Genomic DNA, 72,089 nt, shown 5'->3' on the forward strand with positions numbered 1-72,089 from the left:
TTCTGAGTGACTTCACAAATCAATCCTAACTTTCTCATTTTCTCCGGGAGATCACAAATGTTAGACTCAATCAGCCATATTAAAAAATTCAACTGAAAGTGACTAATGACACTTTTTTGTGGCGCGTGAATATTGTTACTGAACAGTAAATAGTCAGGTGTGAGAAGTTCAAAGCTCAAATTTAACTTGATGTAACTTTCCAGGCAGTACTAGGAAATATTTTGATCTACTCGAAAGGATTTCCCCAATTTACAAGAGATCATATCATGAAAAAATAACACAACAGGAAAAAACAAAACAACATATAACTCTTATGCTAGCTTCTGCATATACACAAAGGTAAAATTAATGTAAGAGTGGGCCTGGCATTATAGAATGCCTATACTGCATGGCGTTGTACGCAGTGCTGTTTTAGCTGTGTTGGTCCCAGGATACCAGCGAGACAAGGAGGGGGAGGTAATATCCTTTATTGGACCAAATTCTTTTGAAGAGAGAGACAAGCTTTCAAGCTTACACAGGTCTGAAGAGGAGCTCTGTGTAAACTCAAAAGGTTGTCTCTCCAACCAGAGAAGTTGGTCCAATAAAAGATATTACCTCACCTAGCTTCTCTCTGTGCACTGCCCAGTGGTACTTAAAATCAGTACTTCTATTTAAGACCTGAGAGACAATAAGTACAAAACCTGTACAGTAATGGCTCAACTTGCTGTAAGAGAAAGTCCTGTTGGGTAACAAACTCTCCTTGGATTTTGGAAAGGAAGAAATATCTCTTTTCATTCAAGAACATTTTCTTCGAGGGTAGCGGCAGTTGAGAAATAACAAGAGAACTTACCTTTTTCATTCTTGAATTGGTCTGCAAAACGAACAGTGGGATTTCTCTTAGAAATTGGGTAAATAGACCTTATCTTACCTCACTGAACAAACTGTCCCTACAGAACTCCCCAATCATCAGCTGCCAGTTCTCTGATTCAGCCCTTTTCCTACACACCGCATCAAATTCCGCACCCACATTCAGTAACAACTCCGAATCTTGCATTCCATAGATTAAGAAAGCAGAGGCCTGTGAACACGCAAAACTGGAGAACCAGCCCACACCCCAATGACTCCTGTGTACAAATGTCATTCTCTCAACCACACATCACCGTAATTAACTTATTGACAGTGGCTTGACTCCTCAGTCTGTTGAAGGACCCCTAGGAATCCCCACGGCCTACAAGTCATTTGATCTCAATCTGATTAACACTACACTGAAAAATATAAGTAAATCTACCATTCTGTAACCCAAGCTTGTCTGAAAAATATAAAAATAACATGTGTTTCACAATAATGCCAGTCTTCCAATATTCACTACATTCTCCATATTTAAAGTCATGGACAGATTCCCTGCTTTGTGACTCTCAGGCTATTCCTACAGAGAAGCTGGGAGTTGTGAGTCCCAGATTGGGTAGATATACCTGACACGCCTTCTCATTGTGAGTGATGCTCTCTTCCCCTCTAGCTTTGGTTAGGCCAGCTAGAGACCGATGAGCCATCTGCAGCTGTGGCTACCAGAGACCTGTCTGGTCTTTTAGCTCATGCATTTAGTTCCAGAGGTCCCACGTACGATCCAGACTGCTAAAGCCCCCTTGTGGGCCAGCGTTACAAGGGGTGGCCCATAGCAGGATTTCAGGCAATACAACTGGGAATGTCTCGGAAGCTCGGGGACGTACATCGCTGCCCAGGGTGACTATGTAAGCCCAGCTTGCTGGGAGTGCCACTCTGTTCCCCGCTAGGGGAGCTAGGCCCAACAGAGATTGATGAGCCATCTACAGCCTTAGCTAAGTGGGGGAGACAGAGTGCCACTCCCAGCAAGCAGGGGTTTTGTACACATGACTGCTCTGCTCGAGATTGTGCCTATAAATAGCAATGTGGTGGCAGCGAAAACAGGTGGTGGCTTGGGATATCTGCCCAAGTAAGTACCCAGTGGTTAAGGTGGACCTGTTCTTGTGAACCTACCGTTCTCTTTCTCCAGCTTGTCTGAAAAATATAACAATAAATTTTAATTCAAAATTACCTAAATCTTTCCATGTGCAAAATGCACAGTAGCATCCCAATTTAAAGTAATGGACAGAATTCCTTCAGGACACCGAGGGTAGGTCTACACAGCAGCTGGGAGGTGTGATCCTCAGCTTGTGTGGATGACATGTTACAGCTCTGCTTGAGCTAGTCTCGAAGAGTAGCAGTGTCCCTGGCGGAGACTTGCTCTATCTGCCCAAGTACGTACCCAGGGGTTTGGGTGGCTTTGCACTTTGGTGACGAGCCCAAGCCCCTGCCGCTGCTCTTGTGTCCACATTGCTATTTGAGAGACAAGGAGGGGGAGGTAATATCATTTATTGGACCAAATTCTTTTGAAGAGAGAGACACGCTTTCCTGGTTACACGGGTCTGAAGAACAGCTCCGTGCAAACTAGAAAGCTTGTCTCTCCAACAAGAGAAATTGGCCAATAAAAGATATTACCTCACCCACCTTCTCTCTGTCTACTGCTCAGTGATCTTAAAATCAGAACTTCAGTTTTAGACGAGAGACAATACATACAAATACACTAGGGTAATGACTAAATTTGCTGTGAGAGAAAGTCCTCAACAGTTCTGTTGTGGGTTAAATAGAAATCTATGTGGTACTGAACTCTCCTTGGATTTCGGAAACGAAGAAATATCTCAGTTCATTGAAGAACATTTTACTCAAAGATAGCAGCAGTTGAGGAATAAAAGAGAACTTACCTTTTTCATTCTTGAGTTGCTCTGCAAAAGAACAGTGGGATTTCAATTAGAAAGTAGGTTAACTGGTGTCACCTTTCCTCACTGAAGGAACTGTCCCTACAGACCTCCCCAATCATCAGAGGCCACTTTTCTGATTCATCCCATTTCCTACACACCACACCTAATTTATCACCAGAGAGAGAAAATAAGTAAACATACTCTAAGGTAGCAAACCAATTTTCTGCCTGAGAACATCCTCAACTCTTCAGTTATGGAGTTTAAAGAAATGTGTGCACAATCTGATTAGCACTAAACTCAAAAATCAAAGTATACCTATCATTCTCTTTCTCAAGCTCCTCTGAAAAACATGGGACAAAATTAATTCAGTATGCAAGTCTCTCAATATGCAATACAGTAGACAAATTTCAAGTAGTGGACCAATACCCTTGCCTTAATCCAATTCCTTTGTGGCACTCACGGTATGTTAAGCTAGCAGCTAGGCGATGTGAATGACAGCTGGGTGGAGGTACAGTCAACAGCTCTGATCAAACTTGTACCCAACACAGGACAGTGGTGGCAGTGGTCAGTGGCAGGGGTTTGGACCAAGCACCTCCCCAAGGAGTCAACTGGTGTTGTACTTGGGTATCTAACTGAAGTTGCCACCTCTGTCTCTACACTGCTCTCTTTAGGGTGGTACCTCGAGCAAGAGAAATAACTGGATACATGAACCCCCTCCATGGGTTGTATGGGACATCTCCATAAAAGCCTTTTTTTTGACGGGCAGTACCATGAATATATGAATGGCTCTCAGTTTGACACACAGCCTGCTTCTGAGTGACTTCACAAATCAATCCTAACCTTCTCATTTTGTCCGGGAAATCACCAATGTGAGAATCAAATCGGACATGTTAAAAAATTCAACTGAAAGTGACTAATGTCACTTTTTTGTGGCGTGCAAATACAGTTACTGAGCAGTTAAAAGTCAGGTGTGAGAAGCTCAAAGCCCAAATTTAACTTGATGTAACTTTCCAGGCAGCACTAGGAAATCCAGCATTAAGGCAAATGTTTAAGGCATGACAAGGGCCCGTTTCAGTAGTGCCGCTGTGCCGCTGTGGCCTTTTAAGTGTAGGCCAACCCTAAGGCAAGTGTTTGAGGCATGACACAGGACAAAGTGCACCAATGATTCAACCTGAGATGGAAGGGAGTTATATCAAAATACATAAACATTATAAAAATGAGAAGATAAATTATAAAAATGAGAAGAATTTTAATGAGAAGTTTAAAACAGAGAGAGAAAGAGGGAGAGAACGAGGCACATAGATTAAATGGAAATGATTAGGAAAACATTGTAATGTTAGGAAAAGGGTATCAAAAAGCTTTTGTGGAAAACATTTACAAAAATATCAAAGCTCAGTTAAATAGAAAGAGCTATTCGGAGTCTAAGCTGAACTTCCTTTTGGGGTTGCACTTCTAGGAAACAATATTTCAATAGCGACCACTCAGTTTCATTAGGTAATTTGAGACCTCCTGTGGCCAGAGAACCTGTATCTCCCGTTGTCTTCTTTGGAGATGTGGGAGATCAACCATTCCCCAGTGTAAGGAGAATAGCTTCCTGCTCATCTCCATTTTTTTTTGTTTTGTTTTGTTTTTTGGCAGGGGGTTGCATAGGCAGAGACGCTTGAAGAAACCAAGGGTGTATTACAGAATATGAAACAAAGTTTGGGTTTTTTTTAAATAAAAACAGTCACTCCTTTCACAGCAGTGTACATTTAAAATACATGTAATTTTGATCTTCTCAAAAGGATTGTAACAGAGGAAATATAATGAAAACATAATATATCATGAAAAACTAAACACCGTGAAAATCTTATGCCAGACTCTTCGTATACATCAAGATAAAATTAAGAAAAGCGGGGGCCTGGTATTATTGAATGTCTATAGCATACGGTTCTGTATGCAGTGCTGTTGTAACTGTGTTGCTCCACGGATATTCGAGGAACGAGGAGCGGGAGGTAATATAATTTATTGGACCAAATTCTTTTGAAGAGAGAGACATGCTTTCCAGGTTACACAGGTCTGAAGAAGAGCTCCATGCAAACTAGAAAGCTTGTCTCTCCAACAAGAGAACTTGGCCCAATAAAAGATATTACCTCAACCACCTTCTCTCTGTCTACTGCTCAGTGATCTTAAAATCAGTACTTCAGTTTTAGACGAGAGACAATACATACAAATACACTAGGGTAATGACTAAATTTGCTGTGAGAGAAAGTCCTCAGCAGTTCTGCTGTGGGTTAAATAGAAATCTGCTGGGTAATGAACTCTCCTTGGATTTCGGAAAGGAAGAAATATCTCATTTCATTAAAGAACATTTTACTGAAAGATAGCAGCAGTTGAGAACTAAAAGACAACTTACCTTTTTCATTCTTGAGTTGCTCTGCAAAAGATCAGTGGGATTTCAATTAGAAAGTGGGTTAACTGGTGTCACCTTACTTCACTGAAAGAACTGTCCCTACAGACCTCCCCAATCTGTAGGGTGATTGTTGGCATCACTGAAACTTGGTGGGATAATACACATGATTGGAATGTTGGTGTGGATGGATACAGCTTGCTCAGGAAGGATAGACAGGGGGAAAAGGGAGGAGGTGTTGCCTTATATATTAAAAATGTACACACTTGGACTGAGGTAGAGATGGACATAGGAGATGGAAGTGTTGAGAGTCTCTGGGTTAGGCTAAAAGGGGTAAAAAACAAGGGTGATGTCATGCTAGGAGTCTACTACAGGCCACCTAACCAGGTGGAAGAGGTGGATGAGGCTTTTTTTAAACAACTAACAAAATCATCCAAAGCCCAAGATTTGGTGGTGATGGGGGACTTCAACTATCCGGATATATGTTGGGAAAATAACACAGCGGGGCACAGACTATCCAACAAATTCTTGGACTGCATTGCAGACAACTTTTTATTTCAGAAGGTTGAAAAAGCTACTAGGGGGGAAGCTGTTCTAGACTTGATTTTAACAAATAGGGAGGAACTCGTTGAGAATTTGAAAGGAGAAGGCAGCTTGGGTGAAAGTGATCATGAAATCATAGAGTTTGCAATTCTAAGGAAGGGTAGAAGGGAGAACAGCAAAATAGAGACAATGGATTTCAGGAAGGCGGATTTTGGTAAGCTCAGAGAGCTGATAGGTAAGGTCCCATGGGAATCAAGACTGAGGGGAAAAACAACTGAGGAGAGTTGGCAGTTTTTCAAAGGGACACTATTAAGGGCCCAAAAGCAAGCTATTCCGCTAGTTAGGAAAGATAGAAAATGTGGCAAAAGACCACCTTGGCTTAACCACGAGATCTTGCATGATCTAAAAAAAAAAAAAGGAGTCATACAAAAAATGGAAACTAGGACAGATTACAAAGGATGAATATAGGCAAACAACACAGGAATGCAGGGGCAAGATTAGAAAGGCAAAGGCACAAAATGAGCTCAAACTAGCTACGGGAATAAAGGGGAACAAGAAGACTTTTTATCAATACATTAGAAGCAAGAGGAAGACCAAAGACAGGGTAGGCCCACTGCTTAATGAAGAGGGAGAAACAGTAACAGGAAACTTGGAAATGGCAAAGATGCTTAATGACTTCTTTGTTTCGGTCTTCACCGAGAAGTCTGAAGGAATGCCTAACATAGTGAATGCTAATGGGAAGGGGGTAGGTTTAGCAGATAAAATAAAAAAAGAACAAGTTAAAAATCACTTAGAAAAGTTAGATGCCTGCAAGTCACCAGGGCCTGATGAAATGCATCCTAGAATACTCAAGGAGCTAATAGAGGAGGTATCTGAGCCTCTAGCTATTATCTTTGGAAAATCATGGGAGACGGGAGAGATTCCAGAAGACTGGAAAAGGGCAAATATAGTGCCCATCTATAAAAAGGGAAATAAAAACAACCCAGGAAACTACAGACCAGTTAGTTTAACTTCTGTGCCAGGGAAGATAATGGAGCAAGTAATTAAGGAAATCATCTGCAAACACTTGGAAGGTGGTAAGGTGATAGGGAACAGCCAGCATGGATTTGTAAAGAACAAATCATGTCACACCAATCTGATAGCTTTCTTTGATAGGATAACGAGTCTTGTGGATAAGGGAGAAGCTGTGGATGTGGTATACCTAGACTTTAGTAAGGCATTTGATACGGTCTCGCATGATATTCTTATCGACAAACTAGGCAAATACAATTTAGAGGGGGCTACTATAAGGTGGGTGCATAACTGGCTGGATAACCGTACTCAGAGAGTTGTTATTAATGGTTCCCAATCCTGCTGGAAAGGCATAACGAGTGGGGTTCCGCAGGGGTCTGTTTTGGGACCGGCTCTGTTCAATATCTTCATTAACGACTTAGATATTGGCATAGAAAGTACGCTTATTAAGTTTGCGGATGATACCAAACTGGGAGGGATTGCAACTGCTTTGGAGGACAGGGTCATAATTCAAAATGATCTGGACAAATTGGAGAAATGGTCTGAGTTAAACAGGATGAAGTTTAACAAAGACAAATGCAAAGTGCTCCACTTAGGAAGAAAAAATCAGTTTCACACATACAGAATGGGAAGAGACAGTCTAGGAAGGAGTACGGCAGAAAGGGATCTAGGGGTTATAGTGGACCACAAGCTAAATATGAGTCAACAGTGTGATGCTGTTGCAAAAAAAGCAAACATGATTCTGGGATGTATTAACAGGTGTGTTGTGAGCAAGACACGAGAAGTCATTCTTCCGCTCTACTCTGCTCTGGTTAGGCCTCAGCTGGAGTATTGTGTCCAGTTCTGGGCACCACATTTCAAGAAAGATGTGGAGAAATTGGAAAGGGTCCAGAGAAGAGCAACAAAAATGATTAAAGGTCTTGAGAACATGACCTATGAAGGAAGACTGAAATAATTGGGTTTGTTTAGTTTGGAAAAGAGAAGACTGAGAGGGGACATGATAGCAGTTTTCAGGTATCTAAAAGGGTGTCATAAGGAGGAGGGAGAAAACTTGTTCACCTTAGCCTCTGAGGATAGAACAAGAAGCAATGGGCTTAAACTGCAGCAAGGGAGGTCTAGGTTGGACATTAGGAAAAAGTTCCTAACTGTCAGGGTGGTTAAACACTGGAATAAATTGCCTAGGGAGGTTGCGGAATCTCCATCTCTGGAGATATTTAAGAGTAGGTTAGATAAATGTCTATTAGGGATGGTCTAGACAGTATTTGGTCCTGCCATGCGGGCAGGGGACTGGACTCAATGACCTCTCGAGGTCCCTTCCAGTCCTAGAATCTATGAATCTATGAATCTATGAATCATCAGTGGCCACTTTTCTCATTCATCCCATTCCCTAAACACCACACCTAATTTATCACCGGAGAGAGAAAATAAGTAAAAATACTCTAAGGTAGCAAACCAATTTCCTGTCTGAGAACATCCTCCACACTTCCATTATGGAGTTTAAAAAATCTGTGCTCAATCTGATTAGCACTAAACTCAAAAATCAAAGTATACCTACCATTCTCTTTCTCAAGCTTCTCTGAAAAAACATGAAAATAAAATTTAATTCAAACTAATGCAAGTCTTTCAATATACCATACAGTAGACAAATTTAAAGTAATGGACCGATTCCCTGCCTTGCTCCAATTCCTTTGTGACACTCACGGTATGTTAAGCCAGCAGCTGGGAGATGTGAATGACAGCTGGGTGGAGGTACACTGAACAGCTCTTCTCAAACTTGTACCCAACACAGGAGTATGGTGGCAGTGGTTTGGACCAAGCACCTCCCCAAGGAGTCAACTGGTGATGTACTTGGGTGTCTAACTGAAGTTGCCACCTCTATCTCTACACTGCTCTTTTTAGAGTGGTACCTTTTCTCACTGAAGGAACAGCCTGGCTAGCTCAGTTGGTAAAGCATGAGACGCTTAATTTCAAGCTTGTGTGTCTGAGCCCTGCATTGGGCATTTTCTCTTTGCGGGGGAGGGATAGCTCATTGGCTTGTTTAAACCCAGGGTCATGAGTTCAATTCTTGAGGGGGCCATTTAGGGATCGTGGGTAAAAATCTGGGGATTGGTCCTGCTTTGAGAAGAGGGTTAGACTAGACGATCTCCTGAGGTCCCTTCCAATCCTGATAGTGTACAAACAGTCCCTACAGACCTCCCCAATCATCAGCTACCACTTTTCTGATAATTATATGTACAACATTTAAAATAGATATAATTTTGATCTTCTCAAAATGATTTTCCCAATTACTAAAACATGCCATATCCTGAAAAATAAGCAAGATAAAAATAACTGAAAAGGAGATATGGCATTATTGAATATCCGTACTGTATAGTGATATTTAAAATCAGTCCTTCACTTTTAGACCAGAGAGAAAATAAATACAAATATTCTAGAGCAAAGAACTAACTTCCTGTGAGAGAAAGTTATCCAGAGTTATGTAATTATGTTTAAAAGAAATCGGCTGAATAATGGACACTTCTTGGATTGAAGAAAGACAATGAAATGAAGAAATGTCAGTTTTTGATTAAAGACATTTTTGTGAATTATAGTAGCTGCTGAGAAATCAAAGAGAACTTACCATTTTCCCTCCTGAGATAGTCTGTAATAGAACAGTGTGATTTGAATTACAAATTGGGTGAACAGGTATTACCTCACTTTACTGAAGGAGCTGTACCTGCATACCTCCGGGATCATCAGCTGCCAGTTTTCTCATTCATCCCCTCTGGTACACACTACCCCTTATCCATCACCCAGATTCAGTAACAGATCAGAGTCTTGCGTTCCATATCTAAATAAAATCAAGGCCACGTACTCTCACAAAGCTGGAGACCCAGCCCACACCCCACTGCCACATGTTTATAAATGCCATTTTCCCAGCCACCGATCACCACTGACACCTTATTGATAATGGGTTGAATTCTCAGTCCGCTGAAGACACTATAATAAAACCAAGAATCTACAGGTAATTTGTGATCAATATGATTAATGCTAAACTCAAAAATCAAGGAACCTCCTGTTCTGTTTCCAAAGCTTGTCTGAAAAACATAGAAATAAAATGTGTTTCAAAACAACACAAGTCTTTCAATATGCAATATGTGCTGTAGCATCCCCATTTAATGTAATGGACAGATTCCCAGCTCTGCTGTACTTTCTTTGTGATGCACATGAGCTGTCTACATAGTAGCTGGGAGATGCGATTCCTAGTTTGGGTGGATGTACACAAAGCAGCTCATTTGAGCTAGGTACTAGTGCTTAAAAACAGTGGTGTGGCTACAGTGGTCCAGGCGGTGGCTTGCTCTATCCCAAAGTACGAACCCAAGGGGACAGGCAGCATAAAACTTGAGTGACTACCCCGAGCTGCCCCCTCTGCCATGGTGTCCACACAGGTATTTTTGAGTGCTAGGTCGAGTAAGAAAAAATAATTAGATATATTAATTCCCTTTCTGGTTTCTGGGGGATTTTCTTCCACACATTTAAACAGAGAGCTATCTGAATCAACTACAATTTTTTTAAGGCCGGTGAAATTAATACATCAATGTTTCCTATTTTCAGCACAGTGCCTGCTTCTGCATGAGTGAAATTCTTTACAAAACAACCCTAGCTTACTTATTTTCTCCTGGAGATCACCATGGAACAAGAACAAATATTAGAGTCAAAGCAGCCATGATACAAAATTCAGCTGAAAGTGATTAACACCACTTTTCTGTGGAATGTGAATACTGATACTGAGCAGTTAATTAGAGGTGTGAGAACTTCAAAGACCAAATTTAACTTGATGTAATTTGCCCTGCAGCACTGTGAAATCCAAACTTAAGGAAAGTGTTTGAGGCATGACAAAGGAGAAAGTGCACCAGTGATCTGATCTGGGGTGGGAGATATTGGTAGATATAGATCAAGAATTTTATACTTCATTCATTATTACCTTATCTTTTAGGATGAGAAATGATAGGACTAAAACAGAGATGGAGAGAAAGGGAACATGGCACATAGATAAAAAGATTAAAGGGGAAAGATGAAGAAGAGAATGGAATGTGAGAAAAATGTAAAAAATGTTTTGTAGAAAAAATTAACCAGAGTAATAAAACTAAGTAAAATGAAAAGTTCTATTCAGAGTCACATGTAACCTCCCTGTGGCTATTGCACATCTAGAATTAAATTTTCAATAGTGGCCACTGATTTTCCATGTCCAGAGAACCAGTACACCCCGTTGAGTTAATTTGGAGAAGTGCTCTGCAGTTTTGAAAATCAGTCCAGTCCAGGCTCTCTGAAGTTACAGATGCAAAATCAATGGTAAGTATAAAAAAAAGTATTAAAAAATGTGATCCCTAGTCAGTAAAAGATATTTCTGAGCTGAGGGAGGAGGAAGGGAGAAGACAAAGTTCAAGACATTTTTTCCATTATAGAGGCTCTCTCTTATCTTTTTATTTAATTAGTTAATTAATTTCATTTTATTTTATTTTTATTTTTATGAAACCACCAGACAATCCATCAATACTTAGCATTTTTCCTGACTTTTTTTTCTGAAAAAGATGAATATTTAAGCTTTCAAGAAAGATGTCAAACCCTCCCTTGGTTAAGCACAAATGAACCCTAGGAAATCAGTGGAGAGGCACACAGGGTTATTTTGAACAGAAGTTTTCTTTTTCTCAAAAATGGACACAGTATGTAAGTGTTCTCAGCTAAACCCCTCCTACATACACCCAAATCCATTTCTAACCAGGGCCATTCAGACTCTCACTTCTCCACACCAACCAATGGAGCTGGGTGGGTAGGAATTTGAGAACACCCTGAACTGCTCCAGCTTGGATTCCAGGACAAATGATAGATTTGCAACCACTAATTACATTTAAAAGTATGGTCCTTTGTGTTTTATGCCTACATTTAAAATATGGTACATAGTTGAAATGTTAGTGTTAACTGTGAAAATCAAGAGAGGAAACTTACAAGAAAATCAGTGTTGTGAACATCACTTATCAGCTGTGTCAATACTCCACAAACCACTGAACAAAATAACAAAATTACCTTACTAATTTGTGAGATGCAGACTGGACAGAAAACACCTTAGCATTTAATATGTGTCTCCCTTCTACCTATCCTTTCTCTCATCCTTCCCCAGAAAGAAGCAGAGCTTGTTTGTAGAAGACAGTACAAAATGGAGATCAATCATTTTATGTGATCCCCTCCCTAGGTGGGGATATATTAATTAGAGATGGGTCTTGTGCCCTATGTATACAACAGTAGCTCTGATGACAGCCAGCCTGAGTTAAGTCTGGAAGAGATGGATAACAGCTAACTGCTTGCCCCAGGCTAGCCAGTGAAGTTTTTGTTTGTAGATTTATTTCATATAGCAATGGGTCCCAGTCACAAAATATGGATCAGAAACTCAAAGCCCCAAAACCTCAGGTAGGAGTAGGAAGGAGGAGATGCAGATCTGAGGTTTTAGTGTGGTCAATTACAGAGAAATGGGGCAGCAAAGAAATTCAGATCCAGCTTCCTGTTTCAAACCTTACAGCTGTCTCTGGTGCAGTTCTGTCCAGTGTCATTAACTGAGATACATTGGAGGGAGCTGTGGCCAACCACATGTGAGTTAGACCTTCAAACAGATGGTTGTAAGGCCACTGCTTCAGAAACCATTTCTTGAAACTAAATAAACTTGCTATTTATCACACAGTCTGCAACCTAGTATTTTAACAGATGGTTGAGAAGTGGTGTGTGATATACTTCAGTAACAGCTTGATATCATGTGCTCACTCAATCCCTATAACTTCAGACAGTGGAACAGCAGACAGGGAGTGCTTTTATGTATGATTGATGACCTTCATCTCACCATGGATATAATATCCCTGTTTCATTTAAAAAATCTATCATTAGCATTTGATAGAAACCCAAGTATTGCTAGACTGGATCAGACCAGGGGTCCATCCTGTGGCCAGCACCAGTTGCTTCAGTGGAAGGTGTAAGAAAGAAACCCAGCAGGAGGCAAAAATGGAATACACATGCACATAAGGCAATCTTCTTCCCAGCATTATCTGTGAGCAGTTGGATTTTGCCCTGAAGTAAGAAGATTCATACCCTGTGTACACTTATATCCTGTTTAATATAACTATCAATATTTTTTATTAATCAGTGGTTCTAAAACTTTTTCATAGTACAGATCACATCTTCATGGAGCTATTGTCCCATGGACACCTCTCCTCCCAGTAGCAATGGGCATATGGTATTTTCAATTTTCTGATCCTGAGGTTACATAGTCACATCACTAATGATGGGGCACAATTTCTATTCTGTGAGTAGTCCCAGAGCTAGTATAACAGCCCAGTCACATGAGTAAAGAAAATAAATCTCTGGGTAACACTTTTAGTCTCTGTTATGGAGGTGTAAATTTAAAGGAATGAATGCCTCTTTCTGTTCCCCCTATGGAGTAGGTCTGCAAAAGCTTTCTTCTTTTTCTTTTTTTTTTCTTTTTGGTTCTGTTTGTGTTTTTCTTTGCATAATGTGGATGATAATACTTGTCCACCTATATTATGGGAGGACTCTGCAGTTTAATTAGTTAATATTTGTACAGTGATTTGAACACATAACATCCCATAAACATGTTAAGTATTTTTATCATATTTGCTAAGAGCTTAGGTATATGAACTAGCGGAAAATATGTCACACAGGTGTAATTCGAAGCTGAGAACTTAAAAATTGGATGGAAACAGACTGTGATCCCAGTGATGATTGTACTTGTTCATATCATTTCATACTGACTCAACAAATAATCTGGGTTTCAGAGTGACACACAAGTAGAGTGAAAATTCTGGAATCTTCTTAGATAGGTAAAATATAATAGGCATTAAATAAACAAACAAACAAAAACAAACAAAAACATCCTTTCCCTCCCCTTGCCTAGTTTTTGACAACTATCGTCTACCAGAAAATCTATAAGTTTTAACTTCCCTAACTTCTTCAAGATTTGGCAATATTCCTTAATTTAAGTATAGGGTATATTGTTAAAACTAGAATTAATTTTTAAATGCTCCCACTGTAATCATGGAAGGGAAGAGTTCAGAATGGAAATTAAAATATTTCTTTTTTCTACAATTAAAGTGTGAATGAAACTGATGAAAAATAGGCACTGTGATGTGTGGGTTACCCACATCTCTCATTGAAAACAGTGGGAGCTAAGCACATACTGCATCTCAGGAAATGGAACCTTAAAATATATCTTCTCTGTATAGAGGTTTGTGACTTTGTTAGACACATTGTACCAAAAGATCAAGACTGAAAATATTTCTCAAGGAACAGGAACATCAATACCCTCTGATTGTAGAGTTGTTCTCAGATTTTCAGAAGTAAGCACACTTACCATATGGCTCCAGGAGTGGTCCTGCAAAAATTAGCAAATCTTTAATCAGACTAAATCATCTAAAGATGATGTTACAAAATTATCTGATACAAAGGAATGAATGAAAATACAAAATCAAGTCTCTAATCACCCAACATGCTGACACAGATATTCACTAACTACATTAATTGACGGAAATTAAATATAATAACAATTAGGGGGAGATTTTCATAGGCACGAGGGGCAGGTAGGTGCCCAACTCCCATTGAAAGTCATGGGAAGTTGGGTGACTGTCTCCTTCTTGTGCCTTTTAAAATATCACCCCTACTACGTCATGTTAGGTTTAAGTCTGTACGCAAACATCAGGCTTTAAAACTGTGCCTCACTCACAAACATAACTCAGGCCCTTAAGTTTACTTAGTATTTTGAATTACCCTAAAGCGTATGAACTTTATTACTTTAGCTTGCAGCAATGCTGAGGATGACACAGGAATAGAAGGTTGTAAACTCGCTCACACCCCCACCTATTCCAGGGCTGCTGGTTCAGTCCCTTAAGCAGGTTAGAGCAGCCTTGAGTGCTGCTTTCATTGCACCCTGACTGTAACACTTCCTATGCATGGTTTCACTATCTGAGAATAGCCAGATCATAGGAGTGCCCCAGCTGTGACTCCAACTGCTCTGGGGCAGCATAACCCCTGTGCTGGATAATTCTGAAGGGGGCTTAGAGCCAGCTGCACCACATCGTATCTGTCACAGAGACCCCCTAAACCAGCATATTCCTTTGCAGTTCTTTGTACTAGGTGGCTGCACTGAAACTAGGACATTTCCCAGTGATGATTACTGAATCTAGCCCAAGAGTTTGACATTTTCTCCACCTCAGCTGGAGATAAAAAGCCAAAATTTTGAAAATATTTACAAACTAAATAGCCAAAAAGAAACCAAAAAATTCAGTTCATGCCAACTGAAACATTTTGTTTCAATAATTTTGAAATGTTTCATTTCAATTTTGACCTTTTCTTCTTTTTAACCCCTTTTTCAGTGTATTTACCTCACATTTTGAAAGGAAAACTCATTTCAACTGGAATATTTTGTTTTGAAAATGTCAGAATGTTGTGACAACTTTGAAACCGTTTTTCAATTTTTTTTAGTCTGGAGAGTCTTTGAATCTAAACTTGTTTCATGAACAGTTTCAGTTTCAAAAAATTGGCATATTTTCATGGAGGGGGCGGGGGGAAAGTACCACTGATGAAGTCCATTTTGTTTTGTGAAGAGCACTTCTGATTGCATCTCTCATTGTGGATTAGAGTATCCCTTTTGTAGCAGAGATTTAACACATAGTGGACACACTATGCATGGAAAGCTGTGACAGAGCAATCAGCAGACATCAGGGTTGAGGGGCTTTGTTTCAGTGGAACAATGGTTCTGCTAGTAGCAAGCCCATTGACTTTAAATGACTCTGCCCAGAAGCTTATTGGGGATGGACCCTGGAAACTCCCCAGTGGAAGCACAGAGGCAAAAAAAGGTGCAGAGGCTGTTTTAACAGAGGAATGCTGGAGAAAGTGAAGGCAGGAAGTACCTGAACACCCCGAGGGACACTGTCCAAACCCAAGGACTCCTGGGGTAGTGAGGACCCTGCTGACATCAGCATTTCAGGTGTTTGTTGTTTTTCAAAGATCTGTAACTCTAAGGCTGCATTTAAGAGTAAAGTGGCCTGTGGTTAAGAAATTCCCTTTGCCTATACCTGTGGTTCTTCTTTGCTGTCATATTGTCCCCAAAGAGGTTGAAAAACAAGCCCAGTGGCTAGGTCCACAACGGGAGTTAGAGGCCTAACTGCCACTTTAGACACCTAGGTCCAAGATTTTGGTCCTCAAAACTTCTACTCAGGTGCTGTCTAACCAGGGGGTCATTTGCTATGGGGTAAAAGGGGCAGTTGCACCACTCCCCCCGAGACGTTGGTTTGCCCCCACCCAGACTTTGCAGGTCAATATGCTCCAGTCTGTCTTCCACTTTTCCCCCTCCCCAGACTTTCCAAGATATAATATCATCACATATAATGTTCTTTATGCTAACACAACTTTGCCCTCCTCCCCCAATTTTTTTTTTCTGAAATGATGCCTCTGTGCCTAATTCTATAGATGTCTAAATTTCTGCCAGTGGGCTGGTGCAAAGTAGCCTAACACTTGATACCCTGCACCTAGTTCAAACCTCAGCCACAACAGGAAGCTCGAGCTAGGTGTCCCCCTGGCATATCTTACCTGTCGGGCCTGAGCGGGTGATCATTCTCAGAGATTGCCTGAAAGCACACCTACCAGATCACACCCCCCCACACACAAAATGCAAGGGCAGTTAGCACACTCATTTAAGATGTGGGACAGGAATTTCAAGAAAGGATTTGATCACATGCCTTCCACCTCCCAGGCAAGTGCCTGAACCACTGGGCTACAGGGAAACTCTTCTCTCAGTCTCTCTTCATCAACCGGTTTGACTTCATATGAAATATTTGAATAGTCGCTGCAGCAAGGAGAGTGATTCTAGAGCCCAGTGGTTGGGGCAATCACCTGGGAGGTTTGGGACCTAGGACAGTTGAAATGTGAAGTCCCTCCGCTCAAGGAAAGGAATCAGACAATAGGTCTGATTCTGGGACAGCGCCTTACGAGACCCAGAACTACAAACAGCAGCTAGACACTGCCCAGAGCCAGTTGGCTTGTGACCCTGTGGGACCAAGAAAATGTATCAGGAAAAAGGACCTGCAGCAGAGCTAGTCTCCAGGCAACCTAACAAGTGAAGCTGGCCTGTAGTGGGCAGCTACACTGCCTGATTGGTCAGAAGGGTCAGCAGACCAGCTCTTAAGCATCAGCAGAAATTCAGAGTCATTCACTGATGGCTGAAATAGTTCCTGCAACTACTTTTTCCCAGTCCTGCTCCAACCTTGCCTTGCTCCAGGTGACCTGATTCTGGTCCTCGGCTATGACTCCTGGCTTCTAACTACAGCTGTGACCCTTGGCTCTAGCTCCTGATATCTGACTCTGGTTCTGACCCTGGCTCCAATTCCAGGCTACTACGCTTGGTCTAACCACTAGGGATGACACCTGCTGGGCATAGAATCATAGATTCATAGAATATCAGGGTTGGAAGAGACCTCAGGAGGTCATCTAGTCCAACCCCCGGCTCAAAGCAGGACCAATTCCCAACTAAATCATGACTGCCCATGTCCCAGTCACTGACAGTTTGAGCAGCCTCAGCACAAACAATAAGGCAACTACAGCTGATACGGCGAGCATGGATTCTACAAAGGCCAATAACTTTCTGATGGAGATAATGGGAGCCCTACAGACCTTGCTGGTGCAGAATGCTGTCCTGCAAGCTCAAGCCATGCCATCTTCAGGTCCAAACCCCACTCCCTGTGAGTCCAAGCTTCCCCTGCCTGATAAGTTCAATGGAGATTGCAGATATTTTGCGGGTTCCTAAAGCAGCATCAGCTCCCATTTCTGCTATGACCACAATTGTACCCTCCTGATGAAGGCAACGTGGGATGGATTGCCAACAGTGTTTACAAGGGAGGCCCTGGTTTGGGCTTCTCCACTCCTGGAAAAAGCAAGCCCACTTCTGGGACAATTTGAGGACTTTGTTTTAGCTATGGTGGTGATTGTCAATGACCCAATCACGAGCCTACAGCTAAAGCTGTACTTCAGGTGTTGCATCAGGAAAGCTGACCAGTTGCTAAATGTACAGAGGAGTTCTGATGCTTGGTAGTAGACACCAAGTGGAAGAAGGCCATCCAGCACTATAATTTCCAGTTTGGCCTAAATGATGATATTAAAGATGAACTGGCATGGGTGGACTCCCCGTCCAACCTGGATGCCTTAGTCCACCTATGCATCAAGATCAATGACCAGCAGACCAAACACCACCAAGAAAAAAAGGTGGTCCTCCCAGTTCCTGCCATCCCTGCTGGCCCAAGCCCCCACATCACCAGTCCCTTCTTCATCACCCAAACCCATGCAAGTTGATCAGGTCCAGACCTGCCTCCCTGACATGAAGAAGAATTGATGCAGGGCATTGGGCCTATTCCTGTACTGCAGGGCAACAAGACACTTTGATGATGCCATTTGGAATATCCAGTGCCCTGGCACCCTTTCAGCATTTCATAAATGACATATTTAGGGATATACTGGACCAATTTGTCATCCTTTACCTGGAAGACAGCCTCATTTTCTCTGAAAATCAGGACCTCCACAATAATCACCTGCACACTGTCTTGGAGAAACTCCAGAAATGCAAGTTCAATAAGGACACCCATGCAATTCTTTGGATTATATCATCTCATCCGAGGGATTCACTATGGATCCATGTAAGGTGGCAACAATGTCCAACAGAGCAACAACCAAGGATGTAGGTGGGGTGCAGCTATTCCTGGGGTTCCCCACTTTCTACAGACAATTTATTAAAGAGTCTCTAGGTTGGTTGCACCCATTACAGAGCTTCTGCAAAGGTTCGGCTGGTCCCTGGAAGAGCAGTCAGTCTTTGACTGAAGAGGGCATTCAGCTTGCTCCTATCCTGATCCACACACATCCCACCAAACTCTTTATCATTGAAACCAATGCCTCAAACTTTGGTTTAGGTGCAGCACTATCTCAACATGTGCACCACTGCAACCAAGTCCACCTCTGCGCTTTTTATTCTCAGAAGCTAACCCCAGTTGGCAAAAGTTATGCTATTTGGGATGAAGAGCAACTAGTTAACAAGGTGGCTTTCAAGGTGTGGTACCGCCTCCTAGAAGGAGCCTGATTCCTGGTCCAAGGCTTGATGACCATAAGAACCCAGAATACTTATGGAAGACTTATTGATGACTCTGGTCCCTCTTCTTTGCTTGCTTTGATTTTGTTGTAACCTATCACCCAGGACAAGAAACAGGAAGGCAGATGCCCTATCCCACAGAGACAAATTTCTTGAACTTAGCAAAGAGCTCTCTGCCACCATGCTCAAGGCATCCAACTTTGTCAATCGGATGATCAACAGCACTCTGACATCCTCCATCTGTTCCCTGCTCCTGAATCATGTATTTATGATCCAGATCTGCCCGACTCTGAATGATCTGGGTATGTGACCTGACTCTGAGTTCTTACTACCGAATGGCCTCCTTTATCACAAGGGTTGTCTTTATGTTCCGGGGGGACAACATAGGCTTCAGGTATTGAAACTATGCCACAATTTGCTGCTTGTGGACTATTTTGGCCAATTCAAGACCCAGAATCTGATCTCGAGGAGTTTCTGGTGGACAGGCCTATGAGTTTACATCAAGGATTATATACGGTCCTGCAACTGTTCCAGAAACCCAAGATCAAAGCCCTTAGGTGTCCTCCAGCCTCTCCCCATGCCTCCACAGACTTGGACTGTGATATCAATGGACTTCATTGTAAAACTGCCATACTCCCAGGGATACTCAGTAATTCTGTTTTTTTCATAAATATCCTAAGAAAGATGGCACACTTCATCCTGTGCCATACAGTTCCTGCCACATGGAAGATGGCTTGGCTCTTCCTGGAAAATGCCTTCCGCCACCACGGGTTTCTGATGGGCATTGTATTGGACTGGAGTCCTCAGTTCATCTCCCAGTTCTGGTGGGAATTTCTCAGACTCCTTGGCATTAAGTCCCTCAACTATCACCCCACCCTAATTGGCAAACATAGAGAGTCAATCAAACCTTGGAGCAATATCTTTGTCGCTTTTTGAGCTACCAGTAGGATGACTGCCTTCCCCTGCTGTACTACAGTGAATTTGCATATAAAACCTCAACCCAACATAGTCCATTCTTTGCAAATGATGGCTTTCATGCCAACTTCCACCTAGATTTACCCTGAGTTCCCCACTATGGGCCACCATGGATTTAGTCTCCCATCAACAGTGGGTGAACCAGGAGTGTGTGGAACACTTGCATTCCACCAAAGAAACCTATAAACACCATGAGGCTGCCCCCCATCTGGCGATAGAGGACAAGGTGCGGCTCTCTGCCCAGAACCTTAAGATAAGCCGTCCATCCACCTAACTAGTCTCCAGTATCTGGGCTCCTTGAAGATTACAGAACAAGTGAATGCAGTGACTTCAGTGAGTCCTTGAAGATCCATCCCATCTTTCAAATGTCACTTGTAAAGCCCTACACTGAGAACCCATGCCCAAACTAATCCAACCTGCCACTACTGCCTGTAACACTCTGTGGACAGGAGGAGTTCTTGGCCCACCAAATCCTCAGATCTCAGTGAGTTAGGGGAAGACTCCAGTACCTGTTTGACTGGGAAGGCTATGATCCACAGGCTCAGTATTGTGGGCCCCTAAGGGGTTATGGTTATAAATGAGAGCTGAGGCTGAACCAGTCTCTCAGTAACCTAATTAGTGCAGCCTAATTGGCTACACTGCCTGATTGGTTGGAAGGGTTAGCTGACAAGCTCTTAAGCCCAGCAGCAGCAGTTCAGTGGCTGCTCAAAGCATTCACCTACAGCTCTGATAGCTCCTGCTCATTTTCAGCCTTGACCTTGCCTTGTTCCAGACTTGTCCCTGCCTTGGACCCAGCCCTGCTCCTGCCTTCCAGTTCTGACCCAGGGCTATGACCCCTGACTCCTGACTCCAGCTATGACCCTTGGCTCTGGCACCTGGCCTCTGACTTTGGCTCTGACCCTTAGCTCAGATTCCTGGCTATTGATGCCAGCTCTAAGCACTAGCCCTGATGTCTGCTCCAACCACTAGCCATGACCACCCACATCCCATTCACTGACAGAATGGGCCCCCATAGCAACAAACTGGTCACTATACAGAGATATAGTAGGCTATGCTGTAACAAAGGGGTCTTTAATCTAGCAGAGAAAGGCATAACAAGCACCAATTACTGGAATTTAAAGCCAGACACATTCAAATTAGAAATAAGGCACACATTTCTTAACATGAGGGTGATTAACTACTGGAGCAACTTCCCAAAGGAAGTGGTGGATTCATCATCTCTTGATGTCTTCAGATCAAGAGTAGATGCCTTTCTGATAGACTTTAAGGTCAGAAAGGACCATCTTGATAATCTGGAAGATGCTTTGGCGAGACACAAGTTGATGGGCTCAATACAGGGGTAACTGGGTGAAATTCTAAGGCCTGTGTTATATAGGACATGAGATTATATGATCTAATGGTCCCCTTTGGCCTTAAAATGTATGAATCTGTTAATCTAGGCCCAGGTTCATAAAGGTATTTAGGCACGTACCTCTCACTGCAATCAATGGTATTTAGGTGCCTAAATACCTAAAATCTTAGTCTTTACATGGCCTGCTTTCCTTCTCATGCAGTTGAATAGGAGCTTTTGAATCCTGGCATGCTTGAAATCTGGGTGGGGGAGGCAGCAGGCATGACTCATGGCCATGTGTATGGATAAGTGAATTTCAAAACAAGTGAATCTTCCATTTAAACCTTTGTGCCTTGTGAGGGTAAATACTCAAAATTCAATGGTAACTTACTGTTTTTATGAGTGTTTGGCTCTGAAAAAGAACACATTTTATGTTTTATTTTTTTTAATTGGGAAATAAAAAAAGATTGATTAGCTAAATATATTACCAAAGTATTCTATACATAATCAGAAAAAAAGCACTCAGAATACAAAACCTTAGGTCAGATTCTGGTCTGAGTTACACAAGTATAAAAAAAGTAAAACCACTGACTTCCACAGAGTTATATGCACAATATTTTTTTCTGAAACAAACACTGAAAAATTGGGCGCTTTACCTTATGTGAGTCATGTTTTTGATATATGGAGGCAAAGGGACAGAATCCGCTCTCAGTAGCAATTCTGTGAATCCAGAAACAAAGGCTTACAGTCAGTGGTATAACTATGTATCTGAGCTTATGTATCTGATGTCAGAAACTTGTCCAAGATTTTGGATTTTGAGTGATTTATTTCTAATTGTATATATGAGACAATCAGTGGAAGTTTTCCTTGAATGAGGACAGAAGGTACAGCCTCTTACTGCAGAAAAAAAATTACTCCTCTTCTGTTATTATTGCTGAGATTTTAGTGACCAAAAAATCAGGGAAATTTCAGTCTCGTGGTTTTCACATCAACCTCTACACCTTGCACATATATACTAGAAAATATTATTTATAGAGGGATCTGGCAGGGACTCTTATATTTAGATTGCCTAATTATATTATTTATTATTTATTAATGATTAATTATTAATTATTATTATTAATATTATTTACCTTTTTGAGAAGCTCTCACATCTCCATTTTTTTCATTAGCCCCTAAAATTCAGCAGGGGGATAACCCTGGGATTAGGGATGCACCTTTTCTTTCCCCCAGGTTTTGTTGAGATATAAACTGTTAGTAGATATTAAACCTCTGCAGTTCTTTTGTATAGCTAGTTAGATGGATAGCCATATAGATAGATATTAACAGAAATCCTTTGTGTATACATAAAAGTGTTTTGTATCTACAAATTCAGTGCTCTGCACCTATTAAAAAATGTTCTGTGGAGTTAGATTAAATGTTAGTGGGTGACAAAACATTGGAATATATGTAATCAATAATGGAGTGTGTGTTATACATTACTCAGACCCCACTGACCTGTAGTAACTGTGTCTAGAGGTAAAAAGAGAGCCTACTGTTCTGTGACTGATACCATAATAACCTATTGATTGATTGATAGGTCAATAAGAATTGCTTGCTGTCACAGCTGGCTCAATTGCAGATGTCTTTAGATTACTGATTAGGTAAATTGAGATATCTGGGACAGAATTCACAGTTAGATCAATTTTGGAAAATGAAGTTTTTGTCCTGAACAGTATATAAGACAAGGGCTTTGGGGATTTAGTTAGGAGTGAATCAAGCCCCAGTCTTCAGATTGGTTGCAATGTATAAAACCTTCCTTTCTGTACTCTGTATTGTTCTGGGTTAATCTTTAACTAAATAAATTCTACTTGAGCCTGATATTTGACATGTTATATTATTATTATTAAAATTTCAAACATGTAACAAAACTGTTAAAAAATCACCATTTCCTTTTCTCTCACATTCCTTCTGCAGGAACATTTTGCCGGACCCCAAAACAAATGCTAAATAGAAATATTCTAAGGCCAAAACCATGCTGCTGCCACTTCAGCAGCAGCACACCCTAAGCTGGGTATACTGGGAGCTGCCAGAGCAGCTCTAACTATGGGAGGAGTGAGCTGGGCCGGCCAGTACCCACCCTGACCTGCACGTATCCCAAGTGGTTCATATTCTCTCTGGAAGCAGCATATGAGGTAGGAACTACCACAGTTAGTGAATGAGTGGAAGACAACAGGATTTTGCTCACACTCCACTAATACACCAAATTCACCGCATGGCCCCAGTGGTCCCATCCACCCACTCAGCCCTCTGGCATAACAGGCTTTTCCTGCTGCCAGCTAGCAGAGTTAATCCAATAGCTCAAACAGTCATATTCTGTGCTGCAGTGCTGAAGATTCAGCATTGAAACATGCTGATCATGGAGGAGTTGTTACACTTGCACATCACAGAAGTTGCTTGAACTTGTTCTCTTTAAAACAACAACCTTAGAAAGTTATATACACAAAAACGCTACATTAAATGAATGTTATTTAAGGGCCCAAATCAAGCCATTTAATGTTAGGAAATACCAGATTTGCAGTTGCCTGTGCACACACAGGTTCATAGGTTCCAAGGCCAGAAGGGACCATTATGATCATCTAGTCTGACTTCCACAAAATAATTCCCAGAGCTCATCTTTTTAGAAGGAACACCCAATCTTGATTTAACAATTGTGTGTGATAGATAATCCCTCCACGACCCTTACTAAATTGTTCCAATGCTTAATAACAATTTTGTTATATTCTATTTTATTCTTGGTTAATTACCCTCACTGGTAAAAATTTATGCTTTTTTTTTTTTCAGTATGAATTTTTCTAGCTTCACATTCCAGCCATTGGATTGTGTTATAGTTTCTTTGCTGCATTGAAGAGCCCATTCTTAAATATTTTTTTCCATACAGAGACTTATAAACTATAATAAACATATAAACCTGTTAAACTTCTTTGTAAAGCTTTGTAAAGATTGAGCTGTTTGAGGCTATCACTTTCACGTGTTATGATACAGTCTTTAATATTATGATCAAATACTATTTTTTCCATAGGAACCCTGTGTCATTCAGTGCACAGGATGGATACCAAAGTGGACAGAATTAAGGTTGCACTGACAACTGTATATCTGGCACTGTCTAACTTTCAAGCACTTGACTTTGCAGCCTAAATAACTGCCTTTTAGTATAGCTTTTCTATGTACTTTCCAGTATTGTTTAAATACAGTTGCACTCCCTGACCAACCAAAGTTTAGGGGTGTGTAGACTGAGAAACCTCATTTCAGGAAGAACTTTTAGCACAGGCCTAAATTTAAGTACATGAATAGTCCCTTTGGCTTCAATGCTTATGTATAAATTCTCCACTGACTGTGCAACCCAATTGTCTTCAGTATATATAACACCAGTTATATCGCAGAGGAGGTGAGTCTGGGAAGACTTGTATCATTAGGATTGCCCTTTTATGAAAATATGATCAAACAAAAATATTATACTTGGCATGAGTTAAAACTTACTAAAGGTTTAGATTAGTATACAGTATTTCTTACCTGTTTCATGATCACCCAATCCCCTGGGATGTCCTGAAATAGAAAACACATATAAGGTATTTAATCAAGCAAAGAAGATAATTTTCCAGTACTGCTCTGCATTTGAACCACATAGGATCTTCTTATCCAATTTACCAAACACAAGATGCAGAGAAAGAGAGCAATCTGCCAATCAGTAAAGGTTACCTTTTTTTCTTCCTTCTGAAATAACTTATACAGTCCTTAACAAGAACACACCACATTTCATGGTAATTTCACCTTGCTCTTAAAAAGCAAGTTTGTTACTGTCATAACTATAAAGGGAAGGGTAACAGCTCTCCTGTGTACAGTACTAAAATCCCTCCTGGCCAAAGACTCCAAAATCCTTTTACCTGTAAAGGGTTAAGAAGCTCAGGTAACCTGGCTGACACCTGACCCAAAGGACCAATAAGGGGACAAGATACTTTCAAATCTTGGGGGGGGGGAAAGGCTTTTGTGTGTGCTCTTTGTTTTAAGGGGTTGTTCGCTCTTGGGACTGAGAGGGACCAGACATCAACCCAGGTTCTCCCCATCTTTCTAAACAAGTCTCTCATATTTCAAACTTGTAAGTAAAAAAGCCAGGCAAGGCGTCTTAGTTTTACTTTGTTTTCTCAACTTGTAAATGTACCTTTTACTAGAGTGTTTATCTTTGTTTGCTGTACTTTGAACCTAAGACAGAGGGGGGTCCTCTGAGCTCTTTAAGTTTGATTACCCTGTAAAGTTATTTTCCATACTGATTTTACAGAGATGATTTTTACCTTTTTCTTTAATTAAAAGCCTTCTTTTTAAGAACCTGATTGATTTCTCCTTGTTTTAAGATCCAAGGGGGTTTGGATCTGTATTCACCAGGAGTTGGTGAAAGGAAGGAGGGGGGAAGGGTCAAATTCTCCTTGTTTTAAGATCCAAGGGGGTTTGGATCTGTATTCACCAGGGTATTGGTGAGAGGTTTCTAAAAGCTTCGCAGGGTAGGGAATGGTGGCAGCGGACCAGAACTAAGCTGGTAGTTAAGCTTAGAAGTCCTCATGCAGGCCCCTACATTTGTACCCTAAAGTTCAAAGTGGGGATACTGCCTTGACATGGTGGCAGAGCGGTGGGATTCGTTTTAAACCCAAAAGCCAGTAAGATTTTTTTTTTCCTTCTAGCTGCTTGGAAAGCAGAGCTGAAGGTAGATGCATATCTTATCTCTCCTTCCCTGAAGGCAGAGGTGTTAAGTTTTTTTAACAAGAGCCTTTGTTAAGAGAAGGGTTCAAAGTGAGAAAACTTTGACTGGTAAAAGGAATTTACAAGCTGAATTGTTTTTTTTCTTTTTACATCCTCGTGAGTAGCTAGTTAGAAAGTCTCTGTTAACTCAGCAGCAGCCAGAGCTGAGTACATCCCAGTTTCAGTCAACTGCAGAGGGGTGTGACCCAGCACAAGAAAACAGGAAAATGACTACCAAAGAAGTAGCTAACAAAATAGAACTGGCCAAACTAGAAGCAGAAGAAAATGAAAGAAAACATCAGAGACTGCTTCAAATTAAAAAACTTGAAACAGAGGCCCATGAAAGAGAAGAAAAAGCCAAAGAGGAGGCCCACAAGAGAGAGATGGAGCTGGAAAAAGCCAAAGAGGAGGCCCAAGAGAAGGCCCACAAGAGAGAGATGGAGCTGGAAAAAGCCAAAGAGGAGGCGAGAGAAAAAGAAAGGAAGCATGAACTGGAAGTAGCAAGTGCTAAGCAGGATGCATCAGACCATCCTAGCAACTCCTCTCCAGGTACCACTTCCCATCCCAGGAAATTCCCCACCTACAAGGCAGGCGATGATACTGAGGCCTTCTTAGAAAATTTTGAAAGGGCCTGCCTTGGATACAGCATCACTCCAACCCAGTACATGGTAGAGCTGAGGCCGCAGCTCAGTGGACCCTTAGCAGAGGTGGCGGCTGAAATGCCTAAGGAACACATGAACAGTTATGAACTTTTTAAAAACAAGGCCAGACTCAGAATGGGGCTAACACCCGAGCATGCCCGTCGGCAGTTCAGAGCCCTAAGGTGGAAACCAGATGTGTCATTTACCCGGCATGCCTACCACATTGACAAAAATTGTGATGCCTGGGTATCAGGAGCAAATGTTAAATCTCTGGAAGATCTGCTTTCCCTAGTAAAAATGGAGCAGTTTTTAGAGGGTGTTCCTGAGGAAATAGAAAGGTACATCCTAGATGGGAAGCCCAAAACTGTAACCGAGGCGGGGGAGATTGGAGCCAAATGGGTGGAGGTGACAGAAAAGAAAAAAGCTAGTAGCAGTTGGAGCGAATATCAGAAGGGGCAAGCCGAAACAAAACCTTATCACCGGGGACAACCCAAGGCCCCACCCACATCCCAAGGGAAACCCCAGACGCCTTCTTACCCCACCCCACCAGTCTCCACCAACCAACATCGCCCCGGTGATACCTTAGCAGGGCGATGTTTTAAATGTAATGAACTGGGGCATATAAAGGCTCACTGCCCCAAGAACCCCAACCGATTACAGTTCATTACATCCCAATCACACCAAAGATCCCCAGACCCAGATGCCTCTCTCATACCCTCGGAGCGAAGGGAAACCTTGAGAGTGGGCGGAAAGAAGGTTATCGCTTGGAGGGACACTGGGGCACAAGTGTCAACTATCCACCAATCCCTAGTGGACCCCAAACTCATCAACCCAGAGGCTACAGTGACAATTCAACCCTTCGTGTCACAGTCTGTAACCTTGCCTACAGCTAAGTTGCATATCCAGTACAAGGGCTGGTCAGGATTGTTGACTTTTGCAGTCTATGACAATTATCCCATCCCCATGCTGCTGGGGGAAGACTTGGCCAACCATGTGAAGCTAGCCAAGAGGGTGGGAATAGTCACCCGCAGCCAGGCTAAGCAAGCTTTCACCCCCATCCTTGTTCCTGAGCCGTCCACCAGGGCCCCATCTGTGTTACCGGAGACCCAAACAAAGGTGGTGGAACCGGATCCCCTGCCAACGACTGCAACAGCCGTAGTGGATCCAATCCCAGAGACCCAGCCAAAGCCAGTCCCAGAACCGGAACTGGCAATGCAACCAGCACCAGAACCATTGCCAGCACTGAGTCCAGCGCTTGCAAACCCGTCTACAGCTCCAATGCCAGAGGGCACCAGCGAGCCTGAACTGGTGGAAGCAGCAGATAACCCTACCCAAGAGGCTCAGCCAGAGCCTGAAATACCACATAGTGCACCAGCGGACAGCGGTTCACAGTCAATGGAAACAGCCCCAGAACCTGCATCGCTTCCAGAGGGACCAAGCCCCAGTCCACAGTCCAAGGAGGAACTAATGTCTCCAGCATCAAGGGAACAGTTCCAGGCCGAGCAGGAAGCAGATGACAGCCTTCAGAAAGCTTGGGCGGCGGCATGGAGCACCCCACCGCCTCTCAGCTCTTCTAACCGATCCCAGTTTGTTGTAGAACAAGGACTTTTATACAAGGAGACTTTTTCTGATGGGCACCAGGAAGACTGGCATCCTCAAAGACAGTTGGTAGTTCCCACTAAGTATCGGGTAAAGCGCTTGAGCTTAGCCCATGATCATCCCAGTGGCCATTCTGGGGTGAACAGAACCAAAGACCGGTTGGGGAAGTCCTTCCACTGGGAGGGAATGGGCAAGGACGTTGCTAATTATGTCCGGTCTTGTGAGGTGTGCCAACGAGTGGGAAAGCCCCAAGACCAGGTTAAAGCCCCTCTCCAGCCACTACCCATAATTGAGGTCCCATTTCAGCGAGTAGCTGTGGATATTCTGGGTCCTTTCCCAAAGAAGACACCCAGAGGAAAGCAGTACGTACTGACTTTCATGGATTTTGCTACCCGATGGCCGGAAGCTGTACCCTTAAGCAACACCAGGGCTAAAAGTGTGTGCCAGGCATTAGCAGACATTTTTGCTAGGGTAGGGTGGCCCTCCGGCATCCTTACAGATTCGGGAACTAATTTCCTGGCAGGGAACATGAAAAACCTGTGGGAAGCTCATGGGGTGAATCACTTGGTTGCCACCCCTCATCACCATCAAACCAATGGTCTGGTGGAGAGGTTTAATGGAACTTTGGGGGCCATGATACGTAAATTCGTAAATGAACACTCCAATGATTGGGACCTAGTGTTGCAGCAGTTGCTTTTTGCCTACCGGGCTGTACCACATCCCAGTTTAGGGTTTTCACCATTTGAACTTGTGTATGGCCGCGAGGTTAAGGGGCCATTACAGTTGGTGAAGCAGCAATGGGAGGGGTTTACGCCTTCTCCAGGAACTAACATTCTAGACTTTGTAAGCAACCTACAAAACACCCTCCGACACTTTTTAGCCCTTGCTAAAGAAAACCTAAAGGATGCTCAGGAAGAGCAAAAGGCCTGGTATGATAAACATTCCAGAGAACGGTCCTTCAAAGTAGGAGACCAAGTCATGGTCTTAAAGGCGCTCCTGGCCCATAAAATGGAAGCATCGTGGGAAGGACCATTCACGGTCCAGGAGCGCCTAGGAGCTGTTAACTATCTCATAGCCTCCCGCACCTCCAACATAAAGCCTAAGGTATACCATGTTAATTCTCTTAAACCCTTTTATTCCAGAGAATTAAACGTTTGCCAGTTTACAGCCCAGGAAACAGATGACGCGGAGTGGCCTGCAGGTGTCTACTACGAAGGAAAAAGGAATGGTGGCGTGGAAGAGGTGAACCTCTCCACGACCCTGGGACGTCTGCAGCGACAGCAGATCAAGGAGCTGTGCACAAGCTTTGCACCGATTTTCTCAGCCACTCCAGGACGAACCGAACGGGCATACCACTCCATTGACACAGGTAATGCTCACCCAATTAGAACTCCACCCTACCGGGAGTCACCTCATGCCCAAACTGCTATACAAAGGGAGGTCCAGGACATGCTACAGATGGGTATAATCCGCCCCTCTAACAGTGCATGGGCATCTCCAGTGGTTCTAGTTCCTAAACCAGATGGGGAAATACGCTTTTGCGTGGACTACCGTAAGCTAAATGCTGTAACTCGTCCTGACAACTATCCAATGCCACGCACAGATGAGCTATTGGAGAAATTGGGACATGCCCAATTCATCTCTACTTTAGACTTAACCAAGGGGTACTGGCAAGTACCACTAGATGAACCCGCTAAGGAAAGGTCCGCCTTCGTCACCCAGGCAGGGGTGTATGAATTCAATGTACTCCCTTTCGGGTTGCGAAATGCACCCGCCACCTTCCAAAGACTTGTAGATGGTCTCTTAGCGGGATTGGGAGAATCTGCAGTTGCCTACCTCGATGATGTGGTCATTTTTTCTGATTCATGGACAGAACACCTGGAGCACCTGGAAAAAGTCTTCGAGCGCATCCGGCAGGCAGGACTAACTGTTAAGGCTAAAAAGTGTCAAATAGGCCAAAACAGAGTGACGTACCTGGGGCACCAGGTGGGTCAAGGAACTATAAATCCCCTACAGGCCAAAGTGGATGCTATCCAAAAGTGGCCGGTTCCAAAGTCAAAGAAACAGGTCCAATCCTTCTTAGGCTTGGCCGGATATTATAGGCGATTTGTACCACACTACAGCCAAATCGCCGCCCCGCTGACAGACCTAACCAGAAAGAAACAGCCAAATGCAGTTCAGTGGACTGATGAGTGTCAAAAGGCCTTTAACCAGCTTAAGGCAACACTCATGTCTGACCCTGTGCTAAGGGCCCCAGACTTTGACAAACCGTTCCTAGTAACCACAGATGCTTCCGAGCGAGGCGTGGGAGCAGTTTTAATGCAGGAAGGACCGGATCAAGAATTCCATCCTGTCGTGTTTCTCGGCAAGAAACTGTCTGAGAGGGAAAGCCACTGGTCAATCAGCGAAAAGGAATGCTACGCCATTTTGTACGCGCTGGAAAAGCTACGCCCATATGTTTGGGGACGGCGTTTCCAACTACAAACAGACCATGCTGCGCTACAGTGGCTTCATACCGCCAAGGGAAATAACAAAAAACTTCCTCGGTGGAGTTTAGCTCTCCAAGATTTTGATTTTAAAATACAACACATTTCGGGAGCTTCTAACAAAGTGGCTGATGCACTCTCCCGGGAAAGTTTCCCAGAGTTAACTGGTTAAAAATTGTTCTTGGAATGAAACATATTGTTAGTTTCTAGATAATCAGTAGTATGTCTAAAGGTACATGTGTCTTATTAACTCTGTTTTCTCCTACAGCTCCAGGAAAAAAATCACAGCCAGTGTGGAACCGGACGTCCAACACTATCTGTGATTTGGGGGGCATGTCATAACTATAAAGGGAAGGGTAACAGCTCTCCTGTGTACAGTACTAAAATCCCTCCTGGCCAGAGACTCCAAAATCCTTTTACCTGTAAAGGGTTAAGAAGCTCGGGTAACCTGGCTGACACCTGACCCAAAGGACCAATAAGGGGACAAGATACTTTCAAATCTTGGGGGGGGGGGGGAGGAAAGGCTTTTGTGTGTGCTCTTTGTTTTAAGGGGTTGTTCGCTCTTGGGACTGAGAGGGACCAGACATCAACCCAGGTTCTCCCCATCTTTCTAAACAAGTCTCTCATATTTCAAACTTGTAAGTAAAAAAGCCAGGCAAGGCGTCTTAGTTTTACTTTGTTTTCTCAACTTGTAAATGTACCTTTTACTAGAGTGTTTATCTTTGTTTGCTGTACTTTGAACCTAAGACAGAGGGGGGTCCTCTGAGCTCTTTAAGTTTGATTACCCTGTAAAGTTATTTTCCATACTGATTTTACAGAGATGATTTTTACCTTTTTCTTTAATTAAAAGCCTTCTTTTTAAGAACCTGATTGATTTCTCCTTGTTTTAAGATCCAAGGGGGTTTGGATCTGTATTCACCAGGAGTTGGTGAAAGGAAGGAGGGGGGAAGGGTCAAATTCTCCTTGTTTTAAGATCCAAGGGGGTATGGATCTGTATTCACCAGGGAATTGGTGAGAGGTTTCTAAAAGCTTCCCAGGGTAGGGAATGGTGGCAGCGGACCAGAACTAAGCTGGTAGTTAAGCTTAGAAGTCCTCATGCAGGCCCCTACATTTGTACCCTAAAGTTCAAAGTGGGGATACAGCCTTGACAGTTACCCTCAAGTTGATTGTTTCAGTGTTCTTTGGAATATCATGCAAGTCACTAAGAACTCAACCTCCAAGACACTGAGAACTGTTATCTTGCTCCAGAGGACACTTAAACACCTACTTACAGTTAAGCATGTGAGCAGTCCCATTGACTAAAGTACACTACTCAAGTTTAAAGTTAAGGCTCATGTGTAAGTGCTTTGCTGGATTGAAAGCAGAGTGCTCATTACTTTGCAGGTGTGAGCCTAACTCAGATAATAATAATTAAATATTTATAGGATGGTTAAGATACCATACACGTACCATTATGTACTCTCCACTACCCTTGACTGTAAAAAGCGCACAGAGAGTCCTGTGGCACCTTTAAGACTAACAGATGTATTGGAGCATAAGCTTTCGTGGGTGAATACCCACTTCATCAGACGCATGTGACCCTTGACTGGTTTAGTCCATTTTGACACTGCTGTCAGCAACTCTAGGCCCTGAATCAAGAAAACATTCCTATTCATGACAGCACTGAGCTACATGCTTAAATTCAAGTACATGCTTAAGTTTAATTCAATCCAGTAGAATTGGAGCATGTGTTTAAAGTGAAATATGTAGTTAAGAACTCTTCTGAATCAGGGCCTTAAACTCCCCGTTTTGCTCTCACTGGGTATTTCATTTTTGTTCTCATATTTTGTTCTCAGTATCTCCAGAGTGTCTCACAACAATGGTCACTTTGTAGGCCTGGGACTTAAATCAACCCCTCCCATGTTAAACCAGCCTTGGGTGAAACTCAGGGAGTTCACCACTAAAATTAAAAAAAAAGAAAAAAAGCTCTGCTGCTGATAAAGCACCGCACCTCAGCAATGCCCCTAACAAGAGTTATAACCACCAGGGTTGTAAAGTAGAGACACCTAGGCGCTGGGAAATTAGGGAGGATACAGGGAGACTCAATAAATGGCAAGATAAGCTCTGGCCAGCGTTTTTATGCTGATCATCTGTATAAACAGAGAAGGTCACAAATAAGTTACAATTTGGGCAAGAAAGATAAAATGTAAAAAACTTGGGCAGGAAGGAGGACACATAGGAGCCACTGTGTAATTGGTTATTTTTTTTTGTTATTTGAGGGTATGGGATAATAAATTTGAAGAAGGTAGTTAGCTTTATCTGTATTATGTAAATGAAGAACAAATCTCCAGACTGGGAATCAACTCCAGACTGCAGTACAACAACAAGCTGCAAGACATCATTCCCCATGACATGTACGGGTGCTGGGAACCCCCAGATGAGTGGATCCTGACTGGCCATCCAGTGAAATTTGTATGTATATTGGGAGTGGTAAGCATAATAGACTTGCTTGGCATATATATTCCATGTGTATTGCTAATAAATAGATGTTTAGAGCCCAGCTGTGCAAGGCTCTTTCACTGGGAAAAGATCCCACAAACCCATAGAGCCCTGAGCCCTGTGAGTAAGGGTGGGTACTTAAATTGACCAGATTTCTCACTGAGCCCTGTGGGTAAGAGTAGGTGCTTGTGATGGGGTGTAGCAGCCCCACACTGGACAAGAAGGGGCTAACTGTATATTGTGGGCAGAGGAAGCCACGCCTCCTCGCCACTGTTGGGCATGCTCCAACTGGAGCCTCAGTATAAAAGGGAGCAGCCCAGCTCAGTCCGAGCTGACTGCAGAGGCGAGAGAATACACATTGCAGGGGCTGCTGGAGCCCCAGATTGCAGAGGCCAAGTGCGCCGAGACCCTGCCAGATATCTGGCTGCCTGTGGAAGCCCAAGAGGGGACAGAGTCATCTGGAGCTTCACAAGCCAAAGACCCAAGAGGCCCAGGAGCCCTATGGACAGCAAGTAACCCTGGGGAACTGGACATTGGTCCAGCTGTGGAACTGGGATAAAGGCAGCGTGTTTCTGATGGATCTCTGCTGAGCTAGTCACTAATCCATTCACTGCTATTAAGGCCCTGCGATGGGACCTGGTTGAGCAGGAAGGTCCAGGGCTCCCCTACGCCAACCCCATACATCCCTGGGTGGCGGCCGACTTCCCCCTCGGCCAGTAGGCCACACAGCCCTGCAGAGGGGGGCAGACATAATGACTCTGGCTGCTAGGCCCCTCAGCCCTGCAGAGGAGGGCTGCCTTATTAACTCTGGCCCTTAGGCCATACTTCCCTGGGGCTAAGGGTGGTCATTAGGACAGAGCCGTGAGGCGATAACACCCCTCACTCCTCCCCCAAATGGTGACCAGTCCCACAACAGTGCCTTACACCCTGAGACTTCAGAAGGGAAAGGGTGGGGGTACTTAAATTGACCATGTCACACCTTGAGCCTTCAGTAGGATATAGAAAGTGGCACCACTTTAATTTAAGCAATGATTTTAATCTGATATAGTTAAACCAATAACAGACACTGTATGTACACTCTAGGGCAGAGTGCCCTAGATTGTGTGCGTAACAACTTCCTTCTGCTTAAAGTGTTGTCTGCATACAAATTTACACTGGTTCAGTGAAACCCATTCTGTTAAATCAGAGCAACCCTACCAAGTGCTAGTGATATTATTTCTGTTGAAGAACAGCTTCTGTGGTTTAATTTAAACCTGTTCCTTACTGATGTAAGATAAACTGAAATAAGCCGATTTTACACTGAAACATGAGTTTCCACACAGACTTTTGTACCAATTAAAAAACAAGCTTGTCTACATGAGAAAGTGGCACCACTTTAATTTAAGCAATGATTTTAATCTGATATAGTTAAACCAATAACAGACACTGTATGGACACTCTTATTTTGGTATGAGTGATTTGCTTTGAGTTAGATTAAACCTATTCTGAATCCAGCTAATCAGAGATAAACCTGGTTAAAATAAAACATGGCTTTTTGCACTGATTAAACTAAATGGATTTAAAAATCACACCTTATGTTAAAACAGTGCAAGTCTCCACATAGCCCTAACTCCATTTTCTCATAATTCAACTCAGCTTTCTTCCTTTCAAAACAGTTTTCTTTTCTTCCATACGTGCTTCTCATACAACCTGCCCCCCCCCACCTCTTCTTTTCCTTCAATTCCCTTCTATAATCCTCTTTACAGTCTCGTCCCTGTAGAATTATAGGAACGTTGGGCTGGAAGGGACCTCAGGAAGTCATCAAGTCCAACCCCCTGCACTGAGGCAGGACCAAGTAAACCTTGACCATCCCCAACATGGGTTTTTTCCAGCTTGTTCAGAAAACCCTCTGATGATGGGGATTCCACAACCTCCCTTGGAAGCCTAGTCCAGAGCTTAGCTACCCTTATCGTTAGAAAGTTTTTCCTACTATCTAACCTGAATCTCCCTTGCTGCAGATTAAGCCCATTACTTCCTCTCCTACCGTTAGTGAATATTGATCACCATCCTCTTTATAACAGCTCTCATATTTGAAGACTGTTATGCGCTCCCCCCTAAGTCTTCTTTTCTCAAGGCTAAACATGCTCAACTTTTTTACCCTTTCTTCATAGGTCAGGTTTTCTAAACCTTTGATCATTTTTGGTGCTCTGCTCTTGACTCTCTCCAATTTCTCCACATCTTTCCTAAAGTGTGGCATCCAGAATTGGACCCAGTACTCCACCTGATGTCTCACCACTGCCAAACAGAATGGCACAGTGACATCCCATGTCTTACACACAACACTCCTGATAATACACTGCAGCATATTAGCCTTTTTCACAGCAGTATCACACTGATGATTCATATTCCATTTGTCATCCACTATAACCACCAGATTCTTTTCAGCAATACTACTGTCTAGCCAGTTATTTCACATTTTGTAGTTGTGCATTTGATTTTTACTTTCTAAGTCTAGTTCTTTCCACTTGGCTTTATTTAATGTATATCCTTTGCTCAACATCTTGCCCACTTTTCCACAAGTGAAACTGACAATGTCTGGCAAGATGTCTCCTCCTCCCTCTTACTTTAATCTCCAGCCCCATCCCACCCCTCTGCCCCCACATCCTCCCACCCACTCCAATGAAACAAAATAAAAGCCATGTTGTGCCTCATCCTTATGTGGTCATAGAGGGTGCAACAAGCCATCTCCCTCTCGCACCACTCATGTAAGGACAAGACACAAATTCAGGCTCTGGGCCATCCCCCCTCCTACCTCACCAGCCTGTGAGTGGAACTGGTGCATTGGGGAGTATATTGAACCCAGTGGACTGGTCTTGCATTCCTCCAGCAGCCCAAGCACTGCACTGAGCAACTTAATGTAGGAAACGGAGCTATTCCACTGTTTTATCATCGCTCAAGTTTTTAACTTAGGAGCATTAAAGTACGGCATTTTAGAAATGAGAGTTATTTACTTGTAACTGGAGTTGTTTGAAATGAGCCTCTGCATATTCAGACTCATAGTATCAAGGTCCCTGAGGCATGAGCCATCAGGATGTTCTGGGGAGCAGTGTACACGGGGGCTACTCGCCCCTGTCTTTTCTTCACATCCTGGAAGGTTCTGAGGGTATCAGAGGGGAAGTGGCCCAAACACCTTTCATTTCCTTCCCCTAACCTGAGACTGCAAAGAAATGGGGAAGGTGGGAAGGGGGTGTGAATATGCAGAGGCTCATCTTGGAGAACAAGAATTATGGGTAATAATTTATTCTTCAAGTAGCCAACTGAGGGTCAAGTTTAGAGAGACACCTACCCAGACACACCACAAGAATGGCCATAACACCCAATCATTTAACTGAACACTTGCTGGCCTAGGGTGCAGTTTTGGTAGAGGCCTCCAGTCTGGGAGGTATGTTTAGAGAGGCAGATCAATATATGACAATGATTGTCTTTCAAGACTGTCTCATTATGCTTGCTGCTTGTAGTTTTGAAGCAACCATGGCATAGAGAAGGGAGTGCCTCAAGAACAGTTCTAGAAATCATACAGAGCTCTGTCCCTGGACCCCAGAACTGAGTACAGCGTTCCTGAGGGTGTTAGTACAGCCAGACAGCATTTTGTGCTGTGCCACCTACCCCTATTACTCACCCTGGCAAGCCTCATTTATATTGTGGGTCAGAAGTAAACCTCACACACCAGTAAGTGTAGGCAATGGGTGTCTCAACCCTTAGGTGTGAGTGCAAGAGCTCCAGCTTAGTTAGTTAGTACTTTTTCAAAGACTTGATACAGGCTGACATAGGGCACCTCTGTCACTACCAGGTGCACCTCACTGCCTGGCCAGCCCAGATGGTTTCACAGTCACAAGCACACACGAGACTGTTTATCTAACACCAAGGGGTGTATTTATTTCCCTCTTACGTCACAACACAGGCTTACACTCCCCATCCCAGGCTCATTCTCTGAGCTTCCTTCCAAACTCCTCCTGAGTTTCCCCTTGGCTTCCTGCTTCCTCCCTTTATATTCTCCCCAATTACCTTGTTAACTCAGGGATTGTCAGCCAAGTGCTCACAATCCCTGTGATAGCAGCCCGGCACACAGGCCTTTCATTCTCTTCCAAGGTGAGTGAATGGATCCTTAAATGGATACTGGACTTACAGATGATCAGACTTAAACTGACTGGACCTGCGGGGTGTGCGAGGTATCCCTCCCACTTCCGAGGGTACAGAAAAAGCCCATGCTGGATGGGCATCTCCTTTTCTCTTCCTTTCTTATAGGAAATCAAACCAAGTGACCATTGATCTACTATAAATAACATTTGCCTCCCAAGGGCTGAAAGAAAGAAAGCCGATGAGAGAAGCATTGTGGATTCTGTGTGCAACTGAACCAAGCTCCCTGCACTTTCCATGGTAGAAAAGAACTGAAGGCTGGTTGGGGTTGCTCCCTTTTTACACCCTCCAAGCACTCTGGGAGGGGAGTGAAGAGAAGGTTGAGCAAACCCAAGAGACGCTGCCCTCCAGAACATTATGGTATCTCCTGGCATAGGTTCCTTGGTCCTTCAAGTGAAAATATGCAGAGGCCACTTGAAGAAGAAGGACGGTTAAAACAATGTCTTTGGCATTTAATATGCCAAATCTATTTCTCATTATAGCAATATTAGAACTCAGCAACTGTAACAATTTTAAGACAAAATTACCACTCATATCCCAAATCTATTCAAAATATAATATAAATCAATAGTTTTTAAAGTACAAATTCTTACCAAGAAGTTCCCATCTGCATTTGATGAACAGGATGATGATGGATATGAAGAAAGTAAGGCCAACTCCTGTCAAAATTAGTATCTGCATCGAGTCTGTGGTAGAAGAAGTATCATTCAAGAATTATTACAAATTCCAGTTACTGTACTATATTGTTGGAAATATATTCCCATTGCTGATATAAAAAATTGCTCAGACAGTTCACATTAGAGTTATTTCTGTGATTTTGTTTGATGCAAGATAGAAAAACAACATGGAGAATCGTTTGTTCTTTTCTGGAGAAAAAGGAAATAATTCATAGTGAAAACCAAGGCTTAGTCTTTGATTCACACCAGACCGGAAGCTTTAACATCACCTTATGGAGCAGCACAAACGTTTTTTAAAAGAAACTATTTCATCTGGCTTAGGCTATTTCTACATGACAGCCCTTACAGCAGCAAAGTTTTTATCAGTGAAACTTATGTCCGTCCAAATATACAATAGACTACTTGGAAAACATCAGCTGTCATTCTGAAGCCCCTGGTCCTGCGAGCATGTTTAACTTTATTATTATGAGTATTCCTACTGAAATCAAGTGAAGTCAAGCACATGCAGAAGTCTTTGTAAGATTTGCTTAACTTCACTTGATTTCAATGGGACTACTCATGGTAATAAAGTTAAACATCCTCACAGGTCCTGGAGCTTCAGAATGACAGCTGGTACTTTCAAACTAGCCTAAATGTATGTTTGAACCATCTTAAAAAGTGTTCTTTAAAATATGCTGGCTAATGAATTAATTAAAAGGTGTTAAAAAACAAAGTTATAAAGAATCTAAAAAAATCCCTTTCCCTCTCAACTCAGTGTGTGCTTTCTTATCTTTTCTTATCTACTTCACTAATTCACCACAAACAACCTAGTGTTCCAGCCTAGACAGAACAGAGTTTTAATATAAAAAATAAGCAGAAGAAAGGAAAAGAAAAAAACAAGCCATTTGAAACATACTTTCTCTATCATGAAAAAGCTAAAAAGGGAACGAGCCCTACTTTGTCCCTTTGCAGCTCACCTTAGAAAAAAGCACTTCCTGTTAATGAAAGAAAAACTACAACATATACCACATGTGAAAAGGTCAGATTGGGAACAGGTGGAGAGACAGCTCTCAGCAGCCTGAGGACAGGAACAATAAAATAAAATAAAATAAAATAAAAACCCTTCTCTGTATCGTTAAGGACACCCCCTTCTTCCTCCAGCCCCCCCCCCCCCCGCCCCCATTGAGGACATCCCTCTCTGCATCATCACACACTATGGGATGAGGCATGGACCCTCTGGTGCTGCATGACAGACAATACATGCTCCCTATCAAAGAGAAGGGGTCTCTGATGGGCACTCCCACTCCTGCCTCTGCTTCTCTTGGGGAAGCTGCTGGTATTTGCCATCTCCACCCCAGTCCTGTGCTAACCATTGCGCCTCCTCCAGCTGGAGATGGCCTCTCTCCCCTACTCAGGCATGGTGCTCAGGGTGTTACTATATCATGTGGTAGCTGCATGTTGCATATAATCCATCATCAGAACCTGTGCAGACCTCCAGACGGAAAAGGTGCCAGGTAAGGAAACAATTGCACTTGCCACTTTAATGAATCAGAGTCATACAATGCAGTAATATTTCCTTTGCTTCCACCTTCTTCTCTCCTCCCCCTTTTCATCATCCTCCAAATACCTGTCCAACTTCTCCCTGTCCCTTCCAGAGACGCTATCTTCCCTCTCCTCTGCTCAGTGCTCCACCTCTCCCCCACTCTAAACTCTCCCAGTATTAGAATTTTAAAATCCCTTATTCTGTTTCTGCTTTCATGAACAAGCGGTAATTGCAGATTTTGAAATGGAAAATTCAATTCTAGCTGTGAGGAGAGGGGATGAAAAATGAGAAACTAGACCAGTATGAAAGAGAAAAACTTTCAGTTTTGCCAAATATTTCAGTGTGCAGTGCAATATTGTTTTGCAGTGTGACTACACTGTAATAATTTTCATAGATTCTAATAGGAAATGTACTATATCTCCATCCACAAACTCCCAATTCTGGGATTTGTAGCACACACAAATCTATTTTTCACAGATTGAAGTTTCACATTCCAGGAGCATTGGAATTTGCATTTGTAGGATTTGGAACAGGATCTAGAAAACAAAGGAGAGGAAGGTGGGCAAAATGTAGATGAAGTGCATAGTTTATCACTACTGTATTACAGTAGATGATGATGATGGATTCTCCCGTTGCTTTGACGGGTGAGTGATATTACAACTGATCATTTCTATCACAGTAGATTACAATTTTGTACAGTACATAAATGTTTACAAGAGAAATTTCACATCAATATCTAACATTTACAGGAATGGACACCAGAGATGCACAACATTTCCAATATATTTAGAGGATGGTTCTCTCCTTTTTGGGGCTGCTGCCATGCCGTAACAGCACACGGTTGTAATACAAGCCTGGACTGTGTGTGGCCTAAGTCAGGACCAAAAAACCAGAAGTGGGGTCCAGACCTACCTCTGCTTTGGCTACAGCTCTGCCTTAGAAATGTCTGTTCCACACATAGGTCTTTACTCCATTGGGGACTTTGCTTACATTTCATGCTGTGTTACCCTCAGAAAACAGAAATGGAGGAAGGCCCATGTCCAATGAAGTGGAAGAGGGAGTAGCCACAGATAGGGCCAGCAACACAGTGTGGGCTTGGAGAAAGACCCCAACAGCAGCCCAAAGGGGGGCGGGGGGACTGGGGAAAGTAAAGTTGTTTGTTGTTTGAAAGCTCCCATAAATTAAGTGCTCTCACTCTCCCCCCAAAAAATCACAGACAAAACATGGGTAGGGAAACACAGGGCTGAAGGAATCCCGCCTCCTGCACACTTCCCCAAGAAGCCATCTTTACGTATAATTTTATTATTATTTTAAAGAGAAGAATTTCGGGGTGGGGTGGGGGCAGCCTTATCTCCCTTCCTCCAGCAGAAGAAGGCCTGTTCATGAGAAGTTAGGTCCTTCTCCTGCTGGGTAACCTCCCTCTCCTCCAGGACCACAAGTTGATCTCAAAAGGACGTTCTCTCCTCCTTGTGCTTCTCGGCTCCTCAGTTGTCCACACACACTGAAAACTCAGCACCAACAGCCTCTGGTCTTGTTCTTTGTAGAAGGGGCCAGAGCTCATTGGTGGCAATTGCTACTTTGCTGTTCCTTCCTCTCCTGCTGCTGGGTTGGCCTGAAGCTGAGGTACTCGTCTCCAAAACCTAGGAAGCTGGGGCTTCTGCTGTACCCAACCACAACTTACAGCTGCTACACTGGCTGTATTCTTGGCATGAACTTGTTCATGAGGTGGTTGAAAGGCCAAAGGACCTGCTTAGACTTAATCCCGACTCCCCAGTTGCCACCACATGTCAAACTACTCCTGAGTGTGTCTTTCCCCTTCTTTTCATGCACTGGGAGAACACTCTGTGCCCCCATCCTCCCAAAACTTTTATCACTTCCTCTGCTGCTCTCTGCAGATACTCTTCTTCCTCCATGGGACCCACTTCCTCTGTCAGAGCAGCAAGGATGCACCCAACCTCAGTGTGTGCTTTCTAACTTTTGTGATGTAGCTATTTCACTAGTTTGCCACACACAACTGAGTCTTCCAGCTAGACAGGAAAGAGTTTTAATATAAAACATAAGCAGAAGAAAGGAAAAGAAAAATTAAGCCATTTGAAACCTATTTTCTTCATCATGAGAAAGCTAAAAAGGAAACAATCCCTACTTTGTCCCTTTGCAGCTCATATTATAAAAAGGACTTCCTGTTAATGATAGAAAAACTACAACATATACCACTTGTGACAGGGTCAGATTGGGAACAGTTGGAGAGAAAGCTCTCAGCAGCCTGAGGACAGGTACAAGAAAAGAAAAGAAAAACACTTCTCTCTATCGTTATGGGCACCCCCTTCTTCCTGCAGGGCTCCGCTGGACCCCTTCAGGGAATCTCTCTCTGCATCATCACACACTATGTAGCGTGGCCAAAATCCATGCTCCCTATCAAAGAGAATCGGTCTCTGAGGGGCACTCCCACTCCTGCCTCTGCTTCTCCTGGGGGAGCTGCTGGTATTTGCTATCTCCAGCCCAGTCCTGTGCCAACCACTGCGCCTCCTCCAGCCGGAGATGGACTATCTCCCCTACTCAGGCATGGTGCTCAGGGTTTTACTATATCATGTGGTAGCTGCATGTTGCATATAATCCATCGTCAGAACGTGTGCAGACCTCCAAATGGAAAAGGTGCCAGGTAAGGAAACAATTGCACCTGCCACTTCCATGAATCAGAGTCATGCAATGAACTAACATCTCCTTTGCCTCCTCGTTTTCTCTACTCCCGCTTTTCAGCATCCTCCAAATACCTGTCCAAATTGTCCTTGTCCCTTCCAGAGATGCTATATTCCCTCTCTTCTGCTCAGTACTCTACCTCTCCCCCACTCTAAACTCTCACAGTATCAGAATTTTAAAATCCCTTATTCACTGTTTCTGCTTTCATGAACAAGTGGTAATTGCAGATTTTGAAATGGAAAATTCAATTCTAGCTGTGAAAAATGAGAAACTAGACCAGTATGAAAGAGAAAAACTTTCAGTTTTGCCAAATATTTCAGTGTGCAGTGCAATATTGTTTTGCAGGGTGACTACACTGTAATAATTTTCATGGATTCTAATTGGAAATGTCTTATATCTCCATCCAGAACCTCCAAATTCTGAGATTTGTTGCACAAACTATGGTATTTTTCACAGATTGAAGTCTCACTTACCAGGAGCATTGGAAATTGCATTTGTAGGATTTGGAACAGGATCTAGAAAACAAAGGAGAGCAAGGTGGGCAAAATGTAGATGAAGTGCATAGTTTATCACTACTGTGTTAGAGTTGATGATGATGATGGATTCTCCTGTTGCTTTGACGGGTGAGTGATATTACAACTGATAATTTCTATCACAGTAGATTACAATTTTGTACAGGACATAAATATTTACAAGAGAAATTTCACATCAATATCTAACATTTACAGGGATGGACACCAGAGATGTACACAATTTCCAACATATTTAGTGGACGGTTCTCTCCTTTTTGGGGCTGCTGCCATACCATGGCAGCACACGGTTGTAATACAAGCCTGGACTCTGTGTGGCCCAAGCCAGGACCAAAATCCAGAAGTGGGGTCCAGGCCTACCTCTGCTTTGGCTATAGCTCTGCCTTAGACATGTCTGTTCCACACATAGGTCTTTACTCCGTTGGGGACTATACTTACATTTGGTGCTGTGTTCCCCTCAGAAAACAGAAATGGAGGAAGGACCATGTCCAATGAAGTGGAAGAGGGAGTAGCCACAGATAGGGCCAGCAACACAGTGTGGGCTTGGAGAAAGACCCCAACAGCAGCCCAAAGGAGAGAGGGCTGGGGAAAGTAAAGTTGTTTGTTGTTTGAAAGCTCCCAAAGATTAAGTGCTCTCACTCTCCCCGCAAAAAATCACAGACAAAACATGGGTAGGGAAGCACAAGGCTGCAGGAATCCCTCCTCCGGCACACTTCCCGAAGAAGCCATCTTTACGTATAATTTTATTATTATTTTAAAGAGAAGAGTTTCGGGGTGGGGTGGGGGCAGCCTTAACTCCCTTCCTCCAGCCGAAGAAGGCCTATTCATGAGAAGTTAGGTCCTTCTCCTGCTGGGTAACCTCCCTCTCCTCCAGGACCACAAGTTGATCTCAAAAGGACGTTCTCTCCTCCTTGTGCTTCTCGGCTCCTCAGTTGTCCACACACACAGAGAACTCAGCACCAACAGCCTCTGGTCTTGTTCTTCGGAGAAGGGGCCAGGGCTCATTGGTGGCAATTGCTACTTTGCTGTTCCTTCCTCTCCTGCTGCTGCGTTGGCCTGAAGCTGAGGTCCTCATCTCCAAAACATAGGAAGCTGGGGCTTCTGGTGCACCCAACCACAACGTACAACTGCTACACAGGCTGTATTCTTGGCATGAACTTGTTCATGAGGTGGTTGAAAGGCCAAAGGACCTGCTTAGACTTAATCCCGACTCCCCAGTTGCCACCACATGTCAAACCTACTCCTGAGTGTGTCTTTCCCCTTCTTTTCACGCACTGGGAGAACACTCTGTGCCCCCATCCTCCCAAAACTTTTATCACTTCCTCTGCTGCTCTCTGCAGATGCTCCTCTTTTTTCACTGTTGAAATATGGTAACCCTAGGGTTGATGCCATGCCGTAGCAGCACACAGTTGTAATACAAGCCTGGACTGTGTGTGGCCTAAGTAAGGACCAAAAAACCAGAAGTGGGGTCCAGGCCTACCTCTGCTTTGGCTACAGCTCTGCGTTAGAAATGTCTGTTCTACACATAGGTCTTTACTCCGTTGGGGATTTTGCTTACATTTGGTGCTGTGTGCCCCTCAAAAAACAGAAGTGGAGGAAGGCCCATGTCCAATGAAGTAAAAGTAAAAGAGGGAGGAGCCACAGATAGGGCCAGCAACACAGTGTGGGCTTGGAGAAAGATCCGAACAGCAGCCCAAAGGGGAGAGTGCTGGGGAAATTAAAGTTGTTTGTTGCTTGAAAGCTCCAATAATTAAGTGTTCTCACTCTCCCCCCAAAAAATCACAGACAAAGCATGGCTAGGGAAGCACAGGGCTGAAGGAATCCCTCCTCTTGTAAACCATCTCAAGGTATAGTTTTATTACTATTTTAAACAGAAGGGGTTTGTGGGGGGGGGGGGGGAGGGGCAGCCTTAACTCCCTTCCTCCAGGAGATGAAGGCCTGTTCATGAGAAGTTAAGTCCTTCTCCTGCTGGGTAACCTCCCTCTCCCTCTCGTCCATGACCACATGTTGATCTCAACAAGCTATTATTTCCTTCTTGTGCTTCTCAGCTCCTCAGTTGTCTATACACACAGAGAACTTAGCACCAACAGCACCTGGTATTGCTCTTTGGAGAAGGGGCCAGGGCTCATTGGTGGCAATTGCAACCCTGCTGTTCTTCCTTCTCATGCTCCTGCGTTGGCTGAAGGTGAGGTCCTCATCTTCAAAACCGAGGAAGCTGGGGCTCCTGGTGTACCCAACCACAACTCACAACTGCAGCTCAGCTCTATTCTTGGCCAATTACTTGTGCATGAAGTGGTTGAAAGGCCAAAGGACCTGTTTAGGCTTCATCCCGACTCCCCAGTTGCCACCACATTTCAAACTTACTCCTGAGTGTGTCCTTCCCCTTCCTTACAGGCAGTGGGAGAACCGTCTGTGCCCCCATCCTCCCACCTCCTTTATCACTTCCTCTGCTACTCTCTGCAGATCCTCCCCACCCTCCATGGGACCCACTTCCTCTGACAGAGCAGCCAGGATGCACCCACCCTCAGTGTGTGCTTTCTAACTTTTGTGATGTAGCTATTTCACTAGTTTGCCACACACAACTGACTCTTCCAGCCTAGACAGGAAAGAGTTTTAATAAAAAACATAAGCAGAAGAAAGGAAAAGAAATAAACAAGCCATTTCAAACCTATTTCTTCATCATGAGAAAGCTAAAGGAAACAAGCCCTACTTTCTCGCTTTGCAGCTCACATTAGAAAAAGGACTTCCTGTAAATGATAGAAAAACTACAACATATACCACTTGTGACAGGGTCAGATTGGGAACAGTTGGAGAGAAAGCTCTCAGTAGCCTGAGGAGAGGTACAAGAAAAGAAAAGAAAAACCCTTCTCTGTATCCTTAAGGACACCCCCTTCTTCCTCCAGGGCTCCCCTGGACTCCATCAGGGAATCCCTCTCCGCATCATCACACACTATGTAGCATGGCCAAAATACATGATCCCTATCAAAGAGAAGGGGTCTCTGAGGGGCACACCCACTCCTGCCTCTGCTTCTCCTGGGGGAGCTGCTGGTATTTGCTATCTCCACCCCAGTCCTGTGCTAACCATTGTGCCTCCTCCAGCTGGAGATGGCCTCTCTCCCCTACTCAGGCATGGTGCTCAGGGTGTTACTATATCATGCGGTAGCTGCATGTTGCATATAATCCATCGTCAGAACGTGTGCAGACCTCCAGACGGAAAAGGTGCCAGGTAAGGAAACAATTGCACCTGCCACTTCCATGAATCAGAGTCATGGAATGAACTAACATCTCCTTTGCCTCCTCGTTTTCTCTACTCCCGCTTTTCAGCATCCTCCAAATACCTGTCCAAATTGTCCTTGTCCCTTCCAGAGATGCTATATTCCCTCTCCTCTGCTCACTACTCCACCTCTCCCCCACTCTATACTCTCGCAGTATCAGAATTTTAAAATCCCTTATTCTCTGTTTCTGCTTTCATGAACAAGCGGTAATTGCAGATTTTGAAATGGAAAATTCAATTCTAGCTGTGAGGAGAGGGGATGAAAAATGAGAAACTAGACCAGTATGAAAGAGAAAAACTTTCAGTTTTGCCAAATATTTCAGTGTGCAGTGCAATATTGTTTTGCAGTGTGACTACACTGTAATAATTTTCATGGATTCTAATTGGAAATGTCTTATATCTCTGTCCAGAATCTTCAAATTCTGAGATTTGTTGCACAAACCATGGTATTTTTCACAGATTGAAGTCTTACTTACCAGGAGCATTGGAAATTGCATTTGTATAATTTGGAACAGGACCTAGAAAACAAAGAAGAGGAAGGTGGGCAAAATGTAGATGAAGTGCATAGTTCATCTCTACTGTGTTAGAGTTGATGATGATGATGATGGATTCTCCTGTTGCTTTGACGGGTGAGTGATATTACAACGGATCATTTCTATCACAGTAGATTACAATTTTGGACAGGACATACAGGTTTACAAGAGAAATTTCACATCCATATCTAACATTTACAGGAATGGACACCAGAGATGCACAAAATTTCCAACATGTTTAGTGGACGGTTCTCTCCTTTTTGGGGGTGCTGCCATGCCGTAGCAGCACATGGTTGTAATACAAGCCTGGACTGTGTGTGGCCTAAGTCAGGACCAAAAAACCAGAAGTGGGGTCCAGGCCTACCTCTGCTTTGGCTACAGCTCTGCCTTAGAAATGTCTGTTCCACACATAGGTGTTTACTCCATTGGGGACTTTGCTTACATTTCATGCTGTGTTACCCTCAGAAAACAGAAATGGAGGAAGGACCATGTCCAATGAAGTGGAAGAGGGAGTAGCCACAGATAGGGCCAGCAACACAGTGTGGGCTTGGAGAAAGACCCCAACAGCAACCCAAAGGAGAGAGGGCTGGGGAAAGTAAAGTTGTTTGTTGTTTGAAAGCTCCCATAAATTAAGTGCTCTCACTCTCCCCGCAAAAAATCACAGACAAAACATGGGTAGGGAAACACAGGGCTGAAGGAATCCCTCCTCCTGCACACTTCCCCAAGAAGCCATCTTTACGTATAATTTTATTATTATTTTAAAGAGAAGAGTTTCAGGGTGGGGTGGGGGCAGCCTTAACTCCCTTCCTCCAGCCGAAGGCCTATTCATGAGAAGTTAGGTTCTTCTCCTGCTGGGTAACCTCCCTCTCCTCCAGGACCACAAGTTGATCTCAAAAGGACATTTTCTCCTTCTTGTGCTTCTTGGCTCCTCAGTTATCCACACACACAGAAAACTCAGCACCAACAGCCTCTGGTCTTGTTCTTTGTAGAAGGGGCCAGAGCTCATTGGTGGCAATTGCTACTTTGCTGTTCCTTCCTCTCCTGCTGCTGGGTTGGCCTGAAGCTGAGGTCCTCATCCCCAAAACCTAGGAAGCTGGGGCTTCTGGTGTACCCAACCACAACTTACAACTGCTACACAGGCTGTATTCTTGGCATGAACTTGTTCATGAGTTGGTTCGAAGGCCAAAGTACCTGCTTAGACTTAATCCCAACGCTCCAGTTGCCACCACATGTCAAACCTACTCCTGAGTGTGTCTTTCCATTTCTTTTCACGCACTGGGAGAACACTCTGTGCCCCCATCCTCCCAAAACTTTTATCACTTCCTCTGCTGCTCTCTACAGTTGCTCTTCTCCCTCCATGGGACCCACTTCCTCTGACAGAGGAGCCAGGATGCACTCAACCTCAGTGTGTGTTTTCTAACTTTTGTGATGTAGCTATTTCACTAGTTTGCCACACACAACTGAGTGTTCCAGCCTAGGCAGGAGAGAGTTTTAATATAAAACATAAGCAGAAGAAAGGAAAAGAAAAAAAACAAGCCATTTGAAACCTACTTTCTCTATCATGAAAAAGCTAAAAAGGGAACAAGCCCTACTTTGTCCCTTTGCAGCTCACCTTAGAAAAAGCACTTCCTGTTGAAAGAAAAACTACAACATATACCACATGTGAAAATGTCAGATTGGGAACAAGTGGAGAGACAGCTCTCAGCAGTCTCAGGACAGGAACAATAAAATAAAATAAAATAAAAACCCTTCTCTCTATCATTAAGGACACCCCCTTCTTCCTCCAGGGCTCCCCTGGATCCCTTGAGGACATCCCTCTCCGCATCATCACACAATATGGATAGAGGCATGGACCCTGTGATGCTGCATGGCAGAAAATACATTCTCCCTATCAAAGAGAAGGGGTCTCTGAGGGGCACACCCACTCCTGTCTCTGCTTCTCTTGGGGGAGTTGCTGGTATTTGCCATCTCCACCCCAGTCCTGTGCTAACCATTGCGCCTCCTCTAGCCAGAGCTGGCCTCTCTCCCCTACTCACGCATGGTGCTCAGGGTTTTACTATATCATGTGGTAGCTGCATGTTGCATATAATCCATCATCAGAACCTGTGCAGACCTCCAGATGGAAAAGGTGCCAGGTAAGGAAACAATTGCACCTGCCACTTCCATAAATCAGAGTCACGCAATGAACTAACATCTCCTTTGCCTCCTCGTTTTCTCTACTCCCCCTTTTCAGCATCCTCCAAATACCTGTCCAAATTGTCCTTGTCCCTTCCAGAGATTCTATATTCCCTCTCCTCTGCTCAGTACTCCACCTCTCCCCCACTCTAAACTCTCGCAGTATCAGAATTTTAAAATCCCTTATTCTCTGTTTCTGCTTTCATGAACAAACGGTAATTGCAGATTTTGAAATGGAAAATTCAATTCTAGCTGTGAGGAGAGGGGATGAAAAATGAGAAACTAGACCAGTATGAAAGAGAAAAACTTTCAGTTTTGCCAATATTTCAGTGTGCAGTGCAAAATTGTTTTGCAGTGTGACTACACTGTAATAATTTTCATAGATTCTAATTGGAAATGTATTATATCTCCATCCAGAACCTCCAAATTCTGAGATTTGTTGCACAAACCATGGTATTTTTAACAGATTGAAGTCTCACTTACCAGGAGCATTGGAAATTGCATTTCTACGTTTTCGAATGGGACCTAGGAAAAAAAGGAGAGGAAGGTGGGCAAAATGTAGATGAAGTGCATAGTTTATCACTACTGTGTTAGAGTTGATGATGATGATGGATTCTCCTTTTGATTTGACGGGTGAGTGACATTACAACTGATAATTTCTATCACAGTAGATTACAATTTTGGACAGAACATACAGGTTTACAAGAGAACTTCCACATCAATATCTAACATTTACAGGGATGGACACCAGAGATGCACAAAATTTCCAACATATTTAGAGGACGGTTCTCTCCTTTTTGGGGGTGCTGCCATGCCGTAGCAGCACGCAGTTGTAATACAAGGCTGGACTGTGTGTGGCCCAAGTCAGGACCAAAAAAACAGAAGTGGGGTCCAGGCCTACCTCTGCTTTGGCTACAGCTCTGCCTTAGAAATGTCTGTTCCACACATAGGTCTTTACTCCGTTGGGGACTTTGCTTACAATTGGTGCTGTGTTACCCTCAGAAAACAGAAATGGAGGAAGGCCCATGTCCAATGAAGTGGAAGAGGGAGTAGCCACAGATAGGGCCAGCAACACAGTGTGGGCTTGGAGAAAGATCCCAACAGCAGCCCAAAGGAGAGAGGGCTGGGGAAAGTTTGATGTTTGAAAAGTCCCATAAATTAAGTGCTCTCACTTGTGGGGGAGGGATAGCTCAGTGGTTTGAGCATTGGCCTACTAAACCCAGGGTTGGGAGTTCAATCCTTGAGGGGGCCATTTAGGGACCTGGGGTAAAAATCTGTCTGGGGATTGGTCCTTCTTTGAGCAGGGGGATGGACAAGATGACCTCCTGAAGTCCCTTCCAACCCTGATATTCTATGATTCACTCTCCCCCCCCAAAAAAATCACAGACAAAACATGGGTAGGGAAACACAGGGCTGAAGGTATCCCTCCTCCTGCACACTTCCCCAAGAAGACATCTCTACATATAATTTTATTATTATTTTAAAGAGAAGAGTTTCAGGGTGGGGTGGGGGCAGCCTTAACTCCCTTCCTCCAGCCGAAGAAGGCCTATTCATGAGAAGTTAGGTTCTTCTCCTGCTGGGTAACCTCCCTCTCCTCCAGGACCACAAGTTGATCTCAGAAGGACGTTCTCTCCTTCTTGTGCTTCTCGGCTCCTCAGTTGTCCACACACACAGAAAACTCAGCACCAAGAGCCTCTGGTCTAATTCTTTGTAGAAGGGGCCAGGGCTCATTGGTGGCAATTGCTACTTTGCTGTTCCTTCCTCTCCTGCTGCTGGGTTGGCCTGAAGCTGAGGTCCTCATCTCCAAAACCTAGGAAGCTGGGGCTTCTGGTGCACCCAACCACAACTTACATCTGCAACACAGGCTGTATTCTTGGCATTAACTTGTTCATGAGTTGGTTCGAAGGCCAAAGGACCTGCTTAGACTTCATCCCGACTCCCCAGTTGCCACCACATGTCAAACCTACTCCTGAGTGTGTATTTCCCCTTCTTTTCACGCACTGGGAGAACACTCTGTGCCCCCATCCTCCCAAAACTTTTATCACTTCCTCTGCTGCTCTCTGCAGCTGCTCTTCTCCCTCCATGGGACCCACTCCCTCTGACAGAGGAGCCAGGATGCAGTCACCCTTTTTCAACCGCTACTCTTCCCCACCTCTCCAAATGGCTGAAATTCTATTCTCTATTCCTGTCATTTTTGGAAATGAACATTTGTTCAAAATATGAAAAGTATTCAGAAAAAATAAATGTTCATTTTCTAAACCAGGAGATTAAAATGATTAAAATAATTTTTCAAATTATTCATATTCCTTCACTTTTTTACCATCTTCATTTAATATATTTCAAACAGCAGTTTAATAAAAATTTAGTGGTTTGAGGAACTAAATTTAAAGCCAGTCAAGTAAAATAACAGATAAAAATGCAGCAGAAATTTTATAGAAGTGTAAAGCTTCATAAAGGACTTTAGATAAATAGTTACAGGATTCATAAGTGAGAAACTTAAGAGTGACCTTCAAAGGACTTTGGGGAAAAAGTAGATGCATATTCCCCCGCACAAATGTTTCATGCTTCACATACAAATGCAGGCCCATTTTATCCATCATACAGAAGCTAAAATGGGAAGAAAAGACAGATTTTTTCCATTTGTAGGTCTCCTTTAAGACATCCCTTCACTAGGATATTCAAACCTCAAAATATCCTGTATGTGGCAAGGCCAGAATTAAAACAAAGGGAGAGGCAGCTAACAGGGGACTCTGATCAAGAAATACAAAATCTCTCTCCTTTAGAAACCCCTTTCCCCTTTCCAGGGCCTTCGTGTCCCCTAGAAAGCATCCCTCTCTACTCCCTCAGCTTTGGACTGAGGCATGGATCCTTTGGTTCTGCATGGCAGAAAATAGGTGCCCGTCAAAACAGATGGGATCTCCATGAGTCACACTCACTCCTGCCTCTGCTTTTCCTCAGGGAGATTCTGCATCTCTGAATGTCAGTATTTCCCTTATTATTATTTGTTTGTGTTACTGTAGTACCTAGGAGCCCTAATCACAGGACAGGACCCAATTGTGCTAGGCACTGTACAATGCAGCCCGTTCCAGAGCTTGCCATTATCCCTCCTCTGGTAGAGGACAGTTTCTCTCTTCCCAGCAGGCAGGCACATTGCTCAGGGCATTGCTGCATCACATGGTAGCTACATGTTGCATAAGGTCCATCATCAGAACCTCCGCAGACCTCCATACTGAAGAGGTGTCAGGTGAGGACACACTTGCACCTGCAACCTCCTTGCACTGGGGTCATGCAGTGCAGTAACATCTTTTTCCTCTGCAGTTCCAGCCCTTTCCCCTCTTCTCTCTTCTCACCTACCCTCAATTTTTCAGTGGACATTCCTTTTTTGTTTTTTTGTTCCAGTTCTAATCAGTGGTTCTCATCACACCCCCCATCACATTTTGGAAATGAAGCCCTGAATACTCAGCTAGATAGGACTTCCTATTTTCAGATAATAATAAGCACAGCACTTCTAAATCCTCTTCACTTACCTCCTGTGACTGGATAAAAGAATTTGTGACCTGAATTGATTATTATGTTCTTCCCCCATCCTCTGTCTTCCTTTTATCCCCAACCACCTCATTTTAAACACTGGAGGAGGACAATGCTATGCTGGGTGTGTGCATGTTAGCAATGACCTTTTATATTCTGTGCAGGTGCATAATCCAGATTTTGGTCTCAAACCACTTATTCCCTCCACTGGCACCCTGATTAACTCTCTTGTTTATTTTGGAGGAGATTTTCAAAAGCACTGAAAGCATTTAGGCTCCCAACTCCCATTGGAAGTCAATGACAGGTGGGTGCTTAACTCCCTTTTGTGTCTTTGAAAGTCTACTGCTATGTGTATGGTATTGATTAGACTGCAGGTTGTTTTGGTTTGTTAGAATCCAGATAAAAATAATTATGTTGTATTTACTCTATTTTTACTCCTACTGAGGTCCCTTCAAGTTCTACACTTCTATGATTTTTCACATATTAAAATTTCACTTACCAGTAATTATCAGGTGTATAGTAACACTGTTTTCTGTGGGTGAAATTCACCCTAATGCAGATTTAATTCCCAAACTATATACATCTGTTTGTGACAAAATGCAGATGATATACACATATCACAAAGGAAATTCTGAGATTACTTACCAGAGGAATCCCCGATCTCAACTGGTGCAGCACGAGCTTAAAAATATAATCAGAAGGTAGATTATGTATATTTTAGTAATTTTGCATGTGTATAAGTTAATCACACCATATTCCTGCAATATTAAGGTCATTAGACTGGAGGCATATGTAGTGCTAGATTCTGCCTCGCTCTCACATGGGGGCACAGTGGGGAGAGATGGCTAAGAAACTTCCCTCTTGCATGGTGTGCTAAGGAGCTGAGAAGGACCCACATCTCCATGTGCAGACTGTAGTCAGTGCACTTTTATATCTACTACCCAGGACTGAATGGTGCCAAGAGAGTTGGGGAGAGACAGGGAATGAGGAAAGCCCTGGTTACACCCATGGGGAGGTGGGTGCAGGAGAAAGAGTGACTATGTCTCACCCCTAAAAGGGATGCTGCAGTATCTGGGCTTACTATGCACCTGAGGATTCTGTGAAGTTATGCACCTGGGAGGTCACTGCCCCTTCCCACAGGCTAAGTGTTGCAGCTGATTGTATATAGAAAGGTTATTATTCACCATCTGTGTCTTCTGTCATGTAAGACTTAGAGATTCTTTCTCTTGCTGCAAGTTCATTCATTTTGTTTCCTTATTAGAGTCTGACTCCCCACCCCAATTTTATTTTTTGTAGTCATATGGCTGCATTGGGAGCAAGTCACTAATTAGTGTGTCCGACCATACTCAGTCATTAAGTTTCTGTAGCTGGAGTTATCCTCTGTGGCACTGTCTATCTGTCTAATTTGGTGTCACTTATTTTCCATATACGTTTTTCATTTGAGAGGACTTTTCTAAAGTTGTACATGTTCACAGTGCTCTAAAGAGCTATGCTATGTATGTGAACATCTCCAGCTATGCGTATGCTGTTGATTAGACTGGAGGATGTTTTGGTTTGTTTAGAATGCAGATAAATTAATTATGTTGCATTTATAGTATATTTCCTCCAAAGTTACACTTTTTCATACATTTTGTGGTAGGTGTGTATATTTCAAAATAAAACAACAAAGTAACTGTGGTGTGGGAAAAAAAACAACAACAGTGTATTTAAAGAACCTGGACTCTAAAATGAAATGTATTAATTACTATCTTTGTTCTGACTTGCCAGCTTCTGGCATTCGTCCCACACACCATGATTTGATTCACAGATTACAATTTCATTTACCAGTAATTATCATGTTTATAGTAGCACAGTTCTCTGTCGGTGAAATTCACCCTAGTGCAGATTTTATTCTCCAAACTAAATGAATCTGTTATAAAGTGCAGCTAAGACACATGTACATAAGAACATAAGAACGGCCGTACTGGGTCGGACCAAAGGTCCATCTAGCCCAGTATCCTGTCTACTGACAGTGGCCAATGCCAGGTGCCCCAAAGGGAGTGAACCTAACAGGTAATGATCAAGTGATCTCTCTCCTGCCATCCATCTCCACCCTCTGACAAACAGAGGCTAGGGACACCATTCCTTACCCATCCTGGCTAATAGCCATTAATGGACTTAACCTCCATGAATTTATCCAGTTCTCTTTTAAACGCTGTTATAGACCTAGCCTTCACAATCTCCTCAGGTAAGGAGTTCCACAAGTTGACTGTGCACTGTGTGAAGAAGAACTTCCTTGTATTTGTTTTAAACCTGCTGCCTATTAATTTCATTTGGTGACCCCTAGTTCTTGTATTATGGGAATAAGTAAATAACTTTTCCTTATCTACTTTCTCCACATCACTCATAATTTTATATACCTCTATCATATCCCCCCTTTGTCTCCTCTTTTCCAAGCTGAAATGTCCTAGCCTCTTTAATCTTTCCTCATATGGGACCCTCTCCAACCCCCTAATCATTTTAGTTGCCCTTCTCTGAACCTTTTCTAGTGCCAGTATATCTTTTTTGAGATGAGAAGACCACATCTGTACGCAGCATTCAAGATGTGGGCGTACCATCGATTTATATAAGGGCAATAATATATATTCCGTCTTACTCTCTATCCCCTTTTTAATGATTCTTAACATCCTGTTTGCTTTTTTGACTGCCTCTGCACACTGCGTGGACATCTTCAGGGAACTATCTTTTTCCTGATTTGTTGTAGCTAAATTAGCCCCCATCATATTGTATGTATAGTTGGGGTTATTTTTTCCAATGTGCATTACTTTACATTTATGCACATTAAATTTCATGTGCCATTTTGTTGCCCAATCACTTGGTTTTGTGAGATCTTTTTGAAGTTCTTCACAGTCTGCTTTGGTCTTAACTATCTTGAGCAGTTTAGTATCATCTGCAAACTTTGCCACTTCATTTTTTACCCCTTCCCTTTCTCCAGCTCTTTTATGAATAAGTTGAATAGGATTGGTCCTAATACTGACCCTTGGGGAACACCACTAGTTACCCCTCTCCATTCTGAGAATTTACCATTAATTCCTACCCTTTGTTCCCTGTCTTTTAACCAGTTCTCAATCCATGAAAGGACCTTCCCTTTTATCCCATGCCAGCTTAATTTACGTAAGACCTTTGGTGAGGGACCTTGTCAAAGGCTTTTTGGAAATCTAAGTACACTATGTCCACTGGATCCCCCTTGTCCACATGTTTGTTGACCCCTTCAAAGAACTCTAATAGATTAGTAAGACACAATTTCCCTTTAGAGAAACCATGTTGACTTTTGCCCAACAATTTATGTTCTTCTATGTGTCTGACAATTTTATTCTTTACTATTGTTTCAACTAATTTGCCCAGTACCGATGTTAGACTTACCGGTCTGTAATTGCTGGGATCACCTCTAGAGCCCTTTTTAAATATTGGCGTTACATTAGCTATCTTCCAGTCGTTGGGTACAGAAGCCGATTTAAAGGACAGGTTACAAACCATATTTAATAGTTCCGCAATTTCACATTTGAGTTCTTTCAGAACTCTTGGGTGAATGCCATCTGGTCCCGGTGACTTGTTACTGTTAAGTTTATCAATTAATTCCAAAACCTCCTCTCGTGACACTTTAATCTGTGACAGTTCCTCAGATTTGTCACCTACAAAAGCCGGCTCAGGTTTGGGAATCTCCCTAACATCCTCAGCTGTGAAGACTGAAGCAAAGAATTTGTTTAGTTTCTCTGCAATGACTTTATCGTCTTTAAGTGCTCCTTTTCTATCTCTATCATCGAGGGGCCTCACTGGTTGTTTAGCAGGCTTCCTGCTTCTGATGTACTTAAAAAACATTTTGTTATTACCTTTGGAGTTTTTGGCTAGCCGTTCTTCAAACTCCTCTTTGCCTTTTCTTATTACATTTTTACACTTAATTTGGCAGTGTTTATGCTCCTTTCTATTTACCTTGCTAGGATTTGACTTCCACTTTTTAAAGGAAGTCTTTTTATCTCTTACTGCTTCTTTTACATGGTTGTTAAGCCACGGTGGATCTTTTTTTAGTTTTTTTACCATGTTTCTTAATTTGGGGTATACATTTATTATGGTGCCTCTATTATGGTGCCTTTAAAAAGCACCCATGCAGCTTGCAGGGATTTCACTTTAGTCACTGTAGCTTTTAATTTCTGTTTAACTAACCCCCTCATTTTTGCATAGTTCCCCTTTTTGAAATTAAATGCCACAGTGTTGGGCTGTTGAGATGTTCTTCCCACCACAGGGATGTTAAATGTTGTTATATTATGGTCACTATTTCCAAGCGGTCCTGTTATTATTACCTCTTGGACCAGCTCCTGCGCTCCACTCAAGACTAAATCTAGAGTTGCCTCTCCCCTTGTGGGTTCCCGTAACAGCTGCTCCAAGAAGCAGTCATTTAAAGTATCAAGAAATTTTGTCTCTGCATTTCGTCCGGAGGTGACATGATCCCAGTCAATATGGGGATAATTGAAATCCCCCACTATTATTGAGTTCTTAATTTTGATAGCGTCTCTAATTTCCCTTAGCATTTCATCATCACTATCACTGTCCTGGTCAGGTGGTCGATAATAGATCCCTAATGTTATATTCTTATTAGAGCATGCAATTACTATCCATAGAGATTCTATGGAACATGTGGGTTCACTTAAGATTTTTACTTCATTTGATTCTACATTTTCTTTTACATATAGTGCCACTCCCCCTCCCCCCCCCCCCCGCACGACTTGTTCTGTCCTTCCGATATATTTTGTACCCCGGAATGATTGTGTCCCATTGATTGTCCTCAGTCCACCAGGTTTCTGTGATGCCTATTATATCAATATCCTCCTCTATCACGAGACACTCTAGTTCACCCATCTTATTATTTAGACTTCTAGCATTTGTGTATAAGCACTTTAAAAACTTGTCACTGTTTATTTGTCTGCCCTTTTCTGATGTATCAGATTCTTTATGTGAATGTTTCTCATCTGATCTGGCCCTTACATTATCTTCTTCCATCCTCTGCTCCTGACTATAACCTGGAGATTCTCTATCATTAGACTCTCCTCTAAGAGAAGTCTGTGTCCGATCCACATGCTCCTCTGCAGCAGTCGGCTTTCCCCCATCTCCTAGTTTAAAAACTGCTCTACAACCTTTTTAATGTTTAGTGCCAGCAGTCTGGTTCCACTTTGGTTTAGGTGGAGCCCATCTCTCCTGTATAGGCTCCCCCCATCCCAAAAGCTTCCCCAGTTCCTAATGAATGTAACCCCTCCTCTCTACACCATCGTCTCATCCACGCATTGAGACTCTGAAGCTCTGCCTGCCTACCTGGCCCTGCATGTGGAACTGGGAGCATTTCTGAGAATGCCACCATAGAGGTCCTGGATTTCAGTCTCTTCCCTAGTAGCCTAAATTTGGCCTCCAGGACATCTCTCCTACCCTTCCCTATGTCATTGGTACCTACATGTACCACAACCACTGGCTCCTCCCCAGCACTACACATAAGTCTGTCTAGATGCCTCAAGAGATCCGCAACCTTCGCACCAGGCAAGCAAGTCACAATACAGTTCTCCCAGTCATCACAAACGCAGCTATGTATGTTTCTAATGATCGAATCTCCCATTACTAACACCTGCCTTTTCCTAGTAACTGGAGTTCCCTCCCCCGGAGAGGTAATCTCAGTGCTAGAGGATACCCCAACACCATCTGGAAGGAGGGTCCCAACTATGGGAAGGTTTCCCTCAGCTCCCGTAGACTGCTCTGCTTCCCTGGGCCTTTCATCCTCCTCAACAGCGCAGGGGCTGTCTGACCGGAGGTGGGACAATTCTACAGTGTCCCGGAAAGCCTCATCAACATACCTCTCTGCCTCCCTTAGCTCCTCCAGTTCCGCCACCCTGGCCTCCAAAGTCCGTACGCGGTCTCTGAGGGCCAGGAGCTCCTTGCACAGAATGCACACATACGCCACCCGCCCACAGGGCAGGTAATCATACATGCCGCACTCAGCGCAATAAACTGGATAGCCCCCACTCTGCTGCTGGGCTTCTGCCTGCATTGTCTCCTAGTTAATGAAGGTATTGTTTAAAGCAAGAAGTTTTGACTGTAGTTTAGTTTATAGGTTTTAAAGCACAAACAACAGCAAGGGTCCCTTGCCCCCTTCCCAACTCCCTGCGAAACTCCCTGTTAGCAGCCCCTGGTCGCAAAGCTCCCTGGTTGCTTGCGCACTGCTTTATAAAGCCCTGGCTTGCTTGATAGCCCCGCCCACTAACTAAGGCTCAGCCAATTAACAGAGGCTTCTAGCTTTCAAACCTTCCTTTGAAGCTCACAGCTTCCAACTGCCAGCCACAGCACACGGTCTTTCAAACAACCAACCAAAGAAGCAGACGGACAAACAGAAGCTCAGCACACAGCAAGTAACCCCCAAACACAAACAAACACACACTACAGACAGTCACTTACCCCAAGGGTGTTGTCTTTGCTCCTCCTTCACCTGGAGAACTCCCTTGCGAAACTCCCTGTTAGCAGCCCCTGGGAATGTAACCCAAAGAGAATTCTCAGATTACTTACCATAGTGATCGCTGATCTCAGCTGGTGCAGCCTGAGCTTAAAATTTAATCAGCAGATAAACTATGAACATTTTAGTAATGTTGCATGTTTAGAAATTAATCACACTGTATTTGTGCAATATCCCCTACTTAGTCATGGTACTCAGTGTTATTAAATAATTTGTTAGCTGCATGTTGCATATAATCCATCATCAGAACATCTGCAGATCTCCATATGGAAACGATGCCAAGTAAGGAAACAATTGCACCTGCTACCTCCATCAATCGGAGTCATGCACGACAATAACATCTCCTTTTCCTTCTCCTTCTTCTTCCCTCCTCCCCTTTTTCTATTCCAGAGTGGAATTTTCTGATTTTGAAATGGGAAATTCAATTCTAGCTGTCAGGGGAGGGGATGAACAATGAGAAACAAGAGCAGTATGAAAAATAAATACTTTTCGTGTTGCCAAACATTGCAGTGCTTGTTATGCTGTATGACTACAGTGTATTAATATACATGGATTTTAATAGGAAATGTATTAATCTCTTTTCAGACCCTTCAAGTTCTGATATTTGTAGCACAAACCATGCTATTTTTCTCAAATTAATGTTTCACTTACCAGCAGCATTGGGATCTACATTTGTAGGATTTGGAACAGTTGGTTCCAAGAGGCCAAAGTGCCTGCTTAGGCTTCATCCCGGCTCCCCAACTGCCTCCACATGTCAAACCTGCTCTTGAATGTGTCTTACCGCCTCCCTTCAGGCAGTGGGAGAACCCTGCATGCCCCACCCCCCACCTCCTTGCTTACTTCCCCTGCAGCTCCCTGCAGATGCTCCCCTCCCTCCATGGGACCCACTTCCTCTGTCAGAGCACTTAAGGGTGACCTTGAAAGGACTTTGGAAAACAACATAGATAGATCTTCCTCCCACACATATTTCATGCTGCATACACAGGGCCTGAAAGTATACTGTATTGTATTGTATTCCTGCTTGCTTTTTATTTTAGGAATATCAGATTAACAGGAATATCAACTCTGATCTCTTTAGTTTTCTATAAGATTTGATGAGGGTCTTAGAATATGCATGTGGTTAACTACACATGCTGTAATCAAGGGAATTAGGGTATTTGCTCTTTAACAAAGAGGTTTTTTCCCTCCAAAATGTTAGTCATTGAAGTTAAGTAGCAACAATAACAAACAAACACCAATCTATTTTAAATGGTCTTAATAAAAATCCCTTTCTTTCTCAACTGCTTGACTTTCACAGTCTTGGCTCTTTTGATGTCATAATTACAATACTTCCTCAGTTACCATAGAATCTTTTAGTTTAGACAGGGCTGGAATTTGTCATGTAAAAATGCAAGTATAAGAAGAAATACGTGAAAATGCAGGCTTACTTCAACCATTATATAGAAGCTAAAAAGGGCAGAAAAGCCAACTTTCCCTCTGCCCCCTTTTTAGGTCACTTTAAGAAGACATACCTTTGCTAGGATATTAAAACCACAAAGGATCAGGGATGTGGCAAAGCCAAGTTAAAAGAGAGGGAGAGACAGCTAACAGGGGGCTCTCATCATGAAATACGAAATCTCTCTCCTTGAGAAAACTCTTTCCCCTTTCCGGAGCCTTCCTGTCCCCCTAGAGGGCATCTCTCTCTCCTCCCTCCCTCAGCTATGGCCAGAGGAACAGACCATGTGGTTCTGCATATATAGCTGCCAGTCAAAAGACAAGGGATCTCTGTGGGTCACACTCACTCCTGCCTCTGCTTCTCCTCAGGCAGATGATCTGTCTCTGATAATTAGTATTTCCCTTATTATTATTTGTTTGTGTTTCTACAGTACCTAGGAGCCCTAGTCACAGACCAGGACCCCGTTGTGCTAAGTGCTGTACAATCCAACCCATTCCAGAGCCTGCCATTGTCTTTGCTCTGGTAGAGGGTGAACTCTCTCTCTCCCAAGCAGCTGCACTGCTCAGGGTGATGCTGCATCACATGGTAGCTGCACGTTGCATAGAGTCCATCATCGGAACCTCTGCAGGCCTCCATACTGAAGATATATCAGGTGAGAAAACACTTGCAACTGCCACTTCCATGAACTGGAGTCATGCAGTGGGGTAACATCTTATTTCCCTGCAGTGCCAGCCTTTCCCCTTCTTCCCACCTCTCACCAACCCTCCATTTTTTAGTGGATAGATATTTCTTTTTTCCATGTCTATTTCTAATCAGTGGTTCTCATCACACCTCCTCCCATTTTAGAAATGAAGACCTGAATACTCAGCTGGATAGGGCTTTCTATTTTCAGAGAATAAGAAGCACAGAATGTGTGAATCCTCTTTACTTACCTCTTGTGACTGGACAAAAGAATTTGTACCATTTATTGGTCATTATGTTCTTCCCCCATCCCCCGTCTTCCTTTTAATCCTTGCCACCTTGGTGAAAACACAGGAGGAGGACAATGCTATGCTGGGTGTGTGCATGTTAGGAATGTCCTCTTATCTTCGGTGCAGGAGCATAACTATGCTTTTGGTCTCAGACCTCTGCCTCCCACCACTAGTTCTCCGATTAACTATCTTGTTCATTTTGGCGGAGATTTTCAAAAGCACTAAAGGGTTTAGGCTCCCAACTCCCACTGAAAGTCAATGAGAGTTGGGTACTGAACTCCCTTATGTGTCTTTGAAAGTCTCCGGCTATGCATATGCTGTTGATTAGACTGGAGGATGATTTGGTTTGTTAGAATGCAGATACATCAATTATGTTGCATTTACAATATATTTACTCCAAAATTACACTTTTTGATACTTTTTGTTGTAGGTGTGTATATTTCAAAATAAAACTACAAAGTAACTGGTGTGTGGGGAAAAAAAACAACAGTGTATTTAAAGTACCTGGACTCTAAAATGAAATGTATTATTTACTACCTTTGTTCTGACCTTCCAGCTCTGACATTTGTCCCACAAACCATAATATTATTCACAGATTACAATTTCATTTACCAGTAATTATCATGTTTATAGTAACACTCTTCTCTGTGGGTGAAATTCACTCTAGTTCAGATTTTATTCTCCAAACTAAATGAATCTGTTATAAGGTATGGCTAAGACACAGGTAGCCCAAATGGAATTTTTCAGATTACTTACCAGAGTAATCTCTGATCTCAACTGGTGCAGCCCGAGCTTAAAAATATAATCAGCAGATATATTATGTACATTTTAGTACTTTTGCATGTTCACAAGTTAATCACACTGTATTTCTGCAATATTAAGGTCATTAGAATGGAGCCACATTTAGTGCTAGACTCTGCCTTGCTGTCACACAGGTGCACAGAGGGGAAAGAGGGATAAGAAACTTTCCTCTTACATGGCCTGGTAAAGGGCCTAGAAGGATTAATATCCTCATGTTCAGGTCATAGTCCTTGCACTTTTCTATCTACTACCCAGGACTGAATGGTGCCAAGAGAGTTGGGGAGAGACAGGGAGTGAACAAAGCTCTGGTTTCACCCACACGGAGGTGGGTGTAGTTGAAAGAGAGACTATATATGTGTCACCCCTTAAAGGGATGTTGCAGTATCTGGGTTTACCTATTCACCTGAGCATTCTGCGAGGTTATGCACCTGGGAGGTCATTGCCCTTCCCACAGGCTGCATCCAATGGGTTGCAGCTGATAGTGTGGATACACATTATTATTTACCATCTGTGTCTGCTGTCACACAAGGCCTAGAGATTCTTTGTTGCAGATTCAGTCACGTTGTTTCCTTGCCAGAGTCTGACTCCATCCTAACATTACTTTGTGTAATCGTTTTGCTTTATTGGAAGCTGGTCACTAAGTAGTGTGTCTGACCATATTCAGCCATTTAGTTTCTGCAGCTGGAGTTATCATCAGTGGTGCTGTCTAACTACCTAATTTGGTGTCACTTATTTTCCTTATGTATTTTTCACTTGAGAGGACTTTTCTAAAGTTTTACATGTTCACAGTGCACTAAAGTGCTATGCTATGTATGCGTAAGAGATTACAAGAAACTACATTGTAACATTCAGAAACATCTTTGTCAGTTTTTAAATTTCAGAGTAGCAGCCGTGTTAGTCTGTATCCGCAAAAATAACAGGAGTACTTGTGGCACCTTAGAGACTAACAAATTTATTAGAGCATAAATTTGAGTTTTTAAATTGACTTCCACCAATTACGATGAAATAAGCAGTAAGGAAACTAACCTGAAAGAAAAAAAAGTCCAAAAATCAAAAATAAAATCATAAAACCAGGTCCTCTTTTAACAGGATATACAGAACATACGCAGTTCTCCTTCAGTTTTTTCCAATTTATATTTCTCATCCATGGATGACCTGAAAAAAAAAGATTAAAATATAGTAAGTAATTTTAATAATGTAAAATAATGTAAATAGATTCAGGGTCAGAATTTGTTCAATGCTATTGTGCACTTCTAAATAGATTTTGTTAGTTAGTTACTTCCTAAAACCCTTTAAGAATGCAGGTAATTGGTTTGTTTATCACAGGTTCTGACTACCTGCCCTCGCCCCCACCCCCACATAAACAAAGCTATATTTTGTCTTGTGTTTTTTATGGCACGTGATCTATTCTGTGCCCTTTTACGTGATGAATTTCTAGTTTTCCTAGCACTGGTTCCTACAAGATGTGAAGCCCTCTGCTCCAGCAAAACATTTTAATTATGAGATTAACTTAAGCACATGAGTAGTCCCAATGACACCTACTTCAATTTAGGCATGCACTGAAATACTTTGCAGTATCAGAGCACTTTGCAGGATCCTTATTATTTTTTTTTATTATTTATTTTTATTCTCATAGTGCCTAGGAGCTTATGGTATGGACCAGGACCTCATCGTGCTAGGTGCTGTACAAGCATGGAACAAAAAGCCAGTCCCTGCCCCAAAGACTTTACAACATAAATATGAGACAAGAGACAGAGGCAGACAGATGGGGAAATACATGGAAATGAGACACAATCATCATTGCACTGGCTATCATTGAACAATCCTAAAACACCTTAACATTTACAATTAAATATTGTGAACTAAATCCTTTTCACCTAACTCCCAAACCTGGTCCCATTAAAGTCAGTGAGCAAGCCTAGGTCTACAGCAGGAATATTGAATGCGAAAGTTTGTTATTTATTATTGTCTTAGACCTGGTTCCAAAAAGGGACTTAGGTGTTGCTGACAGTTTTCTTTTTCTGTGGCTAAGACTAGAATGTTGTTTTTGCCTTTTTGGAACTTGTGTCAAAGAGGTCATCACTGGGTCTGTTACCCCAGATAAAATCCTTTGCAGTATCTGGTCAGCCTTAAAGAGAAAGGATAAAGGAAAAGTGTCCTTTCCCCTCTCCACTACTCCCAAAAAGAGTGAATACAAGAAGGCTTTTAGTAATATATAAGACTTATATTCCTGCTCTAAGTTCACCTCTGATGGGTCTCTCCCTAGGAACAAATGATCTGCACCAAAGATATTACATTTAGGAAGTTAGAAACTAATGAAGATCCTGTAAAAACAATTCAGTTAAGAGAATAACTAGATAATTTTGATGCATGGAGTGGAAATACAGAGGCAGGCCTTACCAACTCCCATCTTTTCATGTGCTCTGTATTTATACCTGCCTCTGTATTTTCCACTCCATGCATCTGATGAATGGAGTTTTAGCCCACGAAAGCTTATGCCCAAATAAATTTGTTAGTCTCTAAGGTGCCACAAGAATTCCTCATCGTTTTTGCTGATACAGACTAACATGGCTACCACTCTGAAATCTAGATAATTTTAATGGCTACTTCAGGTAACTGACTAATTTTCAAAGACCTGGAGAGGTCCCAGTGAATTCAAAAAAGCAAATACGTCACCTGTGAATTGTATCAGCATTTTTTCTAGGTCATTGATAAAGATATTGAGAAGCATTTGGCTGAGAACAGATCACTGTGAGAGCCCACTCAGAACACCCCCCTGGACGATGATTCCTGATGTTCTGGATTGGTTTTACTTAGTGCTATTTTTTTAAATCAGAATATTGTGTGGGATTAAGTCAAATCCTTATATTTAAGTATATTATGTCAACACATTTATTTTAATCAACCAAACTTGTAATCCCTTTTTAAAAAATCCAATTTTCTTGACAAGATCTATTTTCCATAAAACCATGAAGGATGGCATTAACTATCCTTTAAATATTTACTTATTGCATCCAATATCTGACTTTCCATGTTTTTGCCAGGGCTGATGTCAGACTACCCAGCCTATAGTACCCTGGGTCATCGCATTTACCCTTTTTAAACATAGGAAGAGCATTAGGTTTTCTCCTGTGTTCTGGAACTTCCTCAGTATCCCAAGATTGGTAGAATATTAACACAAATAGCTCAGGAGATCCTCGGCCAATTCTTTGAAAACTCCTAAGTGAACATTATCTGGTCCTGGAGAGTTGAAAAAGTTTACCTTTAGCAGTTACTAATTAATATCTCCCTAAATACTGTTGGTATAGAACATATTTAATTTTCTGTATAAGATGAGAATATATCACCCACCTTCTTTCCAAGTACAGAAACAAAATATTCATTGAACACTTCTGCTTTTTCTGCATCGTAATTAACATTTCTTCCATTGTGATCTAGAATGGTCCTATATCATTATTAGAAATCCTTCTGTTCCAGGTATGTTAAAAATCCTTCTTATTATACTTAACTCTACTGTCCATACATATTGCATCGAAAACTAGCTTCAGTTATTTGAATTTCCTGACTGCTACTTTATATCATTGCTTTCAATTTCTCCTTTTCCATTTGGTTTATATCTATATAGTTGTTTTCCTTCCTTTCTTAAAGAGGATATATTTATATATTTTAAAAACTAATAAAGTTTTTTTGTGTGTGTGATTCTGGAATTGTGGTTTTTGGGACATCAAGTAAAGTTTCCTTAAGCAACTTTTTTCCACTAGAAAAAGGGCAGAAAGGTTCAAAACAAACAAACAAACAAACAAAAACCAGAAAACTTGTATGACCAAAGTGAGAGAAAATATATTACCCCACCATTTATAATGGCTTTCTAACTGCCAAAAGGTGGAAAACAATCAAAAAGTGCATTGAAATGCACAGTTTCAAAGGGAAAAACAATGAAAAATGGAGGGAATTGTTTGAGTTTTTTTGTTTAAAAAAATTCAGACAATGAAAAGATTTCATCACATATCTGAACCCCCAGAGAATATACACTACATTCCTCTCTACTTGCCCAAGCAGTGCCTCAATGTCCATACTGCTATTTTTAGCAGTGTAGTGCCTTGCCGCCCCCCACTCCCCCCCCCCCCGGTAGAATGCTGAGTATGGGATAATTTAATCTCTGTCATCCACTTCTGCCACTTTCTCAGTCCTACCATATACTCCACTTAATCCCAAAGGACCTTTACTCTGTTGTTTGACTCTCATTCTTTTTCCATCCTTTGTCCTTAGTCAATCAATATTCTGCCCCACTTTCATCTAATTCAATGCTCCCAATCTCTCAGCTTCCTATGAACCTCCTTTATATATTGACATGTCTCCAGTCTCTGACTTTTCTTCTACCTCCTTGAACTTACCCTAGCAGTTCATTTTCAATCCTCCACAAATTTACAATCCATTTTCCACCGGAACACCTCTAGGCACCTACACGAACACAATTCATCCTCTGATCCCAAGCCATTCCCAGTCACAGAAGTGATTGATTGCAACCCCAGACCTCAGTAATTCATCTCGCTCATCAATTCATTCTCAGCCTTCCCTACCCCTCCAATTCTAGTGCAGTCTCCAGGTACACAAACAAATACACAATGAATCCTGTGATTCCCAATTAATAACTGATCCTGTGCAACCCCAGAAATGCATCCTCTACTCCCATAGCTTCTCTGATCCAGCTGATCTTTTGCCTCTAGCTCCATATTACCAATTTGCTGTCCCAGCCAACGTCACTCGAATTGTCCTTTCCTTCCCCCGTTTCAAACCATAAACTGATCTTCTGCCCTCCCCAGCCATTTGACTATCTTCCTTCCCCCAGACAATTCATCCTCTGCCTCCCCATGCCTCCTACACACTGCCCCCTTACTCCCAGTTTTCATATCAATGGTCATGTCCATTGCTGATTTGACAATGGACTCTGCTCTTTACCTCTGACAGCATGTGAGCCGCAGCACTTGGGATTACAATTCACCCCTACGGGCCCTTTTCCCAAATTCCATGGTTTTCTGACGACTTCCCCATATGATAATCTCCCACACCCTCACCTAGGCCAATAAGGAATCCTGCTATAAGAAAAATACATGAGGCAATCAGGATAAATGGCAACCTCCTCCAAGGCACAGCTTTCTTGCACACATCCATGTGCAAGTCCTTTAGAGCCATCTCTTTCCTGCCTGGACACTCTCTGATAAAGGGAATTATATATACACCCTTGGCACATTGCACAGGTCCTTACAATTCCTTTGCCTACAGCTAACCCAGGGGAAACATGCCTGGAATATTTCAGATATTGGGATGTGTGTGGTCTACAGTATTCAGTGATTGAACCAGATACTTGTTGCAGAGTATTTGTGCTTGTCCTATCTTCATGTGCATGGTTCCATATATCTGATTACACATGGAATGCCTGGTTTTGTTCTGTATCAGACAAGATAAGCACAATCACTTTGCATCTAAACATCTGACTCAATCACCAAATACCATACACCACACACAACCTAATGTCTGAAATATTCTGTGCATGCTTCCCCACAGTTAACTGTAGGCAAAGGAATTGTAAGGACCTGTCTAATGTGCCAAGGGGGTCCTGCACCAAATGGTCTTCTTGGATACTGTCTTAGCACAGTACATATACTTTTAGCAACAAAAAATTGTTATCCCATAAATCCTAATAAAAATAAAAAACAGAAATGTATTCTGTTATTTTCCCATTAAAATTATGTCAAGTCATAACTTACCACAATATTCTGATATCAATCCAGTCCTCAAGCCGTACAGAAAGAGAAATTAATTCTGTGAGTTAACCTTTCTTCTCTAATTAGATTCCACATCCAAAACTGGGTTCCACATACCACTTTTATAGCTAGAACAGTCGGGGGGTGGGGGGGAAATCAATCAACGTCCTAATAATTTGGAAAATAAAATTTAGTGGAAATATTTGGAAATTAATGTGTACTTACTTAGTGGCATCTTTCGTTTTTTCTGAAAGAGAAAAATCAATACTCATTATTAAATTCATAACTAGAATGTTTATCTAAGCAACAATACAATTTGCTAATGTGTTAGAGAATGGCCATATTACATACATCTTGATGTGCTTCCTTTTTTTATTTTTAATTTAGAGGTCAGAGGCTTTCATAAATCTCAGACATGCTTGACTGGGAGATGAATATAGTACACACTGAAAATATATTAAGAATGTTAAGGTTCCAAAGCCAAACACTCAAAAGTTAATAAATGCCTGCATTATGGTTGCCCATACAACCTTAACTCAGCCCTCTCACTGTATGCATTGTGATACCATCTTTAGTTACATGATCTCGTACTATTTTTTTTCCACAGAACCCTTCCCTCATTCAGTGAACAGGATGGACCATGCTCTGGCTATGAATCAGGGTTGTGTAGTGAAGAAGGCTGTTGTCTATATGTTCCCTACTTCATTTGTTGCAGAAGTTGAAGGATGTGTAGTGAATGAGGCAGGGGGCTGCAAGAAAATAAAGGAGGGTCTCATGGTTAGGGCAGCTGATTGCTGCCCTGGATAACTGAATTCTATCTCTGCCACAGAGTTTCTATTTGACACTGGGCAAACTTTTATAGTGAACTAACCAATTGCCATGGTTTTTCCACTCAGTGAACTGTCTCTTCAGGGCTGCTACCAAGGCCTTCTTCAGAGATTTGGGTCCCCTCAGGTTCACCTGCCCCTACATATTGGAATCATTTAGCCCATCCACAAACTGATGCAGCATCCTCTCCTCGAACATTTCCCCAGAAGCCATAAATAAACCACTCACACCCACTGCTGCAAACCCCCAGGAACACTTGAGCGCTTCTCCGCTGTGTCCATCCATCATAACCAGACTTGGATACGGCCATATCTGTCTGCTTCTCCACCCCAAACCTGACAGCAAAGGTCTCATGTGGGGCCTGATAATTGCCACATTCCTCCTCCATGCCTACAGACCTAAGAACTGTCAGGGCTTCTCCAGTCAGGCCTATGGCCAAATAAATTATTTTCTGACGAGCAGTTCAGCTTACTTATGAGTTTAAATTGCATCAGGTATGCCTCCCAGTTCATTTGGCCATCAAATTTGTGTGCTTTCTGCCCCTGGTGTTTCCCACTATCTTATCTGGCTCTGAAGCAGGCAATCCCTTTTCCAGTTCTTCCCTGGGTTCCCTGGCCCTCTCAGTTGGTGGGAGATCTCTGCAACTTCTCCATCCATCTCTGCCTCATCTCCACTGGTTTACAGCCCCGTGTGGCCCAGCCTGCTCCATCTTGGCTCCTTCTTGTCATACCTCTGCCAGTGGTTTGGTATGCCTTGCTTTTATTTGTCATCACCATTCCACAGTTCTTATACCAATATGACATCATGGGAAGCCAAAGAAATCATGCGAGACAACATTGTCTAAAATCCAACAAAAGTTAATGCAGCCAGAGCCTAGCACAATAGGTTGGTACAGGCTGCTCTGTCCACTGAAAGAATGTTTTGTTTCAATTTCCATTCTCCCAGCCTGTCTCTCAAACCACACACACACACACCGGTAATGCAGCTAGGGAGGTAAGGGGAAGCCCATTATACTATACAAGTGGCACAATGGTATCTCCCAGAATTAAAGTTGCCTATAATTTTCTATAAGAAAACCCTGTTTGCAGTTTCTTGTAATAGTGCCATTACTTTTCCCCTTTCAGGATAGACTTTTCCATGACTGGTGACAGATTCTTCAAATTTTTAATTAAAGTTTGATTAGCTCAGACATTTTCAAGCACAAACTTAGTGGGAAAAAAATGTTCATTTGTTTTCTCCAATATTCCATTAATTTTTAACAGCTTAAGGTCTGAGACTACTGAATTAGGAACTTGAAACTAGGGCCAATTGAAATATGGATTTCTGAGTTCACTAGTAATTCAAAAAATGTTTTTTTTAATTAAAATAATAATTTGGGGTTGAATGAAACATTTAGTTCAACCAATAAATGAATGTTTCATATTGATTCTGAGCATTTTAAAATTTTAAATTAAATAGAATTAAAGGAAATTTCAAAACAAAAAGTCATTTTGAATAGAATAATCAAAATATTTGATTTTAAAATGTTGAAACAACATAATTCATTTTTTTTCAGATTTTTTTTTCTTGTTGGCCAAAAAAACAACCAACCCAAAATCTACACAAATTCATGAAATGTTTTAGTGCTCCTGAAGCTGCATTTTTTGCCTAAAAGGATTTCAGTCAAAAAATGTCAACAGGATTTACTTGCAATGTTGTAGGCCAGGGGTTCTCAAACTGGGGGTTGGGACCCCTCAGGGGGTCACGAGGTTATTACATGTGGTGTCGCGAGCTGTCAGCCTGCACTCCTTTGTCATCCTGAAGTGACTGCAAATGTCTCCGGCATGATGAATCATCCTGCTGCTGCTGCTAGTTTGCTCTATCAAATACCTTTCAGCAGGAGGTAAAAGGAAAGTGTGGGCCCCTTACCGAATGAGGGAGGCAACCTAGTGACAGAGGATGTGGAAAAAGCTAATGTACTCAATGATTTTTTTGCCTCTGTCTTCACGAACAAGGTCAGCTCCCAGACTACTGCACTGGGCAGCACAGCATGGGGAGGAAATGACCAGCCCTTTGTGGAGAAAGAAGTGGTTTGAGACTATTTAAAAAAGCTGGATGAGCACAAGTCCATGGGGCCGGATGCGCTGCATCCGAGGGTGCTAAAGGAGTTGGCAGATGTGATTACAGAGCCATTGGCCATTATCTTTGAAAACTCATGATGATCCAGGGAGGTCCCGGATGATTGGAAAAAGGCTAATGTAGTGCCCATCTTTAAAAAAGGGAAGAAGGAGAATCTGGGGAACTACAGGCCGGCCAGCCTCACCTCAGTCCCTGGAAAAATCATGGAGCAGGTCCTCAAGTAATCAATTCTGAAGCACTTAGAGGAGAGGAAAGTGATCAGGAACAGTCAGCATGGATTCACCAGGGGCAAGTCATGCCTGACTAACCTAACTGCCTTCTATGAGGAGATAACTGGCTCTGTGGATGAGGGGAAAGCAGTGGATGTGTTATTCCTTGACTTTAGCAAGGTCTCCCTTGATACGGTCTCCCACGGTATTCTTGCCGGGAAGTTAAAGAAGTATGGGCTGGCAGAATGGACTATAAGGTGGATATAAAGCTGACTAGGTCATCGGGCTCAATGGGTAGTGATCAATGGCTCTATGTCTAGTTGGCAGCCGGTTTCAAGTGGAGTGCCCCAAGGGTCGGTCCTGGGGCCGGTTTTGTTCAATATCTTCATTAATGATCTGGAGGATGGTGTGGACTGCACCCTCAGCAAGTTTGCAGATGACACTAAACTGGGAGGAGTGGTAGATATGCTGGAGGGTAGGGATAGGATACAGAGGGACCTAGACAAATTGGAGGATTGGGCCAAAAGAAATCTGATGAGGTTCAACAAGGACAAGTGCAGAATCCTGCACTTAGGATGGAAGAATCCCATGTACTGCTACAGACTAGGGACCGAGTGGCTAGGCAGCAGTTCTGCAGAAAAGGACCTAGGGGTTACAGTGGACGAGAAGCTGGATATGAGTCAACAGTGTGCCCTTGTTGCCAAGAAGGCTAATGGTATTTTGGGCTGTATAAGTAGGGGCATTGCCAGCAGATCAAGGGACGTGATCATTCCCCTCTATTCGACATTGGTGAGGCCTCATCTGGAGTACTGTGTCCAGTTTTGGGCCCCACACTACAAGAAGGATGTGGAAAAATTGGAAAGAGTCCAGTGGAGGGCGCATGATTTATGAGGAGAGGCTGAGGGAAGTGGGATTATTTAGGCTGCAGAAGAGAAGAATGAGGGGGGATTTGATAGCTGCTTTCAACTACCTGAAAGGGGGTTCCAAAGAGGATGGATCTAGACTGTTCTCAGTGGTAGCAGATGACAGAACAAGGAGTAATGGTCTCAAGTTGCAGTGGGGGAGGTTTAGGTTGGATATTAGGAAAACCTTTTTCACTAGGAGTGTGGTGAAGCACTGGAATGGGTTACCTAGGGAGGTGGTGGAATCTCCTTCCTTAGAGGTTTTTAAGGTCAGCCTT

This window comes from Emys orbicularis, chromosome 21 (assembly GCF_028017835.1).
Source record: "Emys orbicularis isolate rEmyOrb1 chromosome 21, rEmyOrb1.hap1, whole genome shotgun sequence".
NCBI classification, from domain to species: domain Eukaryota; kingdom Metazoa; phylum Chordata; order Testudines; family Emydidae; genus Emys; species Emys orbicularis.